We start from the raw sequence: 72,089 nt of genomic DNA, 5'->3' as shown, positions 1-72,089 counted from the left end.
TACTCTTAACTGAATCTACCTCCCTCCTCTAGGCTCAGTAAAGAGTGGGCATTCAATAAATGTTGACTGAGTGAACTATACATATAGAGATCTCAGAGGACATGAGCACCTGAACCAGAAGCTCTACTTCTCTCTCTCCTGGTGAAAAGTGGAGCCCAAGAAGCACAAGGGGGGAGAGTTTGGATCAGAAATATCGTTTTCTTGAACTACGCTCCCCCCTAACCCAGCAACCCAGTTGCTGCTTGCCCCTGTCCGATTCCTGCAGTCCCTTAGTTTTTCTAGCAACAAGGCAAAGAAGAAGCCAACTGGCCCCATGTCTCTGATACTCAAGTTTTCTCTCTTGCACATCAGCAGGAAGCTCAGCTACTTGGTCTCACCTTGGGCTCTAGATGGTCTCGTTCCTTTTGAGGTTTGGAAAGAGGCTGCCCTGTTTTGTGGCTTCTGGATTTCTGTGGCGAGTTGGGATGGAACTGTGGAAAGATGACTGAGAAGCCTGACTGGGTTCAAGGACACAGAGTAAATGGCCAGCCCAAAGGTCACTTTGACAGTTGTGAAGAAAGCTTGGTGGCAGAATCCTAGGGTAGCAGCTGCTGCTCAATAAGTACTTCAGTGCCCGGCCAGCGTGGGAGAGATCCTGGACAGACCCATTAAATCTCTTCTGATAGAACTGAACTGCCACTTGCCCTTCCTGGATGCAGTATTCTAGTGCAAATGTCAGAGCCAACCTCGTGATAAGGGCAGTAAACAGCCTTTCTAAGAGAAAACCGGCCACATGCTTATCAGCTTTGTTGCGGCTGGTCCTCCGGTGCAAGGGCTGGTTTAGGTGTGGAGGTCTGGCAGAGCTGATGGTGGTTTACTTCTTGGAAACCAACTTCCATTCTTTAGCCTACCTTCTGAGAATCCCTGTACACCACAACCCACCTATTTCCATCCCTGTAACTGGAGAGGGAACTAGCATTGCAGCATGATGGGGCTTGGCTGTGTGTGGGGGTGGGGGGCTTATGAAATGAGTGATGAAAATACAGTGTTCTTCGTTTAAAACGTGCTTATATACAACATTATTTCTGATTGTCATCACATTTGGGTGTCCGATAGGTTTGGGTGTTTTGCTGGGTGGGAAAAAGGTATGGGGCTTATGTATCACATTTTCCTTTCACCCTTTTGAGAAAATGAAATCTTGCTTATTAAACATTCAGCATACATAACTGAGCATTGAATACCCACGGTATGTAAGGTATTTTTAAGTTGAAATTCAGGAGTGTAGTAGAATAAATGTTTGTCAGAACATGTCAGTTGTTTTCCTAGCTTGGTAACTTACCCAGTCCCTGTTCGGAGAAAGGGGACTGAGTGCACCTGAGACTAAGAAATAAAGTACAGAGTATTTCAGAAGCAGTGGAATAAGGAATTTGGGGTGGGGAGTGGGGAGGCTGGTAACTTTGCATTTACTTCACATCCACTCAGGACTGATCAGAAACAAGTACCTTACAGTGTGTACTAATGAAGAGGTGGCATTGTGTTAGGAAAAGAGCATGGGCCTCTTTGGCCGACCTTGGGTTCATATCCCAGTTTGCCTCTTAGTAGCCATGTGACCTGCGACATGTCGTCTAACTTTTTAAAGTCTTAGAGTTTCTTTATAAGGCCAATAGAATACCTGTGTCACAGAGTTGTGACAATTTAACAAAACATTTAAAAGCACTTGGGACATAGAAGTTACTTATTACATGGTCAGGGCAATCTGACACTGGTGAGGGCCAATGAAGGAAGCTGATGTTCAGGTATGAAGGACCTTTCCACTTGTCATTTGAGGGATGGCCTTTATCCAATTTTCAAGAGCCACTGCTCTTAGAAAAATGCTGTACTAGCCCACCCTTGTCAGAGCTGTAGGCTTTTACCCTTTGAGCTTATCCCCTGAGAGGTATAGTGGGGCTCTGAAGAGGGTGATTCCCTCAGAATCATTGGATTACAGTTACCCAGAGAAGGTGATCACCAAAGGTAGCCAGAGGGACCTCCCCTCCTGGCTTCCCCTTGATTTGTCCTTTAAGGCTCAGCTCTGACTACTGTTCTAATCCCCAACTTCTTACCGACTAGTTTTCAGAGATGTGTGGCTAGGAGCTACGTTTCATGCTACTTGAGACTGATCCAGCATTTCAGACAACCCTTTCCGGGTCTTTTAGATTCCTCCTGTAGCAGAGCTTGTACACATTAATATCCAGGGTGTCTATACAGGCTCATTTGCCTTGGCCCCTCACCAGGTTTATTCTGGGTTGCCAAATATGGATGCTAGGTCTTGTGCAGCTCCTGACAGATTTCTCATGTAAGTGAAAGAACACAAGAAGGGTAGTTGTTTTCCTAGAACCCGTTTGTGCCTTTATTAGTATATTGGACTGAGACACAGAGTGCCAGGGGCTGTCATGGGAAAAACAAATTTTGAAAAGTTATTTAATCTTTCTAAGTTTCAGTTAGTAAATTGGAGAAACTAATGCGTACCTCTAGGGTGGTTGTGAGGATTAAATGGAAAAAATAAAGCATCTAACACAGAGCCTGATACATACATAGTGTAGATACGTTGTTGTTAGGTGCCATCGAGTCAGTTCCGACTTATAGTGACCCTATGTACAAAAGAACAAAACACTGCTGATATAGTAGATTCTAAAACAGGCAAAAACAAAACAACCACCAAATACATTTCTTCTGCATGGTGGTAATAAACTGTAATAAAATATATTTTGATTCTATCCATGAAAGACTAAATGTGTGGATTTAATTGAGATAATAAACTTGGAAAGATTGGAGCCCTTATCATGAGTCATCAGAGAAGTGCATTTAAAACTACAAGACACCACTTATACACTAACCAAAACCCAGACCCACCACCGTCATGTCGATTTCAACTCATAGCGACCCTATAGAGTAGAACTGCCATAGAGTTTCCAAGGAGCACCTGGTGGATTTGAACTGCTGACCTTTTGGTCGGCAGCTGCAGCATTAACCACTATGCCACCAGGGTTTCCACTTATATACTAGAACGACTCAAAAAGACTGAAAATACCAGATACTGGCGTGAATGTGGAGCAACTGGAACTCATACATTGCTGGTGGGGATGTGAAATGTACTTTGATAACTTCTTATAAAGTAACTTTACCATGTGGCCCAACAATTCCACTCCTGCACACAAACGTTCACAGCAGCTTTATTCATAATAGCAAAAACTTAGAAACAACCCAAATGTCCAACTAGTGAATGAACGAAGTGTGGTGTATCTGTTCAATGGAATTTTATACTTAAGCATAAAAAAGGGAATAAGCTACTGATAGGTGCAACAACACGGATGACTCTCAAGAACATTATGCTAAAAGAAAGAGGCCAGAAATGAAATACTACATACTTAATGATTCCATTCATAAGACATTCTACAAAAAGCTTAACTAGTGACAGCAGATCAGTGGTTTCCAGGGGCCGTGGGTGAGGGGAGGATTGACTGCAATGGGGGACAATGGAAAGAGCCTATATGTTGATTGTGGTGGTGGTAATACAACTGTGTACATTTGCCAAAACTCATCAGATTGTATACTTAAAATGGATCAGTTTTATTGTACGTAAATAAAGCTGATTTTTTTAAAAGCACGAGGAACTATCATCAAGCAAATTAAAACCATGATGAAATAACGTCGTTAGGTGCTATTGAATCGCTTCTGACTCATAGCGACCCTATGCACAACAGAACGAAACACTGCCAGGTCCTGTGCCATCCTCACAATTGTTGGCTATACTTGAGCCCATTGTTGCAGCCACTGTGTCAGTCCATCTCGCTAAGGGTCTTCCTCTTTTTGCTGACCCTCTACCTTATGAAGCATGATGTCCTTCTCCAGGGACTGATCCCTCCTGATAACATCCAAAGTATGTGAGACGTAGTCTCACCATCCTTGCTTTTAAGGAGCATTCTGGTTGTACTTCTTCCAAGACAGATTTGTTCTTTCTTTTGGCAGTCCATGGTATATTCAACATTCTTCGCCAACACCACAATTCAAAGGCATCAATTCTTCAATCTTCCTTATTCATTGTCCACCTTAGTCCTCAAGGTAAAACCTTTGCTTTTCAACACTTTAAAGAGGTCTTTTGCAGCTGATTTGCCTAATGCAACGCGTCTTTTGATTTCTTGACTGCTGCTTCCATGGGTGTTGATTGTGGATCCAAGTAAAATGAAACCCTCGACAGCCTCAATCGTTGTTTATCATAATGTTGCTTGTTGGTCCAGTTGTGAGGATTTTTTTTTTTTTTTTTATGTTGAACTGTAATCCATACTGAAGGCTGTGGTCTTTGAGCTTCATCAGCAGGTGCTTCAAGTCCTCTTCACTTTTAGCAAGCAAGGTTGTGTCATCTGCATAATGCAGGTTGTTAATGAGTCTTCCTCTGATCCTGATGCCCCGTTCTTCCTCATATAGTCCAGTTTCTAGGATTATTTGCTCAGCTCACAGATTGAATAAGTATGGTGAAAGGATACAACTCTGATGTACACCTTTCCTGACTTTAAACCATCCAGCATCCCCTTGTTCTGTTCAAATGACTGCCTCTTGATCCGTGTACAGATTCCTCATGAGTACAATTAAGTGTTCTGAAATTTCCATTCTGAAATAACACTAAAATGGTAAATATTAAAAGTGCAGCCAGGAAGGAGGCGGGGCCAAGATGGCGGAGTAGGTGGACGCTACCGCGGATCCCTCTTGCAACAAAGACTGGAAAAACAAGTGACTCAATCACATACATAACAATCTACGAACTCTGAACAACAAACACAGATTTAGAGACGGAGAATGAACAAATACGGGGAGACAGCGATCATTTTCAGAACCAGGAGCCAGCGTACCAGGCAGGTGACCTTCGGAGCCCGATCTGGGGCAGAGCCCAGAGGGGCAGACGGCACAGACAACGGGCCCAGCCCTACCCCCCGAACTCATCCCGGGAGCGAGCCCAGCTGGTTGGCACGGGCGGCGTGGCGGCGCAGCCGGTGGGAGAAGTCCCCGGGAGGCAGTGACTGCTCTGGGCGTGGGGAGAGCAGCGTCCCAGCCGGGGAGCCATCCCGCCGGGAGTTTGGCGGGAAGCGGGCGGGGCGTGAGCACGGGGACCACCTACATTTCCCTGAATTGACCCCGGGGGGGGGGTCCAGTCGTTCGTGCGGGAGGCGCCCACCCAGTTCCCGTGAGCGGCGTGGCGTGCCGGAGGGAGAAGCCCCCGGGAGGCAGTGGCTGGTATTGGAGCGGGGAGAGCGGCGTCCCAACCGGGACACGCAGTCGCACCCGGTTTGCGGGAGCGGCGCGTGACGCGGCTGGAGGGACGGGAGCCCCCGGGAGGCAGCGATGGATTTTGGAGACGGGAGTGCACCGCCCCAGTAGGGGAGCCTTAACTTTGGGGGTGGGGCTGACAGCGGAGGATCTGACCGTGACACCAGCGGGCCAGCCCCCCCGGGGGGCAATCTCCACACACCCAGTACATATAGGCGACGCGCCCCACGGAAATCTCAGATATAAGAGTCATTCCAAGTAAGACAAACAACTCTGGCTATATTCTGAGGTGCTACACTCCTAGCTCTCTGATCCCTCCCCCACCCTCCCCAGGTGGCTCCATTAACATCCGAAAAGCCTGAGCCAGAGGGAGAACTCTGATAGGGATCTGACTGCATTTTTTTTTTTTTAGCGGATTTTCTGGAAAAACTAGTTTCCCAGTGATGGCTCGGAGACAGCAGTCCATATCAAACCACATAAAGAAGCAGACCATGACGGCTTCTCCAACCCCCCAAACAAAAGAATCAAAATCTTCCCCAAATGAAGATACGATCCTGGAATTATCAGATACAGAATATAAAAAACTAATTTACAGAATGCTTAAAGACATCACAAATGAAATTAGGCTAACTGCAGAAAAAGCCAAGGAACACACTGATAAAACTGTTGAAGAACTCAAAAAGATTATTCAAGAACATAGTGAAAAAATTAATAAGTTGCAAGAATCCACAGAGAGACAGCATGTAGAAATCCAAAGATTAACAATAAAATTACAGAATTAGACAATGCACTAGGAAGCCAGAGGAGCAGACTCGAGCAATTAGAATGTAGACTGGGACATCTGGAGGACCAGGGAATCAACACCAACATAGCTGAAAAAAAATCAGATAAAAGAATTAAAAAAAATGAAGAAACCCTAAGAATCATGTGGGACTCTTATCAAGAAGGATAACTTGCGAGTGATTGGAGTCCCAGAACAGGGAGGGGGGACAGAAAACACAGAGAAAATAGCTGAAGAACTCCTGACACAAAACTTCCCTGACATCATGAAAGACGAAAGGATATCTATCCAAGATGCTCATCGAACCCCATTTAAGATTGATCCAAAAAGAAAAACACCAGGACATATTATCATCAAACTTGCCAAAACCAAAGATAAACAGAAAATTTTAAAAGCAGCCAGGGAGAAAAGAAAGGTTTCCTTCAAGGGAGAATCAATAAGAATAAGTTCAGACTACTCAGCAGAAACCATGCAGGCAAGAAGGGAATGGGATGACGTATACAGAGCACGGAAGGAGAAAAACTGCCAACCAAGGATCCTATATCCAGCAAAACTCTCTCTGAAATATGAAGGAGAAATTAAGATATTTACAGATAAACACAAGTTTAGAGAATTTGCAAAAACCAAACCAAGGCTACAAGAAATGCTAAAGGAAATTGTTTGGTCAGATGACCAATAATATCAGGTACCAGCACAATACAAGGTCACAAAACAGAATGTCCTGATATCAACTCAAATAGGGAAAGCACAAAAACAAACAAACTAAGATTAATTCTAAAAAATAAATAAATAAACAAAATAATACACATAACAGGGAATCATGGAAATCAATAGATAAAAGATCACAATAATCAAAAAGAGGGAATAAATATAGGAGGCATTGAACTGCCAGGTGGAGAGTGATACAAGGCGATATAGAACGATACAAGTTAGGTTTTTACTTAGAAAAATAGGGGTAAATAATAAGGTAACCACAAAAAGGAATATCAACTCCATAACTCAAGAAAAAAGCCAAGAAAAACGTAACGACTCAACTAACATAAAGTTAAACATTATGAAAATGAGGATCTCACAATCTACTAAGAAAAATGTCTCAGCACAAAAAACTATGTGAAAAAATGAGATGGCCAACAACACACATGAAAAGGCATCAAAATGACAGCACTAAAAACTTATTTATCTATAATTATGCTGAATGTAAATGGACTAAATGCACCAATAAAGAGACAGATTCACGGACTGGATAAAGAAACACGATCCATCTATATGCTGCCTACAAGAGACACACCTTAGACTTAGAGACACAAACACAAACTAAAACTCAAAGGATGGAAAAAAATATATCAAGCAAACAATAAGCAAAAAAGAAGAGGAGTAGCAATATTAATTTCTGACAAAATAGACTTTAGACTTAAATCCACCACAAAGGATAAAGAAGGACACTATATAATGATAAAAGGGACAATTGATCAGGAAGACATAACCATATTAAATATTTATGCACCCAATGACAGGGCTGCAAGATACATAAATCAAATTTTAACAGAACTGAAAAGTGAGATAGGCACCTCCACATTTATAGTAGGAGACTTCAACACACCACTTTCAGAGAAGGACAGGACATCCAGTAAGAAGCTCAATAGAGACACAGAAGAGCTAATTACAACAATCAACCAACTTGACCTCATTGACTTATACAGAACTCTCCACCCAACTGCTGCAAAATATACTTTCTTTTCTAGTGCACATGGAACATTCTCTAGAATAGACCACATATTAGGTCATAAAACAAATCTTTGCAGAGTCCAAAACATCGAAATATTACAAAGCATCTTCTCAGACCACAAGACAATGAAACTAGAAATCAATAACAGAAAAACTAGGGAAAAGAAATCAAATACTTGGAAAATGAACAATACCCTCCTGAAAAAAGACTGGGTTATAGAAGACATCAAGGAGGGAATAAGGAAATTCTTAGAAAGCAATGAGAATGAAAATACTTCCTATCAAAACCTCTGGGACACAGCAAAAGCAGTGCTCAGAGGCCAATTTATATCGATAAATGCACACATACAAAAAGAAGAAAGAGCCAAAAGCAGAGAACTGTCCCGACAACTTGAACAAATAGAAAGTGAGCAACAAAAGAACCCATCAGGCACCAGAAGAAAACAAATAATAAAAATTAGAGCTGAACTAAATGAATTAGAGAAGAGAAAAACAATTGAAAGAATTAACAAAGCCAAAAGCTGGTTCTTTGAAAAAATTAACAAAATTGATAAACCATTAGCTAGACTGACTAAAGAAAAACAGGAAAGGAAACAAATAACCCGAATAAGAAACGAGAAGGACCACATCACAACAGAGCCAAATGTAATTAAAAGAATCATTTCAGATTACTACGAAAAATTGTACTCTAACAAATTTGAAAACCTAGAAGAAATGGATAAATTCTTGGAAAAACACTACCTACCTAAACTAACACATTCAGAAGTAGAAGAACTAAATAGACCCATAACAAAAAAAGAGATTGAAACGGTAATCAAAAAACTTCCAACAAAAAAAAGCCCTGGCCTGGACGGCTTCACTGCAGAGTTCTACCAAACCTTCAGAGAAGACTTAACACCACTACTACTGAAGGTATTTCAAAGCATAGAAAAAGACGGAATACTACCCAACTCATTCTATGAAGCTACCATCTCCCTGATACCAAAACCAGGTAAAGACATTACAAAAAAAGAAAATTATAGACCTATATCCCTCATGAACATAGATGCAAAAATCCTCAACAAAATTCTAGCCAATAGAATCCAACAACACATAAAAAAATAATTCACCCTGATCAAGTGGGATTTATACCAGGTATGCAAGGCTGGTTTAATATCAGAAAAACTATTAATGTAATCCATCACATAAATAAAACAAAAGATAAAAACCACACGATCTTATCAATAGATGCAGAAAAGGCATTTGACAAAGTTCAACACCCATTTATGATAAAAACTCTTACCAAAATAGGAATTGAAGGAAAATTCCTCAACATAATAAAGGGCATCTATGCAAAGCCAACAGCCAATATCACTCTAAATGGAGAGAACCTGAAAGCATTTCCCTTGAGAACGGGAACCAGACAAGGATGCCCTTTATCACCGCTCTTATTCAACATCATACTTGAAGTCCTAGCCAGGGCAATTAGGCTAGACAAAGAAATAAAGGGTATCTGGATTGGCAAGGAGGAAGTAAAGTTATCACTATTTGCAGATGACATGATCGTATACATGGAAAACCCTAAGGAATCCTCCAGAAAACTACTGAAACTAATAGAAGAGTTTGGCAGAGTCTCAGGTTATAAAATAAACATACAAAAATCACTTGGATTCCTCTACATCAACAAAAAGAACACCGAAGAGGAAATAACCAAATCAATACCATTCACAGTAGCCCCCAAGAAGATAAAATACTTAGGAATAAATATTACCAAGGATGTAAAAGACCTATACAAAGAAAACTACAAAGCTGTACTACAAGAAATTCAAAAGGACATACTTAAGTGGAAAAACATACCCTGCTCATGGATAGGAAGACTTAACATAGTAAAAACGTCTATTCTACCAAAAGCCATCTATACATATAACGCACTCCCGATCCAAATTCCAATGTCATATTTTAAGGGGATAGAGAAACAAATCACCAATTTCATATGGAAGGGAAAGAAGCCTCGGATAAGCAAAGCATTACTGAAAAAGAAGAAAGTGGGAGGCCTCACTCTACCTGATTTCAGAACCTATTATACAGCTACAGTAGTCAAAACAGCCTGGTACTGGTACAACAACAGGCACATAGACCAATGGAACAGAATTGAGAACCCAGATATAAATCCATCCATGTATGAGCAGCTGATATTTGACAAAGGCCCAGTGTCAGTTAATTGGGGAAAAGATAGTCTTTTTAACAAATGGTGCTGGCATAACTGGATATCCATTTGCAAAAGAATGAAACAGGACCCATACCTCACACCATGCACAAAAACTAACTCCAAGTGGATCAAAGACCTAAACATAAAGACTAAAACGATAAAGATTATGGAAGAAAAAATAGGGACAACCCTAGGAGCCCTAATACAGGGCATAAACAGAATACAAAACATTGCCAAAAATGATGAAGAGAAACCAGATAACTGGGAGCTCCTAAAAATCAAACACCTATGCTCATCTAAAGACTTCACCAAAAGAGTAAAAAGACCACCTACAGACTGGGAAAGAATATTCAGCTATGACATCTCAGACCAGCGCCTGATCTCTAAAATCTACGTGATTCTGTCAAAACTCATCCACAAAAAGACAAACAACCCAATCAAGAAGTGGGCAAAGGATATGAACACACATTTCACCAAAGAAGATATTCAGGCAGCCAACAGATACATGAGAAAATGCTCCCGATCATTAGCCATTAGAGAAATGCAAATTAAAACTACGATGAGATTCCATCTCCCACCAACTAAAACTAGACTGGCATTAATCCAAAAAACACAAAATAATAAATGTTGGAGAGGCTGCAGAGAGATTGGAACTCTCATACACTGCTGGTGGGAATGTAAAATGGTACAACCACTTTGGAAATCCATCTGGCGTTATCTTAAACAGTTAGAAATAGAACTACCATACAACCCAGAAATCCCACTCCTCGGAATATACCCTAGAGATACAAGAGCCTTCACACAAACAGATATATGCACACCCATGTTTCTTGCAGCTCTGTTTACAATAGCAAAAAGTTGGAAGCAACCAAGGTGTCCGTCAACAGATGAATGGGTAAATAAATTGTGGTATATTCACACAATGGAATACTACGCATCGATAAAGAACAGTGACGAATCTCTGAAACATTTCATAACATGGAGGAATCTGGAAGGCATTATGCTGAGTGAAATGAGTCAGAGGCAAAAGGACAAATATTGTATAAGACCACTATTATAAGAACTTGAGAAATAGGAAAAACTGAGAAGAACACATACTTTTGTGGTTACGAGGGGGGGAGGGAGGGAGGGAGGGAGAGGGTTTTTTATTGATCAATCAGTAGATAAGAACTGCTTTGGGTGAGGGGAAAGACAACACTCAATACAAGGAAGGTCAGCCCAATTGGACTGGACTAAAAGCAAAGAAGTTTCCGGGATAAAATGAATGCTTCAAAGGTCAGCGGACCAGGGGCTGGGGTCTGGGGAACATGGTTTGAGGGGACTTCTAAGTCAATTGACAAAATAATTCTATTATGAAAACATTCTGCATCCCACTTTGAAATGTGGCGTCTGGGGTCCTAAATGCTAACAAGCGGCCATCTAAGATACATCAATTGGTCTCAACCCACCTGGAGCAAAGGAAAATGAAGAACACCAAGGTCACACAACAACTAAGAACCCAAGAGACAGAAAGGGCCACATGAACCAGAGACCTACATCATCCTGAGACCAGAAGAACTAGTTGGTGCCTGGCCACAATCGATGACTGCCCTGTCAGGGAGCACAACAGAGAACTCCTGAGGGAGCAGAAGATCAGTGGGATACAGACCCCAAATTCTCATAAAAAGACCATACCTAATGGTCTGACTGCGACTAGAGGAATCCCGGTGGCAATGCTCCCCAGACCTTCTGTTGGCACAGGACAGGAACCATCACCGAAGACAACTCATCAGACATGAAAGGGACTGGTCAGCGGGTGGGAGAGAGACGCTGATGAAGAGTGAGCTAATTAAATCAGGTGGACACTGGAGAGTGTGTTGGCAACTCTTGACTGGAGGGGGGATGGGAAGATAGAGAGAGAGGGAAGTCGGCAAAATTGGCACGAAACGAGAGACTGAAAGGGCTGACTCAATAGGGGGAGAGCAAGTGGGAGAAGGGAGTAAGATACATGTAAACTTACATGTGACAGACTGATTGGAATTGTAAATGTTCACTTGAAGCTTAATAAAAGTTAATTAAAAAAAAATGCAGCCAAAGCCACATGTTGGAGAGGATACAGGGCATTTGGAGCTTTCATGCGTGAATATAAAATGATGCAGACACTATGGAACATTCAGTTTCTTATACAGTTAACATATATCTACTTGTGACTCAGTAATTCCCTAGGTGTTACTCCCCCCACCAAAAATGACATCACATGTCCACCAAAAATGTTTATTGCCGCTTTATTCATAATAGTAAACAACCCAAATGCTTCTCGACAAGAGATCATATAAACTGTTACACAATGAAATAGTACTCAATAAAAAGGAACAAACTGCTGATTTATGCAATGACTTGGATGAATCTTCAGAATACTGAGAAAAGAAGGCAGACACAAAAGAGTACATACTGTGTAATTCTATTTGAAGTTGAAGTACAGGGGAAGCTAACCTATGGAGATTGAAATTAGAACAAAGGGGCACAAGAGGACTTTCTGGGGTGATGGAAATGCTGTATTCTTGATCCGGGTGTTGGCTACATGGGTGATGCACTTATTAAAACTTATCAAACTGTGCACTTAAGACCTGTGCATTTTAAGGATAACTTTTTTTTTTTTTAAATCAGATGATATTGACATAAAAGTAACCGTTTTAAAATGAATAATGCAGTGGCATTTAATACATTCACACTGTTGTGCAACCACCACCTCTAGTTCTAAAACATTTTCGTTACCCCAGAAGGAAACCTGATACCCATTAAGCAGTCACTTCCCATTACCCCCTTCTTCCACTCTCTGGCAACCACCTATCTTCATTCAATCCCTATGGATTTACCAACTCTAGACATTTTCATATAATGGAATCATATAATATGTGACCTTTTGTGTCTGGTAGGAGGACACAATTCAATCCATAACATTCTACCCTTTGTTGTTGTTAGGTGCCATAGAGTCGGTTCCGACTTAGAGCAACCCTATGTGCAACAGAACACTACTGGTCCTGTGCTGTCCTCACAATCGTTATGCTTGAGCCCCATTATTGCAGCCACTGTGTCAATCCATCTCGCTGAGGGCCTTCCTCTTTTTCACTGACCCTGCACTTTACCCAGCATGATGTCCTTCTTCAGGGACTGATCCCTCCTGATAACATGTCCAAAGTATGTGAGATGTAGTTGCACCATCTTTGCTTCTAAGGAGCATTCTGGTTGTACTTCTTCCAAGACCGATTTGTTCGTTCTTTTGGCAGTCCATGCCAACACTGTAATTCAAAGGTGTCAATTCCTCTTCAGTCTTCCTTATTCACTGTCCAGCTTTCACATGCCTATGAGATAATTGAAAACACCATGGCTTGGGTCAGGTGTACCTTAGTCCTCAAGGTGACAACTTTGCTTTTTAACACCCTAAAGAGGTCTTTTGTAGCCGATTTGCCCAATGCAATGTGTCGTTTCATTTCTTGACTGCTGCTTTCGTGGGTGTTGATTGTGGATCCAAGCAAAATGAAATCCTTGACAACGTCAATCTTTTCTCCATTTATCATGGTGTTGCTTACTGGTCCAGTTGTGAGGTTTTTTGTTTTCTTTATGTTGAGCTGTAATCCATACTGAACCCCTTGATTTTTTATCTTTATCAGTAAGTGCTTCAAGTCCTCTTCACTTTCAGCAACCAAGAATGTGTCACCTGTAAAACGCAGGCTGTTAATGCGTCTTCCTCCAATCCTGATGCCCTGTTCTTCTTCATGTAGTCCAGCTTCTTGCATTATTTGTTCAGCATACAGATGAATAAGTATGGTGACAGGATGCAACCCTGACACACACCTTTCCTGACTTTAAACCATGCAGTATCTCCTTGTTCTATCCGAACAACTAACTCTTGATCTATGTACAGGTTCCTCGTGAACACAATTAAGTGTTCTGGAATTCTCATTGTTTTCAATGTTATCCATAATTTGTTATGATCCACACAGTTGAACACCTTTGCATAGTCAATAAAACACAGGTAAAAATCTTTCTGGTATTCTCTGCTTTCACCCAAGATCCATCTAACATCAGCAATAATATCCCTCATTCCTTGTCATCTTCTGAAACCAGCTTGAATTCCTGGCAGTTCCCTGTCAATGTACTGCTACAGCCGCTTTTGAATGATCTTTCTTCAGCAAAATTTTACTCATGTGTGATATTAATGATATTGTTTGGTAATTTCCACATTCAGTTGGCTCAGCTTTCTTTGGAATAGGTATAAATATGGACCTCTTCCAGTCAGCTTGCCAGGTAGCTGTCTTCCAGATTTCTTGGCATAGATGAGTGAACGCTTCCTGCGTTGCATCCATTTGTTGCAACATCTCAGTTGGCATTCCGTCAGTTCCTGGAGACTTGTTTTTTGCCAATGCCTACAGTGCAGCTTGGACCTCTTCCTTTGGTACTGTTGGTTCCTGATCATATGCTACCTCCTGAAATGGTTGAACACCGACCAGTTCTTTTTGGTATGGTGATTCTGTGTATTCCTTCCATCAAAAACAGATGGAAGGAATACACAGAGTCACTATACCAAAAAGAATTGGTCAATGTTCCACCCTTTGGCCCCCTGAAATTCATGCTCTTCCCACATACAAAACATATTCACCCTATTGCAAATACCATACCTAATACTCTACTTAACTCCTACCTACTTTAGCCCTGGGCTGGTCTTTGTCCCTTTCTCAGCCTCGTTTTTTTTTTTTTTTAGACATAAGCATTTTGTTGATGTATAACATATACAAAAGCGTAAGTGTACAGCTTGATGAATTTTTACAAAGTGTACAAAACCGTGAAACCAGCACTAACAATACAGAACCCCAGAAGCCATCTTGGGCTCCCTTCCAATTGCTAACCATTCCCCTCCCACTCAAGAGAAACCACCATCTTAAATTCTAACTCCATACGTTTCTAGAGACCTCAGCATGGCATACTTGATTGGGATAACAGTATCTTAGATGGCCACTTGCAAGCTTTTAAGACCCCAGCCACATACATCTACTGGTCCCATCCCATCTGGAGCAAAGGAGAATGAAGAAAACCAAAGGCACAAGGGAAATATTAGTCCAAAGAACTAAGGGACCACAAGTACCACAGCCTCCATCAGCCTGAGCCCAGAAGAACTTGACAGTGCCCAGCTACCACCACCAACCACTGTGATGGGGATCACAAGAGAGGGTCCTGGACAGAGTGGGAGAAGAATGTAGAACAAAACTGAAATTCACACACGCAAAAAAAGACCAGACTTACGATCTGACAGAGACTGGAAGAATTCCCGAGACTATGGCCCCTGGACATCCTTTTAACCCAGAGCTGAAGCCACTCCTGAAGTTCACCCTTCAGCCAAAGATTACCCAAACAACCCAGTCAAAGATTAGACAGGTCTATAAAACAAACAGTAACACATGCGAGGAACGTGCTTCTTAGTTCAATCATGTACATGAAATCAAAAAGGCAACACCTGCCCAAAGGCAATGACAAGAAGGCAGGAAGGGATAGGAAAAATGTATGGATGGAAACGGGGAGATGGGGTGTGGAAGGGGAGAATGTTGACACATCATGGGGATTGCGACCAATGTCACAACACAATTTGAGTATAAATTGTTGAATGATAAACTAATCTGCTCTGTAAAGTTTCACCTAAAGCACAATTAAAAAAAAAAAAAGTAGATAATTAAAAAAAAAAATTCATTGCCCTGCAGAGAGGTAAAGAGTAGTAAGTGATAAAGTCAAACTTTAAACTCAGGTCTTTAGGCCCTGAATTTAGTGCTCTTTCCACTAGATTTGAGGTGGGAAGGAGCAGACAGTATGGGCATTTCTTCTGTAGAAATGGGAAATCGAAGAAAGCACACTATTACCCTGGTACCAGAGGCTAGGTAATGATGCATAAGAAGGTAGAACCGCCTTGCCTGGCGCTGCATTAAACAGCACCTGCATGGAGCCAAAAAAGTCCCAGCCCTAGTGACTTGAGTATCTCTGGAAGTGGTAAATCACTGTTATACTGGAGGCAGCAGTGGCACAAGATAGCAGAGGCATAGAACCGGCAGACGGCACAGTGGGTTCGCCAACCCGTTCAGTAAGACAGCTGAGCACCTCAGGAAGGAGGTTTCCTGGTAGAGTCGGGTGCCTCTGAGCACTTACTGATAGAACTAAAAAGTTGTAACACCTACCCAAGCAGGGCCTGGCAGCAGAGGCCTGTGCATAGGCATAGCCAGAAGGAAGCTGTTCTGATCAAAGAACTGTATCCTGCGTTGTTCTTGTTACTTTCAAGTTGATCCTGATCCTGAATAAACCCTATAGTCATAAGTATGGTCTGTGAATCCTCTGTGGCCATTGCAATGAATTACCAACACAGCAGAGAAGAAGAGAATCCCGTGGGAGGGACAGCTGGTTTCAGAATTGGTAAAAAGGAATGGAGGGTGGAGATATGTCTGACCTCTACCTCATAGCAAATCAGGTTTGGTCTGGAGGTGGTTATTCTTCCCTCTCATGAAATTAGAGAACTTCAGACATTACACTCCGTAAACTTCATTTTCCTTATCTGGACAAGTAGACTAATGATCTCTAACTATTCCAGGTGGCTGTGGCATGCAAATACTTTACTGCAGGTGGGAAGTGTTTTTTTAAAGGGGCAGTATTTCAAATAGCATTGTGCTGGCACAGGAACAACCAAAAAAACCCACTGCCGTAGAGTCGATTCCGACATAGCGACCCTATTGGACAGAGTAGAACTGCCCTACAGAGTTTCCAAGGAGTGCCTGGCGGATTTGAATTGCTGACCTTTTGGCTAGCAGCCGTAGCACTTAACCATTACGCCACCAGGGTTTCAGCACAGGAACAGGCAGAGGCAAAAGTGGAACATAATGAAGCAGAGGGTGAAAGTCAACACACACAGATTTTTTTGGACTGATTAAAAAAATTTTATAAGGCTGTTTGCTGATTTCACATAAAAATTCTGATCTCTATGAAAAACAAAACAAAAACCCAGAAAATAACAAATGTTGGAGAGACTGCAGAGAGATTGGAAGTCTTATGTGCTGCTGGTGGGAATGTAATATGGTGCTTCCTTAAAAAAAGCTAGAAATAGAAATACTATAAGATCCAGCTGTCCCACTCCTAGGTATATAACCTAGAGAAATAAGAGCTGTGACAAGAATACCATATGCACACCCACGTTCATTGCAGCATTATTCACACTAGCAAAAAGATGGAAACAACCTAAATGCCCATCAACAGATGAATGGATAAACAAACCATGGTACATACGCCCAATGGAATGCAACGATAAAAAGCCAACGATGAATCTGCGAAACATCTCACAACATGGATGAATCTGGAGGACACTATGCTGAGTGAAATAAGTCAATCACAAGAGGACAAATACTGCATGAGACCACTATTATAAAAACTCGTGAAAAGTTTTACACACAGAAAGAAACAATCCTTGATGGTTACCAGGGAGGAGAGGGATGGGTAGGGAAAAACACTAAAAAAAAAAAAAAAAAAATCCTGATTTCTTGCTTCTCTTCAAAAATCTGAATCTCTAACGATACCAGGCGTGTATTTCCACATGGCAACAATTGGCTGGTGTGGGGTGGTAGCTGCCCTAGGGATACATCTATCCATTAGTTTGCCCCACTTCCCACCACTCCCAGTTCTGGTCTCTGGCTTGGTCTGCTTTACTTACAGCTATTTGGATTCTTCACCCCTGGAATGAAGGATACAAAAATAGATCCAAATATATATTATAAATGAAGAAAAGATTTAAGTGGTATTTCAAACCTATGGAAAGTACGGTGTGGTAGGAAGAATAGGCTATTCCATCCCACCCCAAATCAGAGGACAATTATTGACTTGGAAGAGTTTAATTAGGGCAGGTACCTTTCCCTGTGTATAAGAGAGTGCAGGCATCAAGAGCTAGTGTAGACCTTCTGTGATGCCAGCAAGTTTCCAATGTCCCCAAGCAGAGCAGGAACAAAACCAGCTGCTTTACTCTTCAGCAAAAGAGTTGATACTCACTGATTTTGTTAATTTGGGGAGGGAATATTCTTGCTTCAGTATGGGTTTAGATTGCATAGTCTGTAAAGGGAAGAACAGTAATTCGCCTAGGGCTAGGTGCTTACTTTACAAGTCAGCCAGTAGAGAAAACATACCAGAAGACTTGCCACCATGTTCATGGGTGGGAATATTATAAAGGAAACAGAAACTGGAGGTTCCTCATTCACTGGCTCGCATAACTAGACAAACATTCCTTCTGTGCCTGTGGAACCATCAGCTGAAACTCAGGTTCCAATAGGACTACCAAACTAAGACTCAGAAGCAGGGATGCATTATCCAATAAGCAAGGTACACATGGGCTTACTTGTGTTTACTCACTAATCTGTAGTGCACGAGTTTGTCTGTTTTTCACTATATCAAGGGTGACCCAGAGCCAGCTACTAGGTCATCAAAGGAATCCATTGAATTGAAATTAAGTAAAATCTGCTAAATCCTGATGTTTAAAGATCACTGCTCCAAGGTAAGAGATGGGCACCCAGCAAACTCCTCAGCTATTATTTAATAAATGGTTCTGGGATAATTAGATATTATGTGGAATAAGGTAAGACCCTAGGTCACACTAAAAACAAAAATAAATTCCAGATGGATTGAATTGATAACTGAAACATATAGCATGCAAGCAAATAAAACTATCAGATATAGGTTTTTTTTCCCCCTAATAATCTTAGGATAGTCTCAAGCAAGCTATGAAACCTGGAAGCCATAAAAGGAAAAAATTAACAAAAGACATCTTAAATACAGTTAAGAGGTAGAGGACACCATTCTGACCAGGGGCATGATAAAAGATCCTGGATAGAATGGGAGAAAAAAGTAGAACAAAACTCAAATTCCTAAAAAAGGCCAGACCTGCTGGACCGATGGAGTCTTGAGGAACTCCTGAGACTATTGCCCTAAGATACTCTTTGAACTTGGCACTGAAGCAACTCCTGGAGGTCACCTTTCAGCCAAATACTGGATTGGCTTATAAAACAAACAATACTGCCAAGGAGTAATGTGTCCCTTAAACGATGAACTATGAGACCAAACGGTAATACATTTACTCAAAAGCAAAGATGAGAAGGTAAGGAGGGGAAGGGAAGCTAGATCAATGGAAACAGAAAAAACAGAATGGAAATAATGAGAATGCCGACACATTGTGAAAATTGTAACCAATGTCATGGAACAATTTGTGCAAAAACTATTAAATGGGAACCTAATTTGCTTTGTAAACTTTTTCCTAAAACACAATAAAATATTAAAAAATAGAGATGGGGACAGACCACTGGGAGAAAATACTTGTAATACATATAACAAAGGCTAATCTTTTTAAACATAAAAAGAGTACCAACAAAACAATAAGACAAACAATCCAATAGAAAAATGATCAAACGCTATGACCAGGGAATTCATAAAAGGAATAGAAATGCTTAATAAGCACATATGTTTTTTAAAACCATCAGCCTTGGCCTGACAGAGACTGGAGAAACCCTGAGAGTATGACCCCCAGACACCCTTTTAGCTCAGCAATGAAGTCACTCCAGAGGTTAACTCTTCAGCCGAAAATTGGACAGGCCCATAAAACAAAACGAGGCTAAAGGGGCACACCAGCCTGGGGCAAGGACTAGAAGGCAGGAGGGGACAGGAAAGCTGGTAATAGGGAACCCATGGTCAAGAAGGGAGAGTGTTGACATGTCATGGGTTTGTTAATCAATGGCATAAAACAATATGTGTACTAACTGTTTAATGACAAACTAGTTTGCTCTGTAAACGTTCATCTAAAGTACAATTAAAAAAAAAAAAAAAAAGGAAAGGGAAGAAAGCAAAGAGTTGGGAACCTCATATCACCAAGAAAGCAGTGCTAAGAGCAGAGCACACCCTTTGGACCAGAGGTTCTTGCGCTGAGATGCTCGCAGACCAAGGGAAGACTGATGCCAGGGACCTTCCTCCAGAGCTGACAGAGAGAGAAAATCTTCCCCTGGAGCTGGTGCCCTGAATTTGGACTTTTAGCCTAGTTTACTGTGAAGAAATAAATTTCTCTTTGTTAAAGCCAAAAAAAAAAAAAAAAAAAAAAACCCTCAGCTTTTTAAAATTTAAAGAAATTCACATTAAAGTATCAACATGATTTTTTCACCTACAGGTAAAAAAAAGGGTTATATAAACACAGAACGAGGTCTAGAAGACCACACACTGAACTATTAACAGTGCTTCATTTTCAGAAAACGTATTTGGAAGAACAGAGGAGAAGTCTTCCATTTTTCAAGTGGTAGGTTTATGGATGATTTTTCCTTGCGGTACGCTTTTCTGTATAATTTTTTTTAAAGCAATGCAAACATAAATTCTCCACTTTCAGGAGGTATGAAAACTGTCTTAATTTCAAAATCACAACGATGTGTGAGTTAAGGAAAATACAGAATTAGACCAGATTTTACCTACTTCTGTTACTCTCTACCTCAAATCAATTTTTATGCATATTACTTGTCCTTACAGTTAACTCATGGATATCTCCAATTATGCATTTTCCCCAAAATATTCCTTTTTAGATGCCCTCCAAAAGAAAAGAAGGAAGGAAGGAAGGGAGAAAGGAAGGTAGGGAAAAAAAGAGAAAAAGTAAGCTGCTATATTTATGTAAGGATTTAATTATTTTAATACCTTGTTATTGATGTCACAGGGTCCCTGGGTAGCACAAATGGTTTGTAATAGGCTGCTAACCTAAAGGTTGGAGGTTCAAACCCACCCAGTGGCATTGCAGAAGAAAGTCATGGAGACCTGCTTCTGTAAAGATTACAGTAAAGAAAACCCTATGGAGCAGTTCTATTCTGTAACACATGGGGTCGCCATAAGTTGAAATCGACTCAACGATAATGTGTATGTGTGTTTTAATTGATGTCACTAAAAGTTCTTGGCTCTGGTGAGTACCTAGGTCACCAATCACCACTTTGGGAAACAAGTTTTTAGGAAACTCAAGAGAAAATGCCCTCAACTAACATGACTTTTGAATAAACCATTTGAAAAAAAGTAGATATTACATGTACATGTTACAAAATTTAGAGTCTAAAAGGGCATGAGGTAAAGGTAAGTGTTCTGCTACCTTTGTCCCAGAGGCAATGGCTATTATCAGTTTCTTGTGTATCCTGCCAGAGATAGTCTATGCATATACAAACACCGACATAGTGATATGGTAGCTTACCACAATGCTGTTCTGTACCTTTTTTAATTAAAAAAATATATTGGAAATTGTTCCCATATCAATATGTATAGAGTTGTATCATTTTTTTAAAGCTGCAAATGATTCCAATGCATGAATAAACTATAATTTCATTTCATTAATCCCCTAGTGATGGGCTTTATGTTGTTTCCAATAATTTCTTTACCTGTACAAACAATGCTGCAAAAAAAAAAAAATCCTCGTATATTTGTGATTTTGCAAATGTGCAAGTGTATTTGTAGAATAAATTCCTAGAAGCAGGGTTGCTGGTACAAAAGATAGACGCATTTTAAATTTCGAATGCTTTGTAGCAATTTGCACTCCCTTGACCATGATTGAGGATGTTTTCTCCTCATCCTCAATTATATAGTGTTTATCGAGCATTTGATCTTTGCCAGTCTTATAGGTGAAAAATGCTATTATATGCAGTTTATTTTTTCAGCAAGCACTACATTTTAATAGTAAGGACACTTATTACCCAGTAATTAGGAAACAAAGTTCGCCTTAAATGCTACATCTTTAGGGGAGAGTACACAATATTTCTACACAATTAAAATCAAAGACCTAACATTTTTACATCCCGGACATCTTTATAGTACACTTATGCCATGAACTCATAGAGACTAGGTTCCAGCAGCTCAGGCTCCTTTCTCTTGGTTCTCACAAAGTGTGCTGCCCTGGGTGGAGCCGGCTGGTGCTTCAGTTGAACGCAGATACCTTTCCCTTTGGCTTCCTTCTTTTTCTGATCATTTCCTTTAATGCATTTCAGGAAGTTACCTTGGCTCTTAGAGTGCTTAATATGCTCAATATGTACAGCTCTTGGCAAGAATCTCCCCTTGTTTGTCCACAACAATGGCAACTGCATGCTGGGTAACATTGTAGACTCTTCCAGTTCTGCCATGGTAACATTTTCTTTTTGAACAGTGCTAGTTCCTTGATGCCTACAATATCGCCTTTCTTGTAGATTCACATGTCTATGGCCAAAGGAACAACTCTATGTTTTCCAAAAGCCCTGGAGGACATATAGCAGGTGACTCTCCTCTTTCCCTTTGTGTTCTTTGTTTTTGCAAATCACTGCAAGGTGGTGGTTCTGGCCAAAAGGCTATCTTATGTAGTCTTGATTTGTCTTTCTCTTATTATAAGTTGAACGTCTTTGTATATGTTTAAGGGTCATGTATAATTCCTTTTCTATGAACTGTCCATTCATTATGTTTTCATTTTATTTAATTTCATCCATTTGATTTTAAACTTACTAAAATTACAAAAACACTATTTATAATTTAAAGATTCTCTCATTGGGTACAAAGTAAAAAATCCAGTTACGTGCTATTTATGAGATACGTCTAAAACAAAATAACTCAGAAAATAAAGGAATGAATAAAGATATTTCAAAAATGCTTACAAAAAATAAAGGAGGAGTAGCCAGTTGAAACAGTTGCCATCGAATTGACTCTGACTTGTGAGGACCCCATGTGTGTCAGGTTAGAATTGTGCTCCAAAGGGTTTTCAGTGGCTGATTTTTTGGAAGTAGATCACCAGGCCTTTCTTCTGAGGCATCTCTGGGTGGACTCAAACTGCCAAACTCCCAGTTAGCAGCCAAGAGCGTTAACCGCTTGTGCCACTCAGCGACATCAGCATTAAATTAGAAACTAAGAAAAGGACATAGATTTGCAAAAAAACTAATCAAAACTAAGAAATGCAACAATAGAATTAAGAACTCAATGGATATATTTAACAACAGATTTGACATAACTAAATAGAGAATTAATGACCTAGAAGAGACAACCTAAACCAAGCTCACTGCTGTCGAGTCAATTCTGGCTCAGAGTGACCCTACAGAACTGACCCATATCGTTTCCAAGGCTGTAATCTTTATGAGAGCAGATTGCTACAGCTTTCTTCTGCGGAGCGGCTGGTGAGTTTGAACTGCCAACCTTTCCTTCAGTTAGCAGCTCAGCGCTTAACCACCGCAGCACCAGAGTTCCTTGAAGAGATAAAACAATAGAAAATACAGAAAAGAGGGTAAGAGACAGGAAAAAATACAGTGCAAAGGTTTAACATATGTATAAGTTGGAGTCCTAGAAGAAGAAGCCAAAGAGGAATGGAGTAGAAGCAATGTTTGAACAGATAAGTGTCTGAAAATTTCCCCAAACTGATGAAGATATTCCCAGTCACAGATTCAAGAAGCTCTAGGAACCCTAACAGGATAAATAAAAAATAAATCCACATTTAGCTACATCAACTGTCAGTCTAATTGTTGCCCATTTGAACTTAATATAACTGCTCCCCCCTCTGGCTGTCTATAAATAACCAAAATTCTTCAAATGCTCTTACTACTGTCCCCCTGGTTTCCTCGTTAATGGGCTGAATAGTCTTTGCCATGTGCTTGTTTTATAGTTGTATGAGTCATATTTTTAACTTTTTGAAAATGAACTTTGAATGTATGCTGTTGTTAGGTGCAGTTGAGTCGGTTCTGACTCATAGTGACCCTATGTACAACAGAACAAAATACTGCCTAGTCCTGGGCCATCTTCATAATCATTGTCATGCTTGAGCCCATTGCTGCAGCCACTGTGTCAATCCTTGAGGGTCTTCCTCTTTTTTGCTGACTCTCTACCTTACCAAGCATGATGTCCTTCTCCAGGGACTGGTCCCTCCTGATAACATGTCCAAAGTACATGAGACGAAGTCTCGACATTGTTGTTCCTAAGCAGCATTCTGGCCGTACTTCTTCCAAGACAGATTTGTTTGTTCTTCTGGCAGTCCATGGTATATTCAATATTCTTTGCCAACACCATAATTCAAAGGCATCAATTCTTCTTCGGTCTTCCTTATTCATTGTCCAGCTTTCACATGCGTATGACGCGATTGACAATACCATGACTTGGGTCAGGCACATCTTAGTCCTCAAAGTGGTATCTTTGCTTTTAACACCTTAAAGGGGTCTTTTGCAGCAGATTTACGCAATGCAATGCATTTCTTGACTGCTGCTTCCATGGGTGTTGATTGCAGATCCAAGTAAAATGAAATCCTTGACAACTTTGATATTTTCTCCATTTATCGTGATGTTGCTTATTGGTCTACTCACGAAGATTTTTGTTTTCTTTATGTTGAGGTGCAATCCATACTGAAGGCTATAGTCTTTGATCTTTATCAGTAAGTGTTTCAAGGCCTCTTCACTTTTAGCAAGGAACGTTATGTTCTCTGCGTATCATAGGTTGTTGGTGTCTTCCTTCATTCCGATGCCACATTCTTCATATAGTCCAGCTTCTTAGATTGTTTACTCGACATACAGACTGAATAAGTATGGTGAAATGATACAACCCTGGTGCATACCTTTCCTGACTTTAAACCATGCAGTATCCCCTCATTCTGTTCGAATGACTGCCTTTTGGTCTATGTACAGGTTCCTCATGAGCGCAATTAAGTGTTCTGGAAATCCCATTCTTTGTAATGTTATCCATAATTTGTTATGATCCACACAGTCAAATGCCTTTGCTTAGTCAATAAAACACAGGTAAACATCCTTCTGGTAGTCTCTGCTTTCAGCCATGATCCACCTGACATCAGCAATGATACCCCTTGTTCCATATCCTCTTCTGAATCTGGCTTGAATTTCTGGCAGTTTCCTATCAATGTACTGCTGCAACCACTTTTGAATGATCTTCAGCAAAACATTACTTGTGTGTGATATAATGATATTGTTCAATAATTTCCACATTCTGTTGGATCGCCTTTCTTTGGAATGGGCACAAATATGGATCTCTTGCAGTCAGCTGGCCAGGTAAGCTGTCTTCCAAATTTCTTGGCATAGATGAGTGGGCAGTTCCAGTGCTGCATCTGTTTGTCGAAACATCTCAATTGGCATTCCATCAATTCCTGGAGCCTTGTTTTTTGTCAAATGCCTTGAGCGCAGGTTGTACTTCTTCCTTTGGTACCACCGACTCTTGATCATATGCTACCTCCTGAAATGGTTGAACATTGACCAATTCTTTTTGGTGCAGTGATTCTGCATTCCTTCCATCTACTTTTGATGCTTCCTGTGTCGTTTAATATTTTTCCATAGAATCCTTAGATATTGCAGCTTAAGGCTTGAATTTTTCTTCAGTTCCTTCAACTTGACAAATGCCAAGCATGTTCTTCCCTTTTGGTTTTCTAACTCCACGTTTTTGCACATGTCATTGTAGTACTTTATTTTGTTTTCTTGAGCTGCCCTTTGAAATCTTCTGTTTAGCTGTTTTACCTCATCATTTCTTCCTTTCACTTTAGCTATTCTACGTTCAAGAGCAACTTTCAGAGTGTCTTCTGACGTCCATTTTGGTCTTTTCTTTCTTTCCTGTCTTTTTAATGATCCCTTGCTTTCTTCATGTATGACGTCTTTCATGCCATTTCATAACTTGTCTAGTCTTTGGTCACTAATGTTCAATGTGTCAAATCTGTTTTTGAGATGGTCTCTAAATTCAGGTGGGATATACTCACAGTTGTATTTTGACTCTCATGGACTTGCTTTAATTTTCTTCACTTCGGCTTGAACTTGCATATAAGCAATTGATATTCTGTTCTGCAGTCACCTCCTGTCCTCATTCTGACTGATGATATTGAGCTTCTCTATCATCTCTTTCCACAGATGTAGTTGATTTTATTCCTGTGTATTCCATCTGGAGAGGTTCACATGTATAGCCACTGTTTATGTCATTGAAAAAAAGGTATTTGCTATGAAGAAATCATTGGTCTTGCAAAATTCTATCAGGGTCGTTTCTGTCACAAAGGCCATATTTTCCCACTACTGATCATTCTTCTTTGTTTCCAACTTTTGCATTCCAATTGCCACTAATTATCAATGCATCTTGATTGAATGTTTGATTAATTTCAGACTGTAGAAGCTGGTAAAAAACTTCAGTTTCTTCATGTTTGGCCTTAGTGGTTGGTGTGTAAATTTGAATAACAGTCGTATTAACTGGTCTTCCTTGTAAATGTATGGACATTATTCTATTACTGACAGCGTTTTACTTCAGGATAGATTTTGAAGTGTTCTTTTTGATAATGAACTCAATGCCATTCCTCTTCAAGTTGTCATTTCCAGTACAGTAGACCATATGATTGTCCTATTCAAAATGACCAATACCAGTCCATTTCAGTTCACTAATGCCTAGGATATCGATGTTTATGCATTCCATTTCATTTTTGATGATTTCTAATTTTCCTAGACTCATACTTCGTACATTCCACATTCTTACTACTAATGCATGTTTGCCGCTGTTTCTTCTCATTTTGAGTCATGCCACATCACCAAATGAAGGTCCTGAAAGTTTGACTCCATCCACATCATTAAGGTCAACTCTACTTCGAGGAGACAGTTCTTCCCCAGGTGTATTTTGAGTGCCTTCCAACTTGAGGGGCTCATCTTCCAGCACTATATCAGACAATGTTCTGCTGCTATTCATAAGGTTTTCATTGGCTAATACTTTTCAGAAGTAGACTGCCGGGTCCTTCTTCCTAGTCTGTCTTAATCTGGAAGCTCTGCTGAAATCTGTCCTCCATGGCTGACCCTGCTGGAATTTGAAATTCTGGTGGCATAGCTTCCAGCACTCACAGCAAGGTGCAAGCCACCACAGTACAACAAACTGACAGACAAGTAATGGTTGAATATATACATACATACATATATATGTATATATGTATACATATATGTATATATTTGTTATAGAGAGATATAAAAAAGATTTATAAAAATACTTTTTCTTCTTGCAATGTCTTCAGTACTATTTTATTTTTTTCATTTTTTTTTTAAACAGAATTTTTTTTTTTTTTTTTTTAACAACCCACTAAATCTGGTCTCACGACATGTCATCAGGAAGGACCAGTCGCTGGAGAACGACATCATGGTTGGTAGGGGGTCAGTGAAAAAGAGTAAGACCCTCAGTGAAGTGGATGACAGCGTGGCTGCAACAATGCGTACCCAGCAAAGATTGTGAAGATGGCGCAGGAACCGGCAGTGTTTCGTTCCGTTGTACGCGGGGTCGCTATGAGTCGGAACCGACTCGATGGCATCGAACAATAATAAATCTGGTCTCAAACTGTAGTTGGAAAAACTCTGCCTTAGCAGGCTTGGGGTGGATGGAAAGAATTGGATTTTAAAACACACCCTAATATTTAAATTGTTTGGTTGGTTGGTTGGATTCCTCAAGCCAGGAATCAGACGACCTCTTTGATTGGCCACTTTGACACACTTGCTCTTTCCTCACTCAGCTCTCAGATTCTAGGGTCAATCTGGAAAGCCCTTAGGAAAAGCCAGAGGCCAGTGTAGCCTCAGGAGCCGGTCCCGGTCCCTCCGGGGGAAGTGAGGGCCACTGAGGCGTTGGCCTTTGCGGTGGCGAATGGGCAGGCGGGCGCCTGTCTGTCTGGGTCGGGTTTGCAGGCAGTGGAAGCCGACCCCACTTCAGAGGACCTCGCGGCACTCCTCGCCCGAGCTAAGCAGAGTTCTCGAGGGGTGGAGAGTCGGCGGGAGGGACGACCACCGTCTGAACGCTGTGGGTCCCTTTAGTCACCCCGTCCTTCGCCCGCCTTTGGGAAGCCTGGCCCCCCTCCCCGGGCCGGCGGATTTACAGCTGGAGAAGGGGATACCGTGTATTCATTAGGTCCTGCCTTGGCGGGAGTGAGGATCGCCAGGAACAGGGAGCGGAAAGGGGCCTGAGGGACCGCAAGCGGCCTCCGGCTCCCGGCACCATAGACCTTCCCTGCCCTCGACCCCGCCCCGCTTGCCTGGCTTCCGGGGCTGGTCTACCGCGCCCCACTTGGAGCCCAAGGCGCTTTGGAGCAAACACGGTCCATGGCTGCGCTGGGCTGCACCAGGCTGCGCTGGGCTCTGCTGGGGACGCGGATGGCGGGCCTAGGCCTCCGTCCGCCGGGGACCAGGGCCAAAGCCGTGCTCCCCGCCGCCCTCCCCGCGGCAGAGGCAGCCGGAACTGGCCGTAGCGACCGGCAGCTGCGGAGCCTGGAGGAGATTCCGGTGCAGGGACGGTTGCGCTTTTTATTCCAAATGTTCGTGCAAGGCTATGTGCTGCACATGCACCAGCTCCAGGTACCGGGGATGGCGAGCACGGGGACAGAGAAGCTGGGGGTGGGGACGACGTTGGACACAAAGGGAAGGATATTTAGGGGCTGATCATCCCATAGGCAAGGTAAGCACCGTGCTTACCTTGCGTACCGGATCATCTGTAGGGAACATTTTCAGCACTTCAGAGATTCTGCTGCTAGGTATGGCTGGCATCTGTCTCTCTCCCAACCCCACAGCGCCTTCCTACGCAATCAAAGCTTCTTTTCAAATTTACAATCCCAGACAGGGGCGGGTGACCTAGTAAGCAAGGTAAGCACGGGCTTACTCGTGCTTACTTCCTAATCTGTAGTGAACAACATCAAAGATGTCGTGAAAGCCATGTGAAATTGTTCACCACAGATGGTCTAGTAAGCAAGGTAAGCACGGGGTTCACCTTGCCTATTGGATAATCTGCTCCGGAGGATACGGAAACTTAGCTCAGGACAACCTGGGCCTTCTCCTTATACATTACGAATCGGAATCCGTACAGGGAATGTGCAAAGTGCAAACAGAACTCTTTGAATAGAAATGAACAGAGTGTTGGCAGTTAGACTTAAAGAGGACTGAGGTTGCAAGAGGAGGGAGCTGTCTTACTAAGAGAATGTCAGATGTGGGTGTATGATTCAGTGAGATGGGGCCCCTGCCCTCATGGGGCTTATGAACTCCTTTGGAGAAGATGGAGCACAAGACAGTAAATAAATCAATAAACAGTTCATTTCAGAAAGAGAACTAGAGTGCTCTGAGAGGAGAAGCCCGTTCAAGGCTGGGGGCGTAGGGGGTGGGGGGATTTGTGTCAGTGGGCCAGGGATGTGTCCACAGAGATATTCAGCCTTCAGTGACAGACAGTAGGAGGAGGCAGACTTTGGGCTGGGCTGGGGAACCGTGGGCTTACTGTGGGGCTGCACTGGGGAGTAGTCAAAAATCAGGAGGAGCTGAAAGAACTGCGGACTGGATAGGCCTTTGAGAGTCTTGGAGGAAGGCCAGACTAAGGTTCCGGCTCCATTGTGGCAGATGCTGAGGGGCCATAGGGACCCTTGAACAGGCGTGGGGTGAAGATGCCCCCTGGAAAGCACTGTTCAGCTTGTGGTGTGTGAAGTAAGACAGATTGGATAGGAGAGGGTCTGGGGTGGAGATGTCTGAGGGGTAAAGGGCTAAGGTGTGGCAGCCTCAAGGGTGGAGAGGCAGATCTGAGCCACGTGCCAGAGAAAGCCCAGCTGGTAGTCTCGGACAAAGGAGAGAACTGAGGGTTAGAAGTCAAAACTGACTGAAGCCAGGGCTGCATCCTTTGGCCCTGGTTGCTGCCCTCTCCTTTGGGACTGTCCCTGTGGGCTCGGGTTTCCCAGGTTTGGTGGGCAGGTCACAGGATACTCAGGGGGGCTTAAAAAATCCACATTCCATAGGCCCAGCTCCTCTCAGGCAAAAAGCCAGACGCTACCAAAACCAAACTACTGCCATCGAGTTGATTCTGACTCATAGCGAACCTAGGGGGCAGAGTAGAACTGTCCCATAGTGTTTCCAAGGAGCTGGCTGGTGGATTCCAACTGCTGACCTTTTGGTTAGCAGCCTGAGCTCTTAACCACTGCACCACCAGGGCAAGAAACCAGAGTTCTGTAAACCTCCTTCTGCTTGATTTAACCTCCAGAAATGTGAGAGGCTCAGTGAATGGCCCAAAAATGGGCCCTGAGGATTTCTCAGCATTTCTCAGGGGGAGATTTGTGGGGAAGCTTAGCTCAGGATTATCTCCAGAGCAGCAACTACCAAAGACACTAGGAGGAGGAGTCAGAAGCAGGAGAAAGCCAGGAATGTATGGCCTTTTAAAGGGGCAGTCAGAACAACATGATGAGCAAAAGTTAATGTCACTGGACTATACATGTGAAGAATGTTGAAGCGGCAAATGTTCTGTTACATACATATTTACCACAATTAAAAAAAAGGAGAAATCAAGGCCAGGATTTAGAAGACTATTCCCCACCCCCACCCCCGCCCCCCAGCTCCAGCCCTCATAAATATCCCTTGGGAAATACAGCCGCCTTCACCACTACATGTGGCTGGTGTGAGTTAATAAAAGTCAGAGTGTTGTAGATCTAGGTTGTTGTTGTTTAGCCACCATTAAGTTGTATCAGTTAGAATTTGGTTGCCACTCAAACTAGCTTAAACTATAAAGCAGATTTATTAGCTCACATCACTGAAAAGTCTGGTAGTTGGGTGCCCTCGAGGTAGTTTGTTCTAGAGATTCGTGATGTCATCAGGACTGTCGAGTCGCTTCTGACTCATAGCAACTCTATAGTACAGAGTCAAACTGCCCCATACAGCTTCCAAGGCTGTAATCTTTACGGAAGCAGACTGTCACATCTTTCTACCTCAGAGTGGCTGGTGGGTTTGAACCACCGACCTTTCAGTTAGCAGCTGAGTGCTTTAACCACTGTGCCACCAAGTCTTCTTACTGTAGTTTTTTCTGCAGTTCTGTCGGCTCTTCTGCCTTGCAGATGTCCTTTGTGGCATTGAGGCAGCTACCAGCAACTCCACTCTGAGACCACACTGGTCTACATCTTTTTCTCCTAGCTCTGGGCAAAAGTCTTGGGCTTTCCTGTGATTGGGTCAGCTTGGGTCATGTCTCTACTCCAAACCCATTCACTGTGCTCAGGGGACTGTCGTGACTGACTGGCTTGGCCTGGAGTAATTGCCCACCTAGGTGGCATAAACGGTTGGCAGTTGGAACCCACCCAGCAGTAGCACAGAAGAAAAGGCCTGGCAATCTGCTTTCATTAAGATTATAGCCAAGAAACCCTATGGAGCAGTTCTACTCTGTAACATATGGGGTCACCATGAGTTGGAATTGACTAGATGGCAACTAACAACGACAGACGTCATAGTGGCCAGGGACAATAGGCACACTTAGACACATGGAGACTTACACCTAAAGCTGTCATTGGGTCCCTTCTACTCAAAGCAGGTGGCTACCTCACAAGGGGAAGGAGTGGAAGGGATGTAAGGGAAGCTGACCACAATACCCCATGCACCTTCAGTTGTCAAAAATGGCATTATTACATGTGAAAATAAAAGCAAATTAGAGAAGAATTGTAGGACTTAAGGATGGGAAGGAAAATGGGAACTGAGACATGTAAAATTTGCAGTACTGCACAAATACCGGTTCATTTCTGTTTCCTAAGTAAAATAATGTCAAGAGAGCTGGAAAAAATGAAATGTGAACATATGGTAGATTTATATTAAATTTATATCTTACACAGATGTCGACCCTAGGAATGATGAGATAAGCCATCCACTGTGTAGCTGTTATTGTGGACTACCTGGGCTGTTGGCTGTCATGGGTTGAATTGTGTCCCCCCAAAATATCTATCAACTTGGCTAGGTCATGATTCCCAGTATTGTATGATTGTCTACTATTTTGTCACCTGATGTGATTTCCCTATATGTTGTAAATCCTATCACTATGATGTAATGAGATGGATTAGTGGCAGTTATATTGATGAGATCTACAAGATTAGATACTGTCTTGAGCCAGTCTCTTTTGAGATATAAAAGAGAGAAGCAAGCAGAGAGACATGGGAACCTCATACCACCAAGAAAGCAGTGCCAGGAGCAGAACACATCATTTGGACCCGGAGTTTCTGCACAGAGAAGCTCTCAGACCAAGGGAAGACTGATGACAAGGACCTTCCTCCAGAGTAAGCAGAGAGAGAAAGCATTCCACTGGAGCTAATGCCCTGAATTCAGACTTCTAGCCTACTGGACTATGAGAGAATAAACTTCTCTTTGTTAAAGCCATCCACTTGTGGTATTTCTGTCATAGCAGCACTAGATGACTAAGACAGTGGCCCTACCTATGCTGTCTTAATGCTGGGCTGTGAAGCTCCTGGGGTTTGGGCCTATGTCATTCCCAGCTCTGTTCCTCCAGCACCGGGCACAGTCCTGGGCATAGGGGAAGTTCTCAGTAATGTTTGATAAATGAATAAATGCCATGTACCAGCCGAAGGGCTGTAAGTGGTACTGAGCAGTGGATACATCTGGTTGCAAACTTTTATATCAGACTCCTGACTCCCTGATCTGAGTTATTTTATATTAGATGGTATGAAGAAGAGATGGAGGTGGACAGATTGCTCAAGCATGGCCCTCCATTTCTCAGCTTTTCAGGTTCAGAAACCAAATTTTGTCAGTGTATTCAGCATGGGCAGACTATTGGGGACTGACCAACATTGGTCAAACCCATAAAAATTGATGTGTGGACTAGGGTGTCCTGTGTTTATTTGCTGAAGAGATCAAACCTCTATCACACAGGAGCCTCTTGTCCTAGTTATTTTTTGCTGCGTAACAAACTCTCCCAAAATATAGAGTATTAAAAAACATCTTATTATGCTCATGGCTTTGTGGGTCAGGAATTTGCAGGAATGGCTTATGTCTGTTTCATGGTGGACTTTAACTGGCATTGCTCAAATGGCTAATGATGGATGGAATGGCTCAAGTGGAGCCTTGGTTCTGGCTTTTAGCTGGCTTTCTGTATGTCACCCCTGCTAGGGGTGGAATGTCCAAGATGGCTTCTTCAATTGCATGTTTGGTGCCTGGGCTGTTTTGGATGGAACAGCTGGGTATCTCCCTTTTTCTCCATGTGGCTAGCATGGGCTTCCTCAAAGCATGGTGGTCTCAAGATAGTCAGACTTCTTACATGGTGCTGGCTTCACCCAGAGTAAATATTCTAAGAGACAGAAAGTAGAAGTTGCCAATTTCTGAAGGCCTAGGCCTGGAAACTGGTACAGAATCGTTCCCACTGTATTCCACTGGTCAAAAGAGTCACAGAGCCCACCCATGTTCTAGAGGAGATGACATAGACCCTGACCTCCTGATACAAGGGTTTGTCAAAGAATTTGTGGCCATCTGTAATCTACCACATCCTCTTCTAGGATCTAGGTCCCTAGGGAGAAAATTAGTAACTACATTAGTGGACTACTTGATGTTCAAGGACCCGGAACCAAAGAAGTAGAATTGTATGGAAGGAAATTTCACCTAGTTCTTAGAGAAACCTGGTTAGATGCAGTTCTCTGGTGCCTGTCTGTTAGATTAGGTATCTTTCTCCCTTGGGTACCCCACTGCCATCGAGTTAATTCCAACTCAGAGTGACCCTATAGGACAGAGTAAAACTGCCCCATAGAGTTTCCAAGGAGTGCCTGGGGAATTCAAACTGCTGACTTTTTGGTTAGCAGCCGTAGCACTTAACCACTAGGCCACCAGGGTTTCCTGCTCCCTTGGGTAGTGAGTGATAAATCCTGCCAAATTCTTGCTTTGGGCTCTCCTCTTTGGGATTTTGTAAAGACTATTCCCATTCTGTTAGCACATTCTTTCCTCAGTTTGGCTAATACCTTAATTCGATGGGCTTTCTTCCTCAGCACTCATGTTCCCACTAATCCTTCCAGATTTGCCTCCAGTTACCTTGACTAGGCTTGAATGTTTTTCAGTCTCATTTGGCAGGCATTTGTGTACACGGTGTCTGTTACATAGGGCTGTGGCAAAACTTGGTGCTCTGACTAAGCTTCAGGGATGGGAAATTTGACACTAAATATTAATTAAGGCCAAAAAAAAAAAAAAGTGTGTATCATATTAACTTGGCAATTGAACTGCCAGAACTTACAGATAAGCTAGTGTGGTCAAAGAGACATGAAAAAATATTCAAGGTAGCATTATTTATGGTTGGGAAAGATCATTGTTGTTCGGTGCTGTCAAGTCGATTTTGACTCACAGTGACTCATGTGACAGAGAACTGCCCCGTGGGGTTTTCCAGGGTTTAATCTTTACGGGAGCAGATCGCCAGGTCTTTCTCCTGCAGAGCCAGTGGGTGGGTTCCAACTGCCAATTTTTTGGTTAACAGCCTACCCTTAACCGTTGCACCACCAGGACATCTTTGGGAAAGATGAAAATGACTTAAATGTTCTACACAAGGGGACTAATTAAATAAAATTTGGTACCGTCATACAGTAGAATTTTATGTTGTTACTATTGTCAGCTGCTGTCGAGTCTTTCCTGACTCACGATGCCCCATGTGTGCAGAGTAGAACCGCTCTGTAGGGTTTTCAAGGCTGTGACCTTTCTGAAGCAAATCACCAAGCCTTACTCCCAAGGCACCTGTGGGTGGGTTTAAACCACCAACCTTTTGGTTAGTAGTCCAGCACTTAACAGACAGATCCATATGTACTGATATGAATCGATGGCCAAGATATGGTAAGAAAGAAGAGTGCAAAACGATATAATAGGCCATCAATTGTGGAAAAAGGAAAAGGGTGGGGTATACATGCATAAACATGTTTGCATATGCATAAAATATCTCTGGAAGGGCATGCAAGAATCTGCTAACAATGGTTGCCTCTGTCTTGGAATCTGGAGGTCAACGTTAGATTTACTTTTCATTGCATACTCTTTTGTACTGTTTGCATTTTAAGAATGTGCATGTATTTATTACATTTTATAATTTAAAAAAACAACAGCAAATGCATTGAGAGCAGGCGATGAAAGGATAGCTAACCAAATGCCTTGTCCAACATAATATTCGGGGGTATTTTGACACTCCACTTTATCTTGTACTCCTGTTTGTCTCAGGGTCCTTATTTATTTATTTTTTATTGTAGTTTAAATGAAGGTTTATAGAACAAACTAGTTAGCACACCTATTGTTTTATGACATTGGTTAACAACCCCACAGCATGTCAACACTCTTCCTTCTCAACCCTTGGGCTCCTTATTACCAGCTTTCCTGTCTCCTCCTGCCTTCTAGCCTTTGCCCCGGGCTGGTGTGCCCTTTAGTCTCATTTTGTTTTATGGGCCTGTCCAATCTTTGGCTGAAGGGTAAACCTCAGAAGTGACTTCATTACTGAGCTGAAAGAGTGTCTGGGGGCCATACTCTTAGGGTTTCTCCAGTCCCTGTTAGGCCAGCAAGTCTGGTCTTTCTTTTTGAGTTAGAATTTTGTTCTATATTTTTCTCCAGCTCTGTCCAGGACCCTTTATTGTGATCCCTGTCAGAGCAGTCAGTGGTGGTAGCAAGGTACCATCTCATTGTACTAGACTCAATCTGGCAGAGGCTGTGGTAAATGTGGTCCATTAGTCCTTCGGACTAATCTTTCCCTTGTATTTTTAGTTTTCTTTATTCTTCCTTTCTCCCAGAGGGGCGAGACCAGTGGAGTATCCTAGATGGCTGTTCACAGGCTTTTAAGATCCCAGGCACTACTCACCAAAGTAGAATGTAGAACATTTTCTTTATAAGCCATGTTATGCCAGTTGAGCTAGATGTTCCCTGAGACCATGGTTTCCACAGCCCCTCAGCCCAGCAGTTCAGTCCCTCAGGGAGTTTGGATGTGTCTACGGAGCTTCCATAACCTTGGCTTGTGCAAATTTTGCTGGCCTCCCCAGTATTGTGTACTGTCGTACCCTTCACCAAAGTTACCACTTATTATTGCCTATTTAGTGTTTTTCCATCCTCACTCTCCCCTCCCTCATAACCATCAAAGATTGTATCTTTTTGTGTGGAAACCTTTTTAGTACAGTAGTGGTCTCATAAAATATTTGTCCTTTTGTGATTGACTTATTGCACTCAGTATAATGTCGGGGTCCTTACTTCTGATGTCTACCTCTGCATCTACAACCTCTTTTCAGCTTTGCATCCATTGCTGACCATCCACTCCTTGTTCTTGGCATCCTATCATTGTTCTACCCCAGCCCAGCTAGCTTCAGGCAAAGATGTGCTTGGCGTACTGGGGTTTTCTTCTGAATGTGTGTGTGTGGTGGTTGTAAAAATGGTGTGGCTGGGGTGTCTGACCTCGTCTAACTTAACAAAGGGGAAGAAGAATCAAGATCAACAGCCCAAGGCTGATTCCTGAGGCAGAGGTCAGACTTGCCACCACCCTCCAGCTTTTTTACCAATTCTGACACCAACCATCCCTCCCACAGCACTCTCCACTTCTCTGCTGGGTTTGATAATTTGTTGCAGTGGCCGCACACAGAACTCACATACCATACTCACAGATAGGGGGTTTATTAGGGAAGTAACAGGTTACAGTTCAGGTTCAGGATCACTCAGGATATAGTTCTTCCATCAAGACAGCCTCTTCTCAACTGTGCCTGAAAGCAGGCCTCCCTCTGGCCCTTGGGCCCCTCTGCCTCTGCCCTCCTCGGGCAAGTGTTACAAAGCTCTTTTAGCTCTGCCAATAAGTGCCTGGATGCACCCAACTCTGCCAGTAAGCCTCAGCCCATAGGCGCTGAGCTCTAACTCCTTGGGTCAACAAACCTAGCTCCACCAAGTGCCCAGAGGCACCCTACTCTGCCAGCAAGCCTCCTGCCTGGAGATGCTCAGCTTTCTTGTTCTGTGGGCTGCAGCTGGGAAGTCCACCGTGCTGTCTCCTGCCGACCCTGGGATGGGGCTGCTGGGATGCATCAGCTTCCGTAACCCCCTGGGCCAGCACCCTATCGCCTGTCTTTGTCTTCCATATTACAGCTCCTCTCTCCCTTTCTCTGTGTGTCTCCCTTTAAGCCTAGTGGGATGGCCAAAACCAAAAACGAGACCCATTGCCATTGGCAAAACTGACCAATTCCCTCATTAAGGTTTCATACACCTTATGTGCATAGTTTCACCCAGTCATTTGGTGGGAGTTACAAAGACTGTGGTTAGAAGGGCCATATTAAGTAATTCACTGCACTGCAGTGGTGGTGGTATGGTGTGGTGATGGGGAGAACAGTGCTCCTGGCTTCCTGAAAGTCTCTCTGCGAGCATCCCAGGCCATGCTTTTCCTTAGATCACTCTTGAATCATTCCATCATTTCTCTAGATTGCAGAATCAGGGGGAAATTCTCCCTGTTCAGTTGTCTGGTACATATCCTTGTCATTTATGACAGTTCTGACTTCCTGCTTAAATGCAGACCTTTCTCTAATTATTAAAGTAATGGCTGTTACATATGCACAAAAATCTTTTCTGCAGCTTTGCTTGTAAAAGCAAAAATTCAGAAACATATTAAATGTCCATTAATAGGATAAAAAAAATTGTGATATATTCATACAACAGAACACTATACAACAGTTACAATGAATGCACAAGACTTTTATGTATTAATGTAGAGTACAGAATAATACGTTCAGTAGAATACCATTTCTGTAAATTAAAAACCATACAAAAACGGGTACATATATATGTAGTGGAGTCCCTGGGTGGTGCAAATGGTTAAGCACTCAACGACTGACCAAGAAGTTGGCAGTTCAAATCCACCCAGAGGTGCCTCGGAAGAAAGACCTGGCAATCTAGTTTGAAAAGATCACAGCTGTTGAAAACCTTATGGAACATAGTTCTACTCTGAAACACATGAGGTCACCATAAGTTGGAATCGATTCCACAGCAATTTTTTTTTTTTTTTTAATATACGTAGTAAATTGATATAAGCATTGACAAGGGGGATGTACTTCAAATTTAGGATAGGGGTTGCTCTGGGGAAAGTGGGCAAAGAGACTAGGGAAAGATAAGAAGGGGACTTGGTATCTGAAATGTTTTCATTTAATAAAAAAAAAAATTGCAGCAAATATGATAAATATTAACATTTCTTAATTCTGGAGGGTAGATGTATGGGAGTTTCAAGTAGTCCTGCTCATCATGAGTCCAACTGCCTTGCTCTGATCTTGGAGGGATCATTCAAGGCAAGGTGTGGGGCAAGTAGAAACTGGGAATGCTGTTAATTATTTAGCACCTCCTGTCACTTAGAAATGTGAATTCCACTGGTGTGAGTGGGTTGGGGCTAAATTTCTGATGACACTTTGACAGCACTTGGACTTGGCTGTCCCAGCTGGACTCCTCTTCACCTCTGACCCTCAGTGGGCCTTCTTTCTGACATCTGTCAGCATAGGCAAGAGTGGCCTGTGCGAGAAGTTACATTTCTCCTTCTGTTTATCCAACTGGTGGCTGCCTACTTTTAGGGGCAGGTTTGTTGACACTGACAAAACAGAACTTGGGATTTGCGAGTTTGATTTTGTTTGTTGTTATAAGCTCTTTTGTTGTGCCAAGAGCCTCTCTAAAGAGCCCACAGTCAGTAACTAAACAGGAGAAAAAGAGCTCTAGTGGCACAGTAGTTATGTGCTCGCTTACTAACCAAAAGGTCGGTGGTGCAAACCCACCAGCTGCTGGTCGGGGGAAAGATGTGTCAGTCTGCTTCTGTAAAGATTTACATCCTTAGAAACCCTGGGGCGGGGGGACAGTTCTACTTTGTCCTAAAAGGTCTCTATGAGCCAGAATTGTCTCAGTGGCAATGGGAGGTAGGAGAAAAGAGCATCAACATGTAGTATCAATTTTTTTGGGAGGGGAGGAATTCACATGTTTTTAAGTCTGTTGAAACAGCTTTATGAGATATCATCACATACCATAGAATTCACCCTTTTAATAGTTAATTGGCTTTCAGTATATTCTGAATTGTGCAACTGTCACTATAATCGATTTTAGAATATTTCATCACTCCCAAAAGAAACTGTTAGGGGTTGAATCGTGTCCCCCAAAATGTATGTCAACTTGGCTAGGTTGTGTGGTTGCCTTCCATTTTGTGATCTGATATAATTACTTGTGTGCTGTAAATCCTACCATCTATGATGTTAATGAGGCAGGATTAGAGGTAGTTATGTTAAAGAGGCAGGACACAATCTAGAGGATTAGATTGTATCTGGAGTCAGTCTTCTTGAGATATAACAGAGAGCAGCAAGCAGAGAGGAGAGAGACCTCATGCCACCAAGAAAGGAGCTCCAGGAGGGGAGCGAGTCCTTTGGACTGGGTGTCCCTGTGTTGAGACGCTTCTAGACCAGAGGAAGATTGATGACAAGACCGTTCCCCCAGAACTGACAGAGAGAGAAAGCCTTCCCCAGGAGCTTCACCCTGAATTTGGATTTTTAGCCTCTTAAACTGTGAGGATAAACTTCTGTTTGTTAAAGCATGGTTTTTCTGTTATAGCAGCACTAGATAACTAAGACAAAATTTGGTACCAGGAGAGTAGGGTGCTGCTCTAACAGATACCTAAAATGTGGAAGCAGGTTTGAAAGCGTGAATGGGTAGAGGCTGGAAGAGTTTTAAAGTGCGAATGGTGAAAACCTAGACTGCCTTGAAGAGACTGTTGGTAGAATTATGGATGTCAAAGGCAATTTTGGTGAGGCCTCAGAAGGAAGCGAGGAGAGCTGTAATACCAGAGTTGGTGCAGATGGCAAGAAGCAGCAGCAGAAGAAAAACAGTAGCAGCAGAACCAGCTCAAGATGGCTTAAGAGCCAACCCACAGAGCAAGAGAGTTGAGTGTCTTTGGGCAGGAGGCTTTCCTGGAGGAGTGGGGTGACTCTAGACACTTATTGTTGGAGCTAGGCTTGCTGACCCACAGAGCAAGAGAGCTGAGTGCCTTCTGGGCGAAGTTTACTGGTAGAGTGGGTGCCTCCAAGCACTTATCAGTAGAGCTAAAGAGCTTTGGAACACTTGCCCAAGCAGAGCAGATGCTGGGCCTGAGGGGCTGAGAGGCCAAGGAAGCAGGAAGCAGAAGCTGAAGAGACTAGGAGCACAGAATGCAAAGCTGCCTCAGACTGAAAGGGTAAGGCCACAACTTCTGGGGTCTCAAAGGGTGGAACCATGGCCTGCTGGGTCTCAAATGGTGGGGTCGTGGCCTCTGGGGTTTCAAAAAAAAGGAGGCCACAGCCTCCTGGGTTTCAAAGAGTCAGATCTTCACCAATTCAATTCTGGAGTGTGGGGCTGCCTTTCATGAATGCCAGTGGAATGGGGCTGGATCAGCCACCCAAAGCTGAGGGGGCAAAACAGCCATGCCCAAGGGGCAGAAGAATGGAATCTACGAGGGTTGAGGGGTATGGTTGCCATTAAGATGGACTAGGAGAATGGCGCTGCCCAAACCTGAGGGAGCAGAGTTGCCATCCCAGCGGGCCTGGAAAGCGGAGCTGAAGCCAAGGGCTGAGGAGCCTTCACCCAGAATTTGGAGATTGTGGCCGCCACCCACAGTCTGGAGGACAGGGCCATTGCCTAAATGGTCTCAGAGAACAGAGAATTATTTTCAAGGCTTGAGAGCTAATGTAATGTGTTCTGCTGAATTGCTTGGTGCATGTTACTCCCTTCTTTCCCTCCAATTTCTCCCATTTGTAATAGAAATATCTACCTTGTGCCTTTTCCACCATTGTACTTTGGAAGCAGATAACTTGTATTCTAGATTTCACAGATGAAGAGGAATTTTGCCCCAGGACGGAATTTGGACTTGGAGTTGATTTAAGACTTTTGGGATAATATGATAGGTTGCATGAGTTTTACATGTGAAAAGGAGATGAATCTTTTGGTGTCAAAGGATAGAATGTTATGGATTAAATTGTGTCCCTCAAAAATGTATGTCAAATTTCCGATCAGCACCTGATCTCTAAAATCTACATGATACTGCAAAAACTCAACTACAAAAAGACAAATAACCCAATTAAAAAATGGGCAAAAGATACAAACAGACACTTCACTAAAGAAGACATTCAGGTAGCTAACAGATACATGAGGAAACGCTCATGATCATTTGCCATTAGAGAAATGCAAAATCAAAACTACAACGAGATTCCATCTCACTCCAACAAGGCTGGCATTAATCCAAAAAACACAAAATAATAAATGTTGGAGAGGTTGTGGAGGACTGGAAGACTTATACACTGCTGGCGGGAGGGTAAAATGGTACAACCACTTTGGAAATCGATTTGGCACTTCCTGAAAAGCTAGAAATAGAACTACCATATGATTCAGCAATCCCACTCCTTGGAATATATCCTAGAGAAATAAGAGCCTTTACACAAACAGATATATGCACACCCATGTTCATTGCAGCACTATTTACAATAGCAAAAAGATGGAAGCAACCAAGATCCCATCAACGGATGAATGGATAAATAAATTATGGTATATTCACACAATGGAATACTATGCATCAATAAAGAACAGTGATGAATCTGTGAAACATTTCATAACATGGAGGAACCTGGAAGGCATTATGCTGAGTGAAATTAGTCAGTTGCAAAAGGGCAAATATTGTATAAGACCACTATTATAAGAACTCAAGAAATAGTTTAAACAGAGAAGAAAATATTCTTTGATGGTTACGAGAGGGGGTAGTGAGAGGGGTTTTCACTAATTAGGTAGTAGATAAGAACTACTTTAGGTGAAGGGAAAGACAACACACAATACAGGGGAGGTCAGCATAACTGGACTAAACCAAAAGCAAAGAAGTTTCCTGAATAAACTAAATGCTTCAAAGGCCAGCGTAGCAGGGGCAGGGGTTTGGGGACCATGGTTTCAGGGGACATCTAAGTCAACTGCATAATAAAATCTATTAAGAAAACATTCTGCATCCCACTTTGCAGAGTGGCGTCTGGGGTCTTAAGCTTTAGCAAGTGGCCATCTAAGGTGCCTCAATTGGTCTCAACCCACCTGGACCAAAGGAGAATGAACAACACCAAGGACACAAGGTAATTACAAGCCCAAGAGACAGAAAAGGACATATAAACCAGAGGCTACATCAGCCTGAGACCAGAAGAATTACATGGTGCCCGGCTATAATCGATGACTGCCCTGACAGGGAACACAACAGAGAACCCCTGAGGGAGCAGGAGAGCAGTGGGATGCAGACCGCAAATTCTTGTAAAAAGACCAGACTTAATGGTCTGACTGAGACTAGAAGGACCCCGGTGGTCATGGCCCCCAGACATTCTGTTAGCCCAGGACAGGTACCATTCCCAAAACCAACTCTTCAGACAGGGATTGGACTGGACAATGGGATAGAAAAAAGATGCTGGTGAAGAACGAGCTTCTTGGGTCAAGTAGGCACTTGAGACTATGTTGGCATCTCCTATCTGGAGGGGAGATGAGAGGACAGAGGGGGTTAGAAGCTGGCGGAATGGACACAAAAAGAGAGAGTGGAGGGAAGAAGCAGCCTATCTCATTAGGGGGAGAACAATTAGGGGTATATAGCAAGGTGTATATAAATTTTTGTGTGAGAGACTGACTTGATTTGTAAACTTTCACTTAAAGCACAATTAAAAATTTAAAAAAAAATGTATGTCAACTTGGCTAGGCCATGATCCACAATATTGTGTGGTTGTTGTCCATTTTGTGATCTGATGTATTTCTGTTATAGCAGCACTAGATAACTAAGACAGAAACTATGTACTTTTTAGCAGTCACTGCCTTCCACTTCCCGTTTCTCCATCTCCCTCAGTCCCTAACAGCCACAAATCTACTTTGTGTTTCTATGGATTTGCCTGTGTATTTTTAGTATATTCACAAAAATTGCAACCATCACTGCTATCTAATTCCAGAACATTTTCATCACCCCAAAAAGAAATCCCACACCCATTAGCAGCCTTTTCCCCTTTCCCAGCCCCTGGTAACCACTAATCTGCTTTCCAACTCTATTGATTTGCCTACACTGGACATTTTCTATAAATAGAATCATACAATATATGGTCATCGCTTAGCGTAATATTAAGGTTAGATAAACCCAGATAAGGCTATAGCATGTATCAGTACTACTTTCCTTTTTATGACTGCATAATATTCCATTCATCATTGCTATAGGGTTGCTTTGAGTCGGAATCGACTCGATGGCACTGGGTTTGGTTTTTTTGTTTGGTTTAATATTCCATTGTATGGATATACCACAGTTTGTTTACCTATTCATCCGTTGATGGACATTTGAGTTTTTTCCACTTACGGGCTCAGTATGACTTTTTGAGTTTTTAAGACACACACAACTCAGAGCTGAGCTTCTTAATTTGTTTGGGTTCCCAGCCCTTTGAAAATCTGAAAGCTATGTCACTCTTCTCCAGCAAAAAAAAAAAAAAAAAAATGAGTTTATGCACAACTTATGTACAGTTTCAACTCTCCCAGCCTGTCCACATACCCTAGATTATGACCCCTTGTCTTGCAGGTAAATTCATGTTGTCTAGGCAATATACCTACAATTTGGATGTCAGTCATCAGGGGTGCCTTGGATTATCAACACTTTAAATATGGGTTAGCCACAGTGCGCCTTTGGAATCAGCTATTAGTACAATTCCCTTGTTTAACTGAGGAGGGAATATCAAGCTCACATACACAAGAAAAGGCAAGGCCCAGGCCTGACTGATTTGCCTGGTAAGGATATAATAAGCCACTTCCATATCAGATAGTTTATTACATAGACAACAAAAAGAAGACTAAGCCAAGGCACCAGCTCCCCAGAACCATCGTGCGACACACCAAAAAGGAAGACATTGAACCAAAAAGGGTTAACGACTGCAATGCGAGTGGCAAGGAGCTACTTCTAGGCTGCATTCAGTTTTATATTCTGTAGCTCTGTTCTGACAGGGTGGGCAGAAAGCCATCCTTTATCAGAACTGAGGGGGTGATAAAGCTGTCTCATGACGGCTTCCCAGGGGAGCTGGAGAGCTGAGCTGGAGTTGGCCTTGTAGCAACCTCTTCCAAACCTCCCATTCTTTTTTGTTCCGGGAAGATCACAGGATGTTCTGCCAAGACTGATAAGTTGCAGTTCAAGCCTTTGCTTGGAGGATTCGTAGAGGTCACTAGCATACCAGGGCCTCATTGTTCCCTGGAACCCCACCCCCTGACCTTTCACCTATCCAGCTAAAAAGTCTCAAGAGTGTAGCCTACCCTGTCAGATACTCTTAATTAATTGTACTGATTGGCGCTGTATCAAATCTATTTGTCTTGGCAATATTAGGTGACAGCGCTCACAATTATGACTCTAAGGCGATTGATCAGGTCTCCTTGGAGGATAGACAGCAGCCAGGCTCTCCATCTGGAGCCAGGCCAATGAAACATATCATTAATCCAGGTGCAAAAAGAGGTGTTGGCAACCACACATACCCTGCCTTGATGGGCCCGCAGGAAGTCCAGGGTATTACAACCGTCTATTACCACCTACGCTGAAGAGTTTAGAACAATCTTTGAAAAACGTACAAAACTGGCCAACAATAGTAATAGGATGAGACCAAGAAGATCAGATCAGCGTCCATAAAGTTCATCTTGCTCTGTCATCCTTAAGAGAGGCAGACTGTTCTGAAGTTTGTGGCTGCTGGGAGGTTTCTAAGAGTTGTTAGATTCAGATTCTTCATTGTCCAATGATCAAGTTGAAGATGATGGTGTCACTTTGGGTTAAATAGGCCAGATGCCCTGATCCTTTCTTCTACCACTGACCTCCTGGGGTTGACCCCTGGTGTCCCAAAGCTGGAGTTGTTCCTCACCTTTCACAGACAGGTGGTCAGTGTAACCAGTCCTGTTGTGGATTGACGTGTGGTCCAAAAATATGTGTTATAAACCCTAACACCTATACCTGTGGATATAATTCTCTTTGTGAATAGGGCTTTCTTTGCTATGTTAATGAGCCCGTATCAGTGTTGGGTGTGTCTTAAACCAATCGCTTTTGAGGTATAAAAGGAACAGATTAGGCACAGAAGCAAAGAAGCACAAACGGAAAAAGATTGATGCCACGTGGAGATGACAAAGGAACTGAGGAAGAGAAGCCGAAAGAGACGAAGATTTTGCCCCCAGAGTGGACATGGAGAGCCTTGCCCTAGAGCCGGCCCCCTGGATTCAGACTTCTAGCCTCCTAAACTGTGTGAAAATAAATTTGTTTCTTAAAGCAACCCACTGTGGTATTTCTGCCATAGCAGCAGTAGATAACTAAGGCAATGACTAAGGAAAGTCCCTGCAATGATCACTTCACCCTTTTTTCCAGTCCTCCCCATGTGTTCGCACACAAATGCCCTGGCTTGTCCCTAGGTTCCTTGTACTTTGTACCATGCTGTACCATCTCCCACAGCAACAAGCCCTGATCACTGTTTACATGTCCTTGCTCTTTGCTCATGTCATCAGCCAAGTTGTTCTTGACCAGGGTGGCTTGGCGCATATGGCTGGTCATTAGGTGATGGGGCGATTTCTATTTCTTTTCATCCAGCAGAACTGGCATGGCTTCCTCATCAGCTAGCCAAGGAATCAAGCTTCTGTAGTCTCATTAGGCCTTTGCCCAAACCTTTCTCTAATTTCTCTCCTTTCTTGCTCCTTGTAAGAGTGGACCTCAGTACATCTCTGACTAACTGACTACCCTTGAATAAAAAATAGCAGGGAGTATTTTATCTGTGGTCACAGCTACTGGTCCTAGCAAAGCTGTTTCACTTTCCTGGTGACACAAACAGGTGAAGAACAACCATGGGATGCTTTTCATAACTTTATGAGACTCTCTTCCCTTTATCTCTAACAACTAGTGCAACTTATCAAGGGTTTCAGGGACAATGGTCAAGGACCACTTGTTCTCCTTGTCACTAAATACATCAGCAACCGATCCTGCCAGGATCCTGTTCCATACTTGGCTAGTTGGCATGGTGACCGTATCAGCTTCTGGGAGGAGGGGGTTAAAAATCCCATGTAGTCAGGAGTAGATGGGCAAAGCCCCTGGTAGTGTGGCCAATCTCACAGTACAACTTTCATATCAGGATATTTTAGTTTCCTAGGGCTTCCGTAACAAAGTACCACAAACTGAGTGCCTTAAGAAAATAGAAATTTATTCTCTCATGGGTTTGGAAGTTAGAAGTCTGAAATCAGAGTGTTGACAACGTTAATTCCTTCTGAAGGAGAATCTGTCCCATGCCTCTGTCTTAGCTTCTGGTGATGGTCAGCAGTCCTTGGTGTTCCTTGGCTTGTAGGTTTATCACCTCAATCTCTGTTGTCACATGGCATTCTACCTACATGCCTATGAGTCTCTTCTTTTTATAAGGAGACCAGTCATATTGGAGTAGGGTAGGCCCTACTCCAGTATGACCTCATGTTAGCCTAACATTTGTAAAGACACTGTATCCAAATAAGGTCACATTCACCAGTCACAGATTCCCTGTGAGTTAGGACTTGAATATATCTTTCTGAATATATAACACAGGAACATCCTGCTCTTTAGAGTGGAAAAGACAGGAGTTTTTCTTTGGCTGCCAGAGGGATTCAGTGCTGTGGATCTACCTACATTGTTTTGAGAAACTCCACCTGGCAAGCAGGCCTTGAGTCTTGGGGTTTACCAGTCACTCCCATTGGCAGGCAGCCAAAACCACTAACAATGAGACCTTTGTACCTTGCTGTCTTGGTTTACTCGACGGCACTGGCTACTGGGTCTTAGTTTGCTAGTGCTGCCATAACAGAAATACCACAAGAGGGTGGCTTTAAAGAACAGAAAGTTATTTTTTCTCCCAGTTATGGAGGCCGAAAGGCCAAATCAGGGCCTTAGCTGTGTTGATTCCTTCTGTGGGCCTGTCTGCTAGTTTCTGGTGACTGCCTTGCATTCCTTGAACTCTTTGGCGTTCCTTGCTTGTAGATGATCCTCACGTGGTATCTGTCTTCTCCCTGTACGTGTGTGTTTCTTTGTGTCTGCTCTGCTCTTTTTATAAGACACCACTTAGAAATGAGTCAGTTTATGACTCAAGGTACTCTGGTATGACCTCATTAATGTACCAGAAGAAAACCCTTGTTTCTAAACAGGGTCATATATACAGGTATAGGGGTTAGGACTTCAACACATATTTTGGGGGGGGACTCAATTCAATCCAACACATTTGCCAACCAGCAAGACATCACTATACAGTGAAAACCTTGAATATCAGAGAAAATTTCTAACGCTTTATGGACGTTCACAATTAAACATGTAACACTTTCAATGCCAAGTGCATGTTTATGCAATAGTACCTTCAAGAACTCAGCTCACAGGCCTTTCACGCACAGAATCACTGCTATTTTTTCTTCTCCGCACTGTAAGCTCTCGCCCTACAATTATTAGACATTTTTTTAAACAGAAACACAGACCACGAGTTTATTTATTTATTTTTTTTAGTAATATGATACTGTGTTTTCAGTGAAGGTTTACACAGCAGTTAGGTTCCCATTCAACAATTTCTACACACATCGTTCGCTGACATTGGTTACATTTTTCACAATGCATTAACTAACATTCTCATTATTTCTGTTCCGATTGTTTCGTTTCTATTAATCTAGTTTCCCTGCCACCTTACCTTCTCATCTTTGTTTTGAAAGTAATTGTTGACTCTTTGATCTCATATAGATGATTTTTTTTGGTAAAGTGAAAGTCGTTATCATTTATAGAAAGAAAACAATAAACAATAACAAGAGATTCTCAAAATGAGAACTTCTTATCCTTCCTCAAATGACCCATGTCCATTCCTATGTCACTGGGGAGGCATGCCGTGGCTCAGGTCAGATGTCAGATGCTGTCTTCGTGTCACCACTGCCTCTGGCTACCATCATACTGCTCAGGGCTTATGCTCTGCTACTGAAGCTCGCTGGGCCTTGCCTTGCCTTGCCGGCAGAGAGACCCCTACATAGGATCTCCCAAGCCTCTGCTACCAGCTCCCCCAATGCTAACTTAGGGCTTTGGGGCTCTCTTGCCACCACACTACCTGGGCCCACATTGTCCAGGCAGAGAGGCGTGCAATCCCTGCACAAGGCACACTGAGGCTTTCCTTGCCCTGCACAGGCAAATGTTACAGCTCTTTTGGTTCTGCTGGCAAGCTTGCTGCCCAGAGGCATCCGGCTCCTTGCTGCAGTAGAAAGACTCCTATGCAGGATCCTCTGAGGCAACACCTGCGTGTGCAGCTCAGACCTCTGCCTGCACAAACAAGTGTTGCAGCTTATTTAGCTCTGCCAGTAAGCCCGCTGCCCAAAGGTGTTCAGCTTTTGCTCCACATCCCAGCAAGCCTACTGCAGCCGCCTTGCTTCTTGGGCTGGCAAGCCCACCATCACTGTCTTGCACTGTCTTTAGTGTTACAGCTCTCTCTTCTGGGTATAGGACATTCTCAGTTCAGGGATCCCGGGTCCTTGGTCCAAAGGACACACTCCTCTGCAGACTCTTTTTGATGGTAGTGAGGTCCCCCTGAAACTGTGGGGTTGGCAGTTATGTAAGGGAATCCTTGTCAATTTCAAGGTATGATCCTCACACCAGAAGCTTGAATTGACCAATCTCCTCAGTGGACTTCAAGTCATTCAATTTGCAAAGTAGACTGACCAATCCCTTGCAAGATTGTGGCCCGACCAAATAAAAGCAATTCGCTGCACTAGAAAGGCAATATATATCCGTAGGGTTTTCATCGGCTGATTTTTCAGAAGTAGATTGCCAGACCTTTCATCCTAGTATGATATAGCCTGAGAATTCTGCTGCTACCTGTGCAGCATCACAGCAACATGCAAGCTTCTGTGGACAGACAGGTGCTCACTACACTTGAGGTACATTGGTGAGAAAGTGAACCCAGGTCCCACATAGAAGGCAAGAATTCCACCACCGAATCACCACTGCCATCTCTTACATAAGTAGATCCTTGTTGAATTCCATCAAGCAAACTAACCGGAGGAGAGGAGTATGAAGGAAGAGAGCAGACCTTTGGCCTAGACAAAAGGGGAAGTATTCCAGAAACTTCCAAACTGACAGCCAGGAAATGGTGGTGGCTTTGGATTCCAAGAAAGAAGCTGGTAGCCTAGTAATGGTTACTTGTCTAGTCTTTTAAAACATAACATTTTCCTTCTGCTTCTAAGTTGATGGAAAATTTGAAAAACAAATCATAGTATGTCTTAGTTATCTAGTGCTGCTATAACAGAAATACCACAAGTGGATCTCTTTAACAAAGAGAAATTTATTCTCTCACAGTCTAGGAGACTAGAAGTCTGAATTCACGGTGCCAGCTCCAGGGCAAGGCTTTCTTTCCCTGTCGGCTCTGGGGGAAGGTCCTTGTCATAAATCTTCCCTGGTCAAGGAGCTTCTCAGCATAGGGACCCCAGGTCCAAAGGACATGCTATTCCCCTGGCTCTTGTTTCTTGGTGGTATCGTCCCCATGTCTCTCTGCTCACTTCTCTCTTTTATATCTTAAAAGAGATTGACTTAAGACACAACCTAATCTTGTAGATTGAGTCCTACCTCATTAACATAACTGCCTCTAATCCCGCCTCATTAACATCATAGGATTGACAACACATAGGAAAATCATGTCAGATGACAAAATGGTAGACAATCACACAATACTGGAAACCATGGCCTAGTCAAGTTGACACACATTTTAGGGGAACACAATTCAATTCATAACATTCTAGCCTTTGGCACCCAAAAATTCATGCCCTTGTCACATGTAAAACACATTCACTTCATCATATTATAGCAGAAGTCTTAAACCAAGTCCAAAATCCAAAAATTCTTCTTCATCTGTGAAATCTAGAATACAAGTTATCTGCTTCCAAAGTACAATTGTGGAACAGGCACAAGGTAGACAATTCCATTACAAATGGAAGGAATTGGAGGAAAAGAAGGGGTAACAGGCACCAAGCAAGTCAGTGGAACACATTACATTAGCCCTCAAGCCTTGAAAATAATCCTCTGTTCTCTGAAACCATTTGCACAATGGCCCTGCCCTCTAGACTCTAGGTATTGGCCACACTCTTTAGATTCTGAATGGAGGCCCCTCTGTCCTGGGCTTCAGCTCTGCCTTCCACACCCACTGGGACTAACTCAGCTCTCTTGGCTTTAGGCGGCCCCATTCTCCTAGTTCATCTGAGTAGTAACTTCACCCTTTGACACCCCAGAGGTCATTGCCCTACCCTTTGAGACTAAGGCAGCTCTGCGTCCTCTGTTTCTTGTCTCTTCAGCTTCTGCTTCCCGGTACCTTCGCCTCTCGGCCCCTTGGGCCTCGCCGCCCTCATCTGCCCTGCTCTGGCAAGTGTTCCAAAGCTCTTTATCTCCACCAATAAGTGCCTGGAGGTACCCTGTTCTGCTAATAAACTTCTGAAGGCACTCAGCTCTCTTGCTCTGTGGGTTGGCAAGCCTAGCTCCACCAATAAATAGCTCGAGGCATTTCACTTCGCCAGGAAGCCCCTGTGCAAAGGCACTCAACTCTCTTGCTCTGTGAGTCGGTTCCATGGCCATCTTGGCCTGGTTCTGCTGCTGCTGTTTGCTGCTGCTTCTTGCCATGTGCACCATCTCCAGTGTGACAGCTCTGCTCACTTCCTTCTGAGTCCTCACCAGAATTGCCTTTGGTGTCTATAATTCCACCAACAGTCTCTTCAGTGCAATCTAGGCTTTTACTATTAGGCACTTTAGAACTCTTCCAGCCTCTTTCCATTCAGTTTCAAAACTGCTTCCACATTTTAGGTATCTGTTAGAGCAACACCTCACTCTTCCAGCACCTAATTCTGTCTTAGCTATCTAGTGCTGCTATAACAGAAGTACCACAAGTAGATGGCTTCAACAAATAGAAACTTATTCTCTCACGGTCTAGCAGTCAGACTGTGGTAATGTTAAAAAAAAACAAAGAAAGAAAAGTTGCCAGCTCAATAACAAAAAAATAATCCAATTAAAAAACAGGCAAAAAATTAGAGAAATGCAAATTAAAACTACGATGAGATTCCGTCTCACTCCAGCAAGGCTGGCATTAATCCAAAAAACACAAAATAATAAATGTTGGAGAGGCTGCAGAGAGATTGGAACTCTTATACACTGCTGGTGGGAATGTAAAATGGGACAACCACTTTGGAAATCTATCTCGCGTTTTCTTAAAAAGTTAGAAATAGAACTACCATACAACCCAGAAATCCCACTCCTCGGAATATACCCTAGAGAAATAAGAGCCTTTACATGAACAGATATATGCACACCCATGTTTATTGCAGCACAGTTTACAATAGCAAAAAGCTGGAAGCAACCAAGGTGTCCATCAACGGATGAATGGATAAATAAATTGTGGTATATTCACACAATGGAATACTACGCATCGATAAAGAACAGTGGCGAATCTATGAAACATTTCATAACATGGAGGATCCTGGAAGGCATTATGCTGAGTGAAATTAGTCAGATGCAAAAGGACAAATATTGTATAAGACCATTATTATAAGAACTTGAGAAATAGTTTAAACTGAGAAGAACACATTCTTTTGTGGTTACGAGAGAGGGGAGGGAGGGAGGGTGGGAGAGGGTTATTTACTGATTAGTTAGTAGATAAGAACTACTTTAGGTGAAGGGAAGGACAATACTCAATACACGGAAGGTCAGCTCAACTGGACTGGACCAAAAGCAAAGAAGTTTCTGGGATAAACTGAATGCTTCGAAGGTGAGCAGAGCAGGGGCGGGGGTTTGGGGACTATGGCTTAGGGGGACTTCTAAGTCAACTGGCAAAATAGTTCTATTATGAAAACATTCTGCATCCCACTTTGAAGTGTGGTGTCTAGGGTCTTAAATGCTAACAAGCGGCCATCTAAGATGAATCAATCGGTCTCAACCCACCTGGATCAAAGGAGAATGAATAACACCAAGGTCACACGATAACTATGAGCCCAAGAGACAGAAAGGGCCACAGGAACCAGAGACTTACATCATCCTGAGACCAGAAGAACTAGATGGTGCCCGGCCACAACCGATGACTGCCCTGACAGGGAGCACAACAGAGAACCCCTGAGGGAGCAGGAGATCAGTGGGATGCAGACCCCAAATTCTCATAAAAAGACCAGACTTAATGGTCTGACTGGGACTGGAAGAATCCTGGCAGTCATGGTCCCCAAACCTTCTGTTGGCCCAGGACAGGAACCATCCTCGAAGACAACTCATCAGACATGGAAGCGACTGGACAATGGGTTGGAGAGAGATGCTGATGAAGAGTGAGCTACTTGTATCAGGTGGACACTTGAGACTATGTTGGCCTGTCTGGAGGGGAGACGGGAGGGTAGAAAGGGTTAGAAACTGGCAAAACCATCACGAAAGGAGAGACTGGAAGGAGGGAGCGGGTTGACTGACTAGGGGGAGAGTAAGTGGGAGTATGGAGTAAGGTGTATATAAGCTTATATGTGACAGACTGACTTGTAAACTTTCACTTAAAGCACAATAAAAATTATTTTCAAAAAAAAAAACAGGCAAAGGATATGAACAGACACTTCACCAAAGAAGGCATTCAGGCAGCTAATAGACGCATGAGGAAATGCTTCCAATCATTAGCTGTTAGAGAAATGCAAATCAAAAATACAGTGAAATACCATCTCACCCTGACATTACTGGCACTAATCAAAAATAGAGAAAATAACAAATGTTGGAGAGGTTTCAGGGAGATTGGAGCTTCTTATTCACTGCTGGTGGGAATGCAAAATGTTACAACCACTATGGAAAATGATACAGCACCTCCTTAAAATGCTAGAAATAGAAATACCATATGATCCAGCAGTCCTACTCCTAGGACTAATATCCTAGAGAAATAAGAGCTGTCACACTGATAGACATATGCACACCCATGTTCATTGCAACATTATTCACAATAGCAAAAAAGATGGAAACAACCTAAGCGGCCATCAGCAGACGAATGGATAAACAAATTATGGTACATACACACAATGGAATACTATGCAACAATGAAGAAAAATGATGAATCTGTGAAACATCTCAACATGAATGAATCTGGAGGGCATTATGCTGAGTGAAATAAGTCAATCACAAAAGGACAAATATTATTTGAGACCACTATTATAAAAACCCAAGATAAGGTTTACACTCAGAAAAAAATAATCTTTGATGGTTATGAGGGAGGGGAGGGGTGAGGAGGGAAATCACTAAATAGGGAGTAAATAAGTAGATAACTTTGGTGAAGGGAGAGACAACACACAATGTAGGGTAAGTCAGCACAACTTGACCAAGGCAAAGCCATAGAAGCTTCATAGACACATCCAAACACATTGAGGGGCAGAGGTACTGGGGTTGAGGGCTTGGGACCATTGTCTTGGGGGCCATGTAAGTCAATTGGCGTAACATAGTGCATAAAGAAAATGTTCTACATCCTACTTTAGTGAGTAGCTTCTGGCGTCTCAAAAGCTTTCGAGCGGCCATCTAAGATATATCTATTGGTGCCATCCCATCCAGGCCAAAGGAGAATGAAGAAAACCGAAGACAGAAGGGAAAGATTAGTTCAAAGGACTAATGGAGCACATGAACCACAGCCTCCACCAGCATGAGCCCAGAAGAACTAGATGATGCCCAGCTACCATCACCAACCACTCTGACAGGGTTCACAATAGAGGGTTCCAGATAGAGTGGGAGAAAAATGTAGAACAAAATTCAAATTCACAAAAACAGACCAGACTTGCTGGCCTGACAGAGACTGGAGGAAACCCCAAGACTCTGGCCCCTGGACATCCTGCTAACTCAGAACTGAAGACACTCCTGAAGTTCACTTTCAGCCAAAGATTAGATAGGCCTATAAAATAAACAATAACATACATGAAGAACATGCTTCTTAGTTCAGTCAAGTGTATGAGACCAAATGGGTATCACCTGCCCAAAGCAAAGATGAGAGGGCAGGGACAGGAGAACTGGATGAATGAACATGGAGAACCTGGGGTGGAAAGGGAAAGGGGAGAGTGCTGACACATTTTGGGGATTGCAACCAATGTCACAAAATAATTTTTGTATAAATTTTGAATGAGAAACCAATATGCACTGTAAACTTTCACCTAAAACACAGTACAACTAAAGAAAAAAGAGAAAACAATTCTAAAGGTGTTAATACCTTAAAACAGAGCTTCAAAAATACATGAAACATTTCCAAGGAGTGTGTATTTTAGTAAGAGAAAAATGTTGTGTATATATTAATGAAACCTAAACTGAAATGTATAAATATGTAGTTTGTGGGTCAGACAAGTCTTTCAAACTATTGGCTTATATATTCTCCTAAAACGAATCATATATATCCTTTACAGATTGTTAAATTGTTTGGTGACTGGGGTTTTAAAAGCTTGAGAGTAGCTATCTAAGATGTAGTAAATGGTCTCCTTCCAACTAGCATGACAACAAAAAGAATTCAAAGAATCGGTAGAAATAATGTGCATGTCACAAGTACCTGATTGCTAAGGCACTACTAGATGGTACTACTAGATTACTAGGTGGTGCCCAGCCAACACTTAGTTGAGCAAAGATTCTAATTGAATCATGATCAAAAGGAGAGAAATTGTGAAATAAAATGGTATGTTTTGCCTTATGAAAACAGAGTTCTCTTGCCCGTAACACTAAATGTCATCTTATTAAATGTTAGAAACCTATGTGCTGTATAATCATATATATACATGTATATGTGTGTATGTATATATAATTTTAACAGCTTATAATTATGCCTGGAACAGTAACTAACCTTCTGAAGCAGCTTGTCTTGTTTCACATAATTATATTTAGATGATCAGGTTCACTGAAGCATTTGCAACTTATTCCTTCCGAAAATAATTAAAGATTAACCAACATGTCCTATTTCTAAGACTCCAGAGGTCTTACAATCGTGGCTCACCGATACTGTGATTGTCTTAGCAAGATTTCTATTCTGTATAATGTTTGAGCACATACTGCTCTCTTATAAGATTTATATATTCTGACATAATTGCCAACCAATCAAAAATTTTTTGTTCAGAGTTCTTGGTGAAATTATATATAAGTACCCCAAAAATCTTAATTAATCGGAGCACTGATTTAGTCAGTAACGACATACTGCACAACTTTCAAGTTGTCTGTTAGCCTGCACAGCAATCTCCTAATGGTATTCTGAGTTATTTTTGACAACCCCTTTTGGCTCAATACACCAGGTTGCTGCAGCTAAAGTTTGGAACCATGTATTACTGGGGATCTAGAGTGCTCACTGGAGTAAGCCAGTTTAAGAGTACTGGCTTTGGAGGTAGGCATTCCCAGATTCAAACCCAGGCTCGTGATTTGTCTACTGTACCAACTGCCATCAAGAGCAAATTTCTGTGCTTCAGTTTCCCTATCTGTTGTTAGTAATAATTATTGTTTCTTTTTCTTCCTTTATTGCACTGACTAGAATCTCTAGTACAATATTTAACAGAAGTGGTGAGGATGACTATCCTTGCCTTAGTCCTTATGTTAAAGAGAAAGCATAAATTCTTTTTCCATTGGGTCTGATGTTGACAGTGGGGTTTTTTGCGGATGCCCCTTATCAGGTTGAGGGAATTCCCTTTTGTTCCTAGTTTTTCAAGAGCTTTTGGCAGGTGCTTTTTCTATGTCTATTAGGCTAATCATATAGTTTTGCTTTTTAAGGTTGTTAATATGGTGAATTACATTGTTTCATTTTTTTTCTATTCTTTTTTATTGTGATTTAGGTGAAAGTTTATGTAGCAAATTAGTTTCTCATTAAGCAGTTAATCCACAAATTGTTTTGTGACATTGGTTGCCAGCCCCACGATGTGTCAACATCCTCCCCTTCTCTACCCCAAGTTCCTGTTTCCATTGTCAATTTTCCTGTCCCTTCCTGCCTTCTCATCTTTGGAGGTTGTGGTAGTTGTGGTCCATTAGCCCTTTGGACTAATCTTTCCCTTGAGTCTTTGGTATTCTTCGTTCTCCTTTGCTCTAGCCGGGACGGGGCCAGTAGATGTATCTTAGATAGTGGCTTGGAGGCTTTTATGACCCCAGTCGCTACTCACCACAGGCGGATGTATAACATTTTCTTAATAGACTTTGTTATGCCAATTTAGGTAGATGTCCCCGGAGTACATTGTTTCATTTTTGAATGTTAAAGCAATCTTGTATTCCTGGAATGAATCCCACATGGTGGTTGATATGTTATTCTTTTTATATAGTGTTACATTTGATCTGTTTAGAGCTTTTTTCATTTATGGCCGTGGGAAATATTGATCTGTAATTTTCTTGTTGTGTTTTTCCTTACTTCTGTTATCAGGCTGGTGCCAGCCACACAGAATAAATTAAGAAGTATATTTAAAAAAAAAAAAAGGTGCCATTGAGTTGATTCCAACTCATGGTGACCCCATGTGTGTCAGAGTAGAACTATGCTCCGTAGGGTTTTCAAGGGTTGATTTTTCAGAAATAGATTGCCAGGCCTTTCATCCACAGCACCTTGAGGTAGACTCAAACATTAGCAACCAAGCATGTTAACTGTTTATGGCACACAGGGACTACTGGTAATGTTAAACCTACCTTATACAGCTGTTGTGAGAATTGAATGAGCTATTTTAAGTAAAGTGCTTGGATCTGTGTCTGGTTTGTGGTAAAAAAAAAAAAAAAAAAAAAATTGCTGTCAAGTGGATTCTGACTCATAGTGACCCTAGAGGAGAGAGTAGAACTGTCCCACAGAGTTTCCAAGGAACGCCTGGTGAATTTGAACTGCCAGCATTTTGGTTAGCAGCTGTAGCACTTAACCACTACACCACCAGGGTTTCCAGTTTGTGGTAAGCTGTGTATAAATATTTGTTATTATTATTGATGTCCTAAATAAACCAAACTAGAAACAAACATTAAGCCTACTTTTAGCATAATTCTCCTAGAAAGTTTAATAGAGAAAAGTAGACCTATAAGTAAACTATTTAGAAAATGGAACCTTTAAGAATAATAAACAAAATTAATTTATAGTTGAAAATGAATATGGCTAGGGCCCACTTATAAATCTAAGAAGTATGTACAGGAATTCTGAGGTTCAGCAAAGTTTTTCTACCTTCTAGAATTACCTTATTAAGGGTAGATTGTCTTATTGTTTCAGAAAAATTTGTTTTTCCTTTAGATTTTAAAATGTTGAGTAGGCAATACATTCTCACAGCTCAAAAATCAAAACAATATAACAAAGAAGGGAAAACCACTAAATAGACAGTAGGTAGTGGTAACTTTGGTGAAGGGTAAGACCGTACACAACACTGGAGAAGCCAGCACAACTTGTACAAGGCAAGGTCATGGAAGCTCCATAGACACGTCCAAACTCCCTGAGGAACCGAATTGCTGGGCTGAAGGCTATGAGGACCATGGTCTTGGGGAACATCTAGTTCAATTGGCATAAGATAGTTTATAAAGAAAATGTTACGTTCTACTTTGGTGAGTAGAATCTGGGATCTTAAAAGCCTGTCAGCAGCCATCTGGGATACTCCACTGGTCTCACCCCTTCGGGAGCAAGGAAGAAAGAAGAAAACTAAAGATACAAGAGAAAGATTAGTCCAAAGGACTAATAGACCACATCTACCATGGCCTCCACCAGACTGAGTCCAGTACAACTAGATGGTGCCCAGCTACCACCACTGACTGCTCTGACAAGGATCACAATAGAGGGTTCCAGACAGACCTGGAGAAAACTGTCAAACAAAATTCTAACTCAAAAAGACTTGAGACTTGTTGGCCTGACAGAGACTGGAGAAATCCTGAGAGTGTGGCCCGTGGATACCCTTTCAGCTCAGTAATGGAGTCATTCCTGAGGCTCACCCTTCAGCCAAAGATTGGACAGGCCCATAAAAAAAAAAAAAAATGAGACTAAAGGGGCACACTATCCCTGGGGCAAGGACTAGAAGGCAGGAGGGAACAGGAAAGCTGGTAATAGGGAACCCATGGTTGAGAAGGGGAGAGTGTTGACATGTCATGGGGTTGGCAACAAATAACACAAGAAAATGTATATTAATTGTTTAATGAGAAACTAATTTGCTCTGTAAGCCTTCATCTAAAGCACACACACACACACACACACAAATATATATATATATATAAAACCAGATATCCACTGGGTAGTCTTACTCCCTTCTCTATTCCTCTTCCATCCCCTACCCTGCTACTATCCCATAGTTCATTACTTTTTTTAGTTTGTTATGTATCCATCCAATGTGTCTTTATAAAACCAAATATAAATACTGTATACCCCCTTCATACAAAAGGTATCACACTTTTTTACCTAACAATCCATCCTGGATATATTTTCATATCAGTCCACAGGAAACCTCTTCATCCCTTTTTATGGTGCAAATGGTTAACATGCTTGGGAGCTAACCAAAAGGTTGTAGGTTCGAATCCATCTGGAAATTCCTCAGAAGAAACACCTGACGATCTACTTCTGAAAAAACAGCCACTGAAAATCCTATGGAGCACAGTTCTACTCGGACACACGTGGGGTCACCATGAGTTGGAAATCACCTTGACAGCAACTGGTAAACCCCAAAAAAATACCTGTTGCCGTCGAGTTGATTCCGACTCACAGCAACTGGTAGTACCCCATTATGTGGACATGCCATACTTTGTTTATAAATTCATTTGTCATTTTAAAAAAGATGAACAATTTGTCTTCCATATAGACTCTCATCAGAAATTTATGAGTATGGCTATTTCCTTCTAAGAATCATGGTAGTTTTCAGACCATCAAAATCATAGTATGTTCAAAATCATACCATGAAGTTTACTTCATATTTGGACCCTGACTTTCTCATTCAACTTCTTGTTTTTGCTGGAATTTCTAAATGTGTTTGTTTTGTCCTGTTGGTTACACAAGACATTTATCTTCATCTCATTGATAGCAAGCTTTAGTTTACTCTCTGGGGTAGATTTAAGTGCTAAAACGTGAAAGGGGCCGTAACCATTCTACTGTATCTCACTGAAGGCCTCAGTTTCCCTTAATCCCTGGGCCCCAAATATCTAGACCTCAACATACCTCAGCTCACTGCATTTTCCCAAAATCTCACTCCTCCAAGAACCTCAGTTCCCCCAGTTCCATCAGATACTCATTGTTCTCAATATTCTAGCTCCTCGGGTGCTTGGAACCACAGGCCATCCCAATGCTTACCTTCCACACAGTGTACTTTTGCCCAGCCTACTTATTCTGATGTGGCCATCAGACACTCCCCACATATTTCCTCTCCCCAAAGTGCCCGCCTGGTTGAGCTCCAATTATTCAGCTTTGATTGAACCCCACAGATGCTGAACAAGGCCAAGTATGGGCCAATGTGGATGACCTGTGTAGGACCTCAAATTTCTGTGAACCTGGCTAGTGCCCCACTCCTGGAGCAACTGATGCGGCAGGAGGACAAATACCCAATACGGGACGACATGGCACTGTGGAAGGAGCACCGGGACCAGCAGGGCCTGTCCTATGGGCCCTTTACGACGTGAGCTGGGGCCTGAAGGGACAGGAGCAGGGACCCAGAGGGCCAGGCCCAAGGACAGTGGGCACTGGGCAGCCAGTTGGATAATGGGCAGGGCATCCTCTGGGCCTGATACTCAGTCTAGAAAGCAGTGGTTGTGCTGGGCTGAAGCCCAGAGTCCGTGCATTGGCTCTTCCACTAACACACTGTGTGACCTTGGACAAATGAGTACTTTCCCTTTTCTTGGTTTTGTGTTTCTCATCCTTAAAATAGGAAGTTTGGACTAGAGTATTTCCAGTGCATATCTAAGACTCCTTCCAGCTCCAGTATTCTACATTGTTGCTGAAAATATGTCAGCTCAAATCATAATGGAACATATCAGCTTATAGTTGAAAAAATACCACCACATTAGGTGGGAGAGCTCAATTTAAATTTTTTCAAAAATTTGCTCAAATTATGTATTGTCAGATATAGATTCCATGGACACTTTTCATACATAGAGATAGATGTAGGTTTTAGTCTTGAAATGATGCCTAGAAAAATTTAGATTATTTTGTCTGTGAATAAATTGAATGATGGGCTGAGTATGTTTTTTACTCGTATGCCACCTGAGGTAGATCATTGTGGATCATTGGAGATAAACCATTCCCAAGGCCACAGATTGTGATTGGATATATTATGGGCTTGTTTTTCTACAGCATGTTAGCAGAGCTCCAAAAACAATGAATGGCTTTTTTCCCCCCTAGTTGCTGACACCATGTTTTAGTCACTTTGTTAAGGAGTTAAAGTTGATTCTGGTGGTGGTAGTAGCAGTGACAATGGTAATAACTAACTATATGTTTATGGCATACCAGGCATCAGGCTAAGCTCTTTACACTTATCAGTTCATTTTATCCTCACAACAAACCCATGACATAGATAGTTTTATTTTGTATTAGTATTTGTATTTAGTTTTGCATTTTGTAGATGATGAAGTTGAGGCCTAGAGAGGTTTTTACATCACTTCACAGAGGAGGTACAACTAGCAAGTGGTGGAATAGATCTCTCAGGTTCCAGAACTCAACTATGTACTGTTTTTACACTTTGGGAAAGGAAACAAACTGGATAGAGGGTTCATTTCATCTGTCTTTGATGACAAGACAGTTTTTTTTTCTTTACATGCTTTTCTTTCTTCTCCCTGCTTTTTTCGCAGGTGGACAGTTTCAGAACAAAAACAACAATTCCTAGGCCTTTTAGTCAAAGTTATGGGAACCGAAGAGAGAATGTTCTTCAAATCCTCTTAACCTTGATATCTGACTCTGAGGACAAGATTTGGGTCCCAAGTTTTCATGAGGCCCAACCACCTCTGATTTAGAATTGGAGCTAACCATTTTGTACACCGTTTGTGACCTATTTGAACTTTTTACTCTAAAACCATTTTCCTAAATGTTTGTTGCCAAGTGTATATATTTTAAGACCTAAAAAAGCTATAGGGTCGCTATGAGTTGAAACTGACTGAACAGCACCTAACAAAAACAAATTTTGCTAACTCATGAGAAAAGTTTCCTTTTTAGTTTTAACATCTCTATTTTTTTAAAAGGTCATCTTAGGAAGCATTTTTCCTCCCAAGATATGTTTCAACAACCACAAAAACACTCTTATTTAAATCCTGCAAATCTGATTGCTACTGTTGGGAGAGCTTGACTTTTGCAGAAGCACCTACAACCTGAATTTCCAGTAAATGGATCTATTCTGGTTTTCATTTCTTTTTCAGCAACACTTTGAGTTTCTCTTTTTGCAGTTTCTGAAAAGTAGAGCTCCCAGGGTATAGCTTTCATTTTAATAAATAATTCAAAAAATATTTTAAAACATCTAATTCTTCACTTAAAAGTTTTTAATGTTTTTCTTTTAAAATGCTTTTTTGGAAAAGTGATACATGCTTAATGTAAAAATTCCAATAATAAACACATTATTAAGTCTCCCTTTCTCCCATTCCAATCCCATCCTCCTAAGTAACCAGTGCTAACAACTTCGTGTACATTCTTCCCTACTTTATTTAGAAACGTGCGAATATACATACAGATACGTAGGGTTTCCTTTCTCTCTCTCTTTTTCTTAAAATCGGACCATACTACACTTTTTTTTATTTTTATTTTCTTTTATTTTTTTGTTGTTGAGAATATATACCAGTTTACAGAAAAACATACACCAATCCCACAGTTTCTACGTGTACAACTTAGTGACATTGATTACATTCTTTGAGTTGCGCCATCATTCTCACCCTCCTTTTCTGAATTGTTCCTCTGCCATTAACATAAACTCACTGGCGCCTAAGGTTCCTATCTAATCTTTCAAGTTGCTGTTGTCAATTCGACCCCTTAGAGATAGTTCTTAGAAGTACATAATGCTCAAGGCAGATTTTTTTTACTAGTTAAACTAAACTATTGTCTGATGTTAAGAAGACTTCAGGGATATTTTTGGTTTAAGATTTAAAGTTTATCTCAAGGCAGTAGTTTCAGGGGTTCATCTACCCTCCATGGCTCTGGGATGTCTGGAGTCCATGAGAATTTGAAATCCTGTTCTGCATTTTCCCATTTTGAGCCAGATTCTTCTATGGAATCTTTGATAAAAATGTTAAGTAATAGTAGCCAGGCACCATCCAGTTCTTCTGTTCTCATGGCAAAGGAGACAGTTGTTCATGGAGGCAGTTAGCCACACATTCCATATCCTCCTCCTATTCCTGATTAACCTTCTTCCTCAGGTGAATAGAGACCACATACTGTACTTTTTACTCTGCAACTAGCTTAAAACAACAACAACTCATACCCAGCTTGCTTAGGAACGGTAACAGGCTTGGGGGACAGCTGAGGTTGGGCACAGCCCCTGAATGTTAATGCATAATATGGGAAGTGTGTTCCCACTCATATGAGCACCTCTGCTTAGTCAGGGCGGGGGCCTGACTGTCTATTAGATGGCTGTAACAAGAGGGTTTGGGGAATCAGCCTGGTGGGCCTACCTGTTCCCTGACCCACTGAGCCAAGCAGTCTGAAGACTCAGAACCTGAGCACCCCAGGAGTCCTAATTTGCTCCTCCTTTATCCCTCAGCCCCCACACAGAGGGACTGAGTCCACCACTGCTCCCCCTCATTGTGCACGTAGAAGTTGTATAATTCTAAGATAATCATAGTCGACATCCCCTAAGCCTTCACCATGTGCCAGGCATTGATCTAAGCACTTTAATCATCTTAACAACCCTAGAAAATAGGCACTCTTATTATCCCCATCTTACAGATGAGGAAACTGAGTCATAGAGGAATTTAAGTCATTTGTCTAAGGTCACCCAGCTAGTAATCACCAGACCCTTGATTTGACCCTAGGCTGTCTGATTCTAGATGCCCACCTTAGTGGGATTCTGAAGTTTGATGTTCCTATCATTCTAAATTCTAGGAGTCTGAGATTTTTCTTAAACTCCATAGGGATCTCAGTGTGGGAAGATACCATTTAATCCAACCCTCTGTCTGATGGTTACATGTGTGCAGGGAAGGACACCGCTGGTACCAGCTGCGCCAGGCTCTAAACCAGCGGATACTGAAGCCAGCGGATGCTGCACTCTATACAGATGCTCTGAATGAGGTGGCTGCGGACTTTCTGGTTCGGCTGGACCAGCTGCGGGCAGAGAGTACCTCAGGGGACCAGGTGCCTGACATGGCCTACCTTTTCTACCACTTTGCCTTGGAAGGTACTCATGCTGGGAAGAGGGGCTGGGGATGGGAATGGGTCAGGGGTAGGTTGTTTGTTCCTCCTGCTCAAGGCTCCCTGAATCCTGTATGCCATGGCACTGCTTCCCGTGATGACCTCTGTGCTCCGCCCCTGGCCCCTGCCGCTGCCCAGCTATTTGCTACATCCTGTTTGAAAAACGTATTGGCTGTCTGAAGCCGTCCATCCCTGAGGACACTGCAGCCTTCATCAGATCTGTCGGGCTCATGTTCCAGAACTCTCTCTATGCCACCTTCTTACCCAAATGGACCCGTCCCCTGCTGCCCTTCTGGAAGCGATACCTGGATGGTTGGGACACCATCTTCTCCTTCGGTGAGGAATCCAAGAAAAGGAAGTTGGGGGTGGGCCTCAGTCTTTGAGCATTAGCAGCCTCCCCCAGGACCTGCTTCCTTATACTACGTAGGTGCCAGACTGGCTCTTCGTCTGGGCAGGGCTTTGAACTGGTTCTTCCCAGTTCAGTCATGGCCAAGGAAGCGAAACCAAAACAGACTCAAATTTTTAAAATTTGAGTGAGCCAGAATGATAACTGGAACAGAAAAAATTACAGGTCATAGCCCTGGTGAAACCTAATCTCCCTCTTAGAAAACAAGAGCAGCGTAAGCGTTGCATAGCAACCAAATCTTTTGGCTGCGGGATTTTGAGCAGAGTCAGAAACAGAGGTGCTCCGGCTGACTATGCAGCTTTGAATGTGTGTCGCTCTCCACAGTCCTGCCAATAATCCAGTCTCATGCATTAGGCTCACTACGCCTCTTTTGAGTCTCCCATGCCAGGGCCTCAACCTATAATTTTTCCCATTCTAGTTATCGTTCTGGTTCACCCAAATTGTAAAAATCCTGGTTTTGCTTCGCTGTGACTGAACCAGTTGAAAGCTCTGGTCCCTGGAGGTCATGACTTTTGACCTTATCCTCCTCCATCTTCTGTTGTCCCTGCAGGGAAGAAGCTGATTGATCAGAAAGTCAAGGAGGTAGAGGCTCAACTGCAGGCAGGGAAGCCAGATGGGGCCCAAGTATCTGGCTACCTGCACTTCCTGCTGACCAGAGGACAGCTCAGCCCTCATGACGCCATGGGCAGCCTGCCTGAGCTGCTCATGGCTGGAGTGGACACGGTGCGTGAGGGGGACCATCAAGAAGACCAGGGGTTCCTAGCTCCCATCCTGAACCAATTCCCTGTTATCCCCCACCTGATCCTGACCTTCACCCCTTCAGGTACCTGCTTTTTTTTTCTGTAACATGGATGTAGAGCTAGAAGAAAAGCAGAAGAGTCACTCAGCCTAGCTGAGGCAGGCAGGGGATGGTCCTCAGGGGTATTCCATCACCTGCTTCAGCCTCCTTGCTCTCTCTGACAGCCGGGAAGTTGCATCTCACATCTAATCCAACTCTCTCTTGCTGTAACTTCAGACCATTTCTCCTCATTTGATTCTGGGCAGCGTGGAGCTTGTCTGTGAGCACCTTTTTTCTCTGATCTGTTTCCAGTCCTTTAGTCATGTTGAGTTTCTCTTTGTTACAGTCTCCTCCTATTGCTAACATGCTGTTCTCCATCATCTTGGTCCTCATTCTTCTGTGGATTTATGTTTAGCATGGAAGTCCCCATGAACCCCCTTGTCTTTTTCTGCCATCCTTGTGGCACATTTGTTTTTCTCCTGCATTTTGTAGCATCCACTCACATACCCTTCCACCACCCAGCTGGCCTCTTTCTTAGAAGTGCCCCTCACTTTATCTCTCACTCTACCTCCCAGACATCCAACACACTGACGTGGGCCCTCTACCACCTGTCAAGGAACCCAGCAGTCCAGGAGGCCTTGCATGAGGAGGTGGTGGGTGTGGTGCCAGCTGGGCAGGCGCCCCAGTATAAAGACTTTGCTCGCATGCCGCTGCTCAAAGCTGTGATTAAAGAGACTCTGCGGTAGGATGCTGTTCCCAGGGGCACAGGGCCTGTGTGTGGGAGGAATCAGAGATGGGAATGGGGAGTGGGGGCTGGTGGGATGGGGCTGGGGACAGGTGTGAGAAAGAAGAGGGGTCTGGGGACCAGAGAGGTGGGGGTGCTCTGCCTCTTCTTGGATCCAGAGGCAGACCTTGGACTCCCTTTCCCCTGCAGCCTCTATCCTGTGGTCCCCACGAACTCCCGGGTCATCCTGGAAAAGGAAATTGAAGTTGGTGGCTTCCTCTTCCCCAAGAATGTGAGTGGGGTTAGAAAGCCTCGGTTTCCAGGGGTACCCACAACCCTAAGCTGATGAGTGCCCATTCTTCCTCTGCAGACCCAGTTTGTGCTCTGCCACTATGTGGTGTCCCGGGACCCCAGCATCTTCCCTGAGCCTGAGAGCTTCCACCCCCGCCGCTGGCTGAGGAAGAGCCAGCCTGATACCCTTGGGGTCCTCCATCCGTTTGGCTCTGTGCCCTTTGGTTATGGGGTCCGAGCTTGCCTGGGCCGCAGGATTGCTGAGCTGGAGATGCACCTGATGCTGACAAGAGTGAGTGGGGGAGACACTTGGAGGGGTTTGTGGGCCAGGGAAGAGTGAAGGACACCTGGGGAGGAGAAGAAAATGTGGTGGGGTACAAGGCAGGAGCATGCCAATGAGGGCCATGGATGGAGATCACAGACTCTAACTGCCCCTGTGTGCTTCTACCTCCCAGCTGATCCAGCAGTACGAGGTGGTGCTGGCCCCTGAAACAGGGGAGTTAAAGAGTGTAGCCCGCATTGTCCTGGTTCCCAACAAGAAAGTGGGCCTGCGCTTCCTGCCGCGACAGTGCTGAGCTGGGCCCCTGCCTTCCTGGGGCTTGTCTCAGGGCTCTGGCCCTGGCTCAGTGATTCCTGACGACAGCTGTGGCTCATATGAAAAGGGGAAAAGAGGGCTGCCAGGCCTGAGAGGTTGGAGGAGCCCAGTGCACCGCCAATCACATCCTGAGGTTTTGCCACTTTTGTCTGTTTTGAGCATCTCCCTGTCAGATAAAAGGCATTGCTTGTCAGCATTGCTATCCTTCAGGGAAAATATGGAATAAAGGAACTTGTATTGGTTTTAGGGGCCCTTTGTCATTCTTTTTGGCCATTCAGCATCTGAACCCCTTTCTGTGTTTAGGGAATGCCCTCTTTGCATTTTGGTGGGAGGCAGAGGCCCTTCCCTCCATGGAAAACGAGAATGACAGATGCCTTCCCAAACATCACAGACTGACCTCCACTTTACATGGCGTTGGCTGAGGCCTCACAGGAACAGGAGCTGCAGAGGGATTCCCGGGCACTGAGAGTGGCACTGTGTCAGGCAAGCATCCCCTGACATAATAGAAACCACCCACTTTTAAAACAAAGTGCTTAGATATAGGAAATGGGCTACTATCAGAATGGCCGATGAGCTCAAGGCTAGGCCTACAGGAATGACTCCTGAAACCCCCTCAGGGTACTAACCAGCCTGGGGAGCATCATGTTGGCCACAATCAGGAGGATGAGGGGTCAGGAAGCTATCGCTACAACTAGGGGACTTCCTGGGTTATGAACTTCCTGACAACTCACACTTGCCCTTTAATGTTATGTAAATTTTCCCTCACTTTGAAATAATTGAACCAACCCCTACTTACAACAAATTCTTCATCACAATCACCTTCACCTGCTGCACTTGTAGCTTTTAAATAATTGAAAAGCCTTTGAGCTTTTTCTAGCACTAAAATAAGGTTAAATAAGAAACTTATGCACCTGCTCAGACTCACCTACAAATTCGACTTACACAGGAACGATATCATTCACAACCTGGGGACTGTCTGCTGTATTGGCTCCGGAGCTACGCCATGTCTCCTAGATCTATCTGTGCTGGCAAAAAAAAAAAAAAGATGTCCCCATCCTGTTCTCGATACCAATGAAGCCAGTAGTAACTGGACTTGGACCTCTGCTAATGCCCCCAACTGCCCCAACAGCGGAAGCATGGCCTCTGCCTCAGGTTCACCTTCCAAATCTCTCTAATGTGTATCTGAGTGGTGGAACCTAAGTCATGCCTGGAACTCTAGCTGCAAAGGAATCTGGGAATTGTAGTTTTTAGCTTTCCAGCCTCTGCAGTAGGAAGTCAACTAGAAAGAAAGTGGGCTGTGGGTTGGTGTTGAGCCCCAATGCACCATACCACAAGCCTGAACCCTTAGCTAATCCCAGCAGTTGTTGTTAGGTGCCATCAAATCAGTTCCGACTTATAGCAACCCTACGCACAACAGAACGAAACACTGCCCGGTCCTGTGCCATCCCTACAATCATTGTTATGCTTGAGCCCATTGTTGAAGTCATTGTGTCAATCCATCTCATTGGGGGTCTTCCTCTTTTCCACTAACCCTCTACTTTACCAACCATGATGTCCTTCTCCAGGGACTGATCCTTGCTGACAACGTGTCCAAAGTATATAAGACGCAGTCTTGCCATCCTTGCTTCTAAGGAGCATTCTGGTTGTACTTCTTCCAAGACAGATTTGTTTGTTGTTTTGACAGTCCATGGCATATTCAGTATTCTTCACCAACACCACAATTCAAAGGCATCAATTCTTATTGGGCCTTCCTTATTCATTGTTCAGCTTTCACATGCATATGAGGCAATTGAAAACACCATGGCTTGGATCAGGCTCACCATAGTCCTCAAGGGGACATCTTTGCTTTTCAACACTTTAAAGAGGTCTTTTGCAGCAGATTTGCCCAATGCAATGTATCTTTCGATTTCTTGACTGCTGCTTCCATGGGTGTTGATTGTGGATCCAAGTAAAATGAAATCCTTGACGACTTCAATCTTTTCTCTTTTTATCGTGATGTTGCTTATTGGTCCAGTTGTGAGGATTTTTGTTTTCTTTGTGCTGAGGTGTAATCCATACTGAAGGCTGTGGTCTTTGATCTTCATTAGCAACTGCTTCAAGTCCTCTTCACTTTCAGTAAGCAAGGTTGTGTCATCTGCATAACACAGGTTGTTAATGAGTCTTCCTCCAATCCTAATGCCCCATGCTTCTTCATATAGTCCAGCTTCTTGGATGATTTGCTCAGCATACAGATTGAATAGGTATGGTGAAAGGATACAACCCTGACACACACCTTTCCTGACTTTAAACCACTCAGTATTCTCTTGTTCTATCCAAACAACCGCCTCTTGATCTATGTACAGGCTCCTCATGAGCACAATTAAGTGTTCTGGAATTCCCATTCTTCACAATACTATCCATAATTTGTTATGATCCACACAGTTGAATGCCTTTGCATAGTCAATAAAACACAGGTAAACATCCTTCTAGTATTCTCTGTTTTCAGCCAGGATCCATCTGACATCAGCAATGATATCCCTGGTTTCACATCCTCTTCTGAATCTGGCCTGAATTTCTGGCAGTTCCCTGTCGATATACTTGCTGCATCCACTTTTGAATGATCTTCAGCAAAATTTTGCTTGCATGTGATATTAATGATATTGTTCGATAATTTCTGCATTCGGTTGGATCACCTTTCTTGGGAATAGGTTCCAGCTGAGTTAGAGAAAAATAAAGTTGAATCTCTTATGCCTCTGGGCATTGCAGTTTGAACCCATTATAAAATTGTGTCATTACCCTTATTAAAGGCATTCAGTGAGTGGCTCCCCTTAGCCTTCAGGCATAAGTCCAACCTCTGACACCCACCATGCCCCTGTCCCCACCCCTTCTGCCCCCACACCTTTTCCACAGCTGAACCTGAATTCCTTGCAGTTCCCTGAGCACGTTATGTTTTTTTCGGCCTCAATACTGTGTACTTGTTGTCCCCTGCCCTTGGAACACCCTCTTGACCAACTGTTGTGTCATCCCAGAGAACTTGCTCTTCCTTAGGACACAGCTCAAGTGTCACTGCCCTGCATAAGCCTTCCTTGTTTTTTGTTTTTTGTTTTTTTTTTAACCTCTCTGAGCACTTCCTGTTGTGCCCTCCCCCAGCCCCTGAGCACTCAGCACATTAACCTTGTTGTAGACCCGACTATGTCCCCACCAGCTGTGAGACCCTTGGAGGGCACAAACCCAGTTTCTTTCTGTTTGAATCCCAGCATCTAACTCTAAATGCCTAGCACCTGTAAACCGAACCTGTTGCCATCGAGTCGATTCCGACTCATATTGACCCTATAAGACAGGGTAGAACTGCCTCATAGGGTTTCCAAGGAGTGGCTTGTGGATTCGAACTGCCGATCTTTTGGTTAAGCAGCCAAACACTTAATCACCACGCCACTAGGGCCTTAACTGAATGACAGCAGGCTGGATTGGGAGGTAGAGAAGGGTATAGAGCTTTCTATATTGAAAAGAAGAACTTGGAAGGAATTCCTGATTAAAAGGCATGGCTCTGGGCCCCACATGTGCAGTGAGTTCACCTGTGGGAGCTCCTTATAAATGCAGGGGGTGGGCATTGGACTCAGAGGATACCAGGACCTCTGTCACAGAGCTAACCACAGAGTGGACCTGTGTTCCCCTTCCAAGGGGACCTCCAGTGTTCTGCTCCTTCAGGACTTAGCTGCTGGAGCCACGTTAGCCCCTTGGTGCTGGCACTTGGGTTAAGGAGAAGTCTGTGTGATGTGGCTTGGGACTGGGGTTTATAGCAACTGTGCAACAGAGTGTCAGCGTTCATGGTCTGCAGCTCAGTTAATGAATTTATAGGTTAATCTCACATCAAAATCTATGAAGATCTAGTATATCCATGCAATGGATTATTATTCAGTCATAGAAAAGGAATGAAGTACTGGTTCATGCTACGACATAGACAAACCTTAATAACATTATGCTAAGTGCAAGAAGCCAGACACAGAAGATCACATATTGTATGATTCAGTTTATATAAATATCCAGAGTAAGCAAACCCATAGAGACAGAAAATAGATTAGTGATTGCCAGGGCAAGGGGAAGGGAGAATAGGGACTGACTGCTAATGGTAAGAGGTTTCTTTCTGGAGTGATGAAAATGTTCTAGAATTAGATAGTCATGATGGTATGTCTTTGTGAATATACTAAATATTACTGAATTGTACACTTTGAAAGTATAAATTTCATGGTATGTAAATTATATCTCAGTTGAAAAACTATGAAGATCAGTTTGATAAGATTATTGTAGAAATAGCTGCTTATGTAAGTAATACCCACCCAGAAGATTCTCAAGGATCGCCAACACCCTGGAGGCACCACGGGAACTTCTGAAGCAGCACAGACCTGTTGTGCGTCCATGTTGTTGTGGTGGTGTGCCATCGAGTTGATTTTGGCTCATAACAACCCTATACGACAAAGCAGAAGTGCCCCATAGGACTTCCTAGGCTGTAATCTTTGTGGGAGCAAATCACCGGGTCTTCTCCCTCAAAGCAGCTGGTGGGTTTGAATTGAAGGCTTTTGGTTAGCAGCTGGGTCTTAACCATTGCACAACCACGGTTCCTTTGTGTATCTGTAGCACCTGAAATGCAACGTGAAATTGGAAATGCAGAGGGGAAGCATGAGTGAAGCAGGCTGGAGAAGTAATGAAGTCCTTGGTAGGATTAGTGAAAGAACAGACACTATGCCCTCACGTTTTGTTGATGTGTAGGCACAGCTTCAGAGGCTCCCCCAAGTTTTTCCACCAGTGACAGAAAACAAGATATGAAAGCTGAAAGGGTTATTAACATAAACATGAAAACTCACCCATAGTGGCTGCTACCAGAAAGGCACAGCACTGGGAAGGAGGAGAATCAGACACCCACCTCAAACACAGAAAAACCAAAACCAGAATCCAGCATGGCCAAAGAGGTTTTCTCTTTACACTTGAGGTTCTTTTTTTTTTTTTTTTAAAGGATTTTCTATTGGAGCATAATATACCTATAGGAAAATACAAATACCGTAAGTGTACATGAAATTCTTTCACTTACCTTGCCTGGACTTACCTTGCCTGGACAAAACTTACTGAATGCGAATAGATAGCTATCTTTGATAGTGACTCATTGTAGGGTAATGCTATTCAGCTATATGCATCCCTTCCTAATGGAGTCAGCTTTGCTCTTCCCCAAAGCATGCTGGGGGTGAACTCAGGATGGGCTCAGGCTAAGGTACAAGGCCAGGAGTGGTATGACTGGGCCAGTGGCCAAGGCTGAGGAACACCTTAGCAACAAGAAGAAAAACATCTGGGTCTGGACGTGAAGTCCCTGGAAATGTTGACTGCCCAAGGACCTGGGAGAAAAACTGTGAGCCTTGGTCCCAGCTGAACAGTATACAAGCAGTTGGAGAGCGCTAAACTGGTCCAGCCGCTGCCCTGGGCCATGGTCCTGTAAGTAAACTTCCCAATAAACCATACGTCATGATCTCTGGTTCCAGAGTCTTTCTTTGGTCTCTTGGAGATGCGGCTGACCTTGGGTTCAGGTGCTGCTGGATTGTTACACAACACTCATGTAAACACATAAGAGCCCCAGGAGGGTTATGATGTAATCACACGGGGTCCTCCACTTGAAGATTTCTCTTTGTAGGGTGAAAAACACCAGCATTGGCTTGGGGGTTGGCAAAAAAGCTCATCTCTTCCAGGGTCCCAAAATCTCAGGGACTCTGAGCTGCCCCCCAAGAGTCACAGGAAAGGGAGGTCACAAGGAGGCTCCCTGACAGCCCACCCTGACCTGCCTCTATAAAGAGAGAATAATAATGGATTTTGGGCAATTGTAGAAAAGTAACATTGATTCAGCACAGCAGATATACCTTTGACTAAACGGGATGTGCATGTAAGCGAAACAGGCCTTTCTCCTTGTTACTTCTATCCCAGTTAATTCGACTCTGTTGGCCAAATTAGGACCCGTATCTTTGGGTAAGATGTTCTGAAAAACTAGGCAGCACTCTTGTGAAGAAAAATAGACAGAGTATTTGATGTTCTCGGTTGTCTACATGCTTATGTTCTATAGAAGTTTGAGCTTTTAATGCATTTGTTATGGATTGAATTGTGACCCCTAAAATATGTATTAGAACCAAAATCTCTATACCTGTGGATGTAATCACATTTAGGAATGGGGTTTTCTTTGTTATGTCAATGAGGCCATATCCGTGTAGGGTGTGTCCTAAACACTTCTGAATTATAAAAAGAGCAGATTACAGGCAGACTTCGGAGA

General features: G+C 42.9%; 2 protein-coding genes and 1 pseudogene across 3 annotated transcripts in view; 2 read left to right on the top strand and 1 right to left on the bottom strand.

Moving 5' to 3' along the window:
- The window catches only part of TTLL4 (tubulin tyrosine ligase like 4), a 19,888-nt gene extending 18,596 nt beyond the window's left edge, over positions 1 to 1,292 (top strand). For both annotated transcript variants that reach the window (XM_064286671.1, XM_023541426.2), the window contains exon 18: positions 1 to 1,292. This exon is cut by the window's left edge. The gene's annotated coding sequence lies outside the window, so the exon portion shown is untranslated.
- A 20,302-nt stretch (positions 1,293 to 21,594) lies between these two features.
- LOC100675631 (large ribosomal subunit protein eL21-like) lies at positions 21,595 to 22,311 on the bottom strand (annotated as a pseudogene).
- A 5,721-nt stretch (positions 22,312 to 28,032) lies between these two features.
- LOC100662261 (sterol 26-hydroxylase, mitochondrial) lies at positions 28,033 to 66,048 on the top strand. The gene is made up of 9 exons (XM_003406058.4): positions 28,033 to 28,327; positions 59,115 to 59,305; positions 62,799 to 62,998; positions 63,151 to 63,348; positions 63,969 to 64,141; positions 64,772 to 64,938; positions 65,131 to 65,212; positions 65,291 to 65,503; positions 65,667 to 66,048. Exons 1-9 carry the CDS (start codon positions 28,076 to 28,078, stop codon positions 65,784 to 65,786), a joined length of 1,596 nt encoding a protein of 531 aa, XP_003406106.1. The 5' UTR covers positions 28,033 to 28,075; the 3' UTR covers positions 65,787 to 66,048.
- The last annotated feature ends 6,041 nt before the right edge of the window (positions 66,049 to 72,089 follow it).

Source organism: Loxodonta africana, chromosome 6 (genome assembly GCF_030014295.1).
Source record: "Loxodonta africana isolate mLoxAfr1 chromosome 6, mLoxAfr1.hap2, whole genome shotgun sequence".
NCBI classification, from domain to species: domain Eukaryota; kingdom Metazoa; phylum Chordata; class Mammalia; order Proboscidea; family Elephantidae; genus Loxodonta; species Loxodonta africana.
The sequence above is the reverse complement of the archived record's forward strand: the minus strand, read 5'-3'. Positions and strand labels throughout refer to the sequence as shown.

Bases quoted from the DNA above. Each gene is read 5' to 3' on its own strand.
- LOC100662261 (XM_003406058.4), top strand. From the start codon at position 28,076: ATGGCTGCGCTGGGCTGCACCAGGCTGCGCTGGGCTCTGCTGGGGACG. The intron at 65,213-65,290 runs GTGAGTGGGGTT...CTTCCTCTGCAG, and splicing joins GCTTCCTCTTCCCCAAGAAT to ACCCAGTTTGTGCTCTGCCA. The intron at 65,504-65,666 runs GTGAGTGGGGGA...TCTACCTCCCAG, and splicing joins TGCACCTGATGCTGACAAGA to CTGATCCAGCAGTACGAGGT.